We start from the raw sequence: 69,869 nt of genomic DNA, 5'->3' as shown, positions 1-69,869 counted from the left end.
ACTTTAAGGAAGTGTGAAGAGTCTGGAAGGGTCACTGCCTGGTCAGGAGCACTGCCTAGCATGACGGCCAGCGGGCTCCCATCAGGCCCCGTGCTGTCCCCACTGCTGCTAGCATCTGAAGTACTCTCCTGTCCACCTGTCATGACTTCACCAACAGAGGTGTAGCGGACAGAAATCAAAGAGCGTCATTTAATTTCTTAAATTGACTATTCGGAGAGAGTTAGACTTAGCCCCAGTTTTATGACGTGCCTGTGAATTTGGTGTCAAACGCAAACCTTATGTCCTTAAGTTCTCCACTGCTGTCTACGTTTTCAGTTTGAGCTCCCATGTTTAAGTCTCGGAGCCATTTTGCTTTGATGTACGGCATTAGTGAAAGGCCTCCACTTATTTGTCAGCTGCATGGTCTCTCTCGTCCACTAATCTTGTTGAAAGAATCGTCCTTCATGAGATGTTCAGGCTCCAGTGAAGAGTCATTTCACTGCAGAGATTTCTCTTGCAGGCTCTGTCTCATCATTCTGAGATTTTGTCTAAATATTAGGATATACTTTTCAGACTGAAAAACAAACCACCCACCCATCGCTGCGATTTTGACTGGGGTTGTGCTGAATCACTAGATCACTCCGAGTAACACTGAGCTTTCCAGCACATGAATGTAGACGGATTTCCACTTATGGCGTTAGTTGCTTTCAGCTATGGTGTGTAGTCCTCACTGTACAAATCTTTCATCTCTTGATTCCTTTGTATGCTAGTGTAAGTTGAACTCACACCGTTCCCCTTTCGGCTTGTCCTTTGTCAGTGAAGAAATGCTCATTTTTGGTGTGGAATGTGACTCTTGTGGCATTGCTAAGTCCACTTCGGTTCTGAGTCTGTTGTGGAATCTTAGGTTTGCCTCACGTGTGCTCCTGTCTCGCATCCTCCTTGCTTGTCTGGATGCCTGCTTTCTTTTCTCTAATGGCTCTGCCAAGAAACTTTGGTACTTGTTGGATGGAAATGGTGGAAGCGAGCACTCTTGTTCAGATGTGGGAAATGTTTCAGGCTTCTGCTTCCAGTTCATTAAGTGGCTTTGATCACAAAGGGGGGTTGAATTGCCTGCATCAGTGAAGATGGCCAAATCTAATGTGGTATAGTGATGGATTTTCATCTTGAACCATCCTTGCATTCTAGAAACCAACCCTATCTTAATATATTTCCTAGTGGTACTGAGGCTTTTTCTGAACCCATGTCCCAAGGGCTGATGATCCACACAGTAATCCCCCTGCATCCACAGGCACACAATCCAAGCCCCCAGGGATGTCTGTAGTTGTCTGGGACCATGTGACACTCTGGCCTGGGACCGGCCACATGCACAGTGGTGATGCCATCCATAATGCTGCCTGGTAACATTGAGCTCTAGTTTGGGGTGCGTGGATTCTGTTTATACAGTGTTGAAATTCACTAGAGATGTTTCACAAACTACATCCCTGCTGCTAAGCAACATGACCATATATACAATATACCTATCATAAAGTTGAATTTACAAATTTGGCACAATTACAGGTTAACATCAGGGGTAGAGAGCTTGCCTTGCATGTGTTCAGACAGGGCCTCCATCCCTGAGTGGTGGCAGTGCTGGTAGGGAGATCGACAATAAAATACAACAGTTATAACATGCTGTAATAAGACAGCTGGCATCACTACTCTTGTGCTTGGGTGCCATTAAGGAGATGCACCCTTGAAAACCACTCCTGTGCTTCATATCACAAATTGACATGTATCTGTTAGATAGTTGCCATCCTATGAGTCACGGCTACACTGAGCTTTGTTCTTCCTGCTCAGATCTGTTTTCTCCTCTACTATTTTTGCCTTGTGTATAGAATTCCTCTGTTGATTCAGTTTTGCTTTTTTGTTTTTTTTGTTTTTGTCAGTTGTGGGGCTTGAACTCTGGGCCTAGACACTGTCCCCTGAGCTCTTTCACTCAAGCCTAGTGCTCTACCACATCGAGCCACAGCTCCACTTCTGGTTTTCTGGTGGTTCATTGGAGATGAGTCTCACAGACTTTCCTGCCCGAGCTGGCTCTGAACTGCAGTCCTTAGAGCTCAGCCTCCTGAGTAGCTAGGATCAGGTATGAGCCACCACAGTCAGCTTGATTCTGGTTTTGTGTAGGATTTTGCTTTTGTGTGTCTCTGTCTACTAGGTCTGTCAGCTGGGCATTACTAGGGACGACAGCTTGTTGGCTAACCTGCTCTGTGGCCTTGCATCTTGAGTGTCTTTCTTGTTGATGGGGGGGGGGGGGCCTTTCCCACAGATCCTCTTTCCTCAAAGCTCGCTGCCTGGTTGGGGTTTGGGTTGGGAAAAGCGGTTACCCATCCATTTGTTACCATCCCTTGCCCCAGGCATCTCCGGATCCTTTACGTTCACAAGCTGTGTCCGTGTTCCATGCCGCACATCAGGTGACAAATGTACAGAGTAATTGCGAGTTAATCCTGTCCTGTTCCTTCCAGTTAGCATGAGAGCTGGGCTTCTGCCTCTGGAATAAGACTATAGGGTGTTCAATGTCTTAACTAGGATGAAGCAAACCTCTGCATTATCTGATCCTTAGAGATGACAGCAAAGAATGTGGACAGTACGGGTCCCCCTCACTTTTCAGGCACACCTCAATTTTGTTTCATGGGACCATTTCTGCAGTTTCACAATGGTTGCTGTCTCTAGGCATTTAGTTTATTATTAGCTAGAACAGTAATAATTCCTCTTTTTTTGCCAGAATTGGGACTCGAACTCAGGGCATGGGCACTATTCCTTAGCCTTTTCACTCAAGATTCCTGCTCTACCACTTGCACACCTCCACTCTAGCTCTTTGCTGGTTAATTGGAGATAAGTCTCAGATTTGTCTTCCCAGGGTTGGCTTCAAACTGCAAACCTCAGATCTCAGCTTCCTGTGTAGCTAGGATTATAGGCGTGAGCTACTAGCACCAGGCCTACTTATATCCCTTTTACGTGTTCTTTTAAGCCAAGCCTTTTAAAATTGTAGCAAATTATACAGCTTTACTGTTGGTGAAATTTCTTGCAGTCCACCTCAAGGCCTCTGAGAGGCAGAGACGACTCGTTCTCATCAGCTCCACTGCTGCCTGTGGTGTGTCAGCATCCATGTTTTCTGCTTACACGAAGGTTGAACACATGACTGACCACACTGTATGTAACAAGAAGTTGTTAAAGGAATCCCGAGGATTAGAGGAGGTTATCCTCTGAGAACGTGTTATATGAGTATTCATCCCTACTGAGGAGTCTGAGATTGGAGGATCTCGATTTGAAGCGAAGCCAGGCAAGAGAGTCGTTGGGACTCTTATCTCCAGTTAACCACCAGAAAACCAGAAATGGCACTGTGGCTCAAGTGGTAGAGCACTCACCCTGAGCTGAAGAGCGGAAGGACACCACCCAGGCTCTGAGTTCAAGACCCACAACCAACCAAACAGTTAAAAAAAAAAAAGGTACAGCTAATCTTAGGCTCATTTTGTCAATATTTTCCATTAAAAAGAATCCCTTTTCCTCTACTGTTCAGCCAACTGCGTTTAATTCTGAGGATTAAAATCTCGCCTTTGCCTTCTATTCCATGTGCCAGCCCTAAAGGACCAGTCTGGGTTGTGTTTAGTTGACCATGTGAACAAAGGGCAGATGACAGAAATAATGGAACAGAAACAGCCACATACAGCTGAAAACACTCACCAACTTTTCTCCGGACTTCCCTTAGAAATTACTACAGCTAAGAAAGTGAATCTTCATTTATCGTTTATAGAAACAGCGAGAACAATCAGTTTAAAAAAAAAAATCGAGAGCAAAGGGACAAAAACAGGCATGTTCACCATCTGCGCTGCACTGTCCTGTCAGAAGGGGCCTGTCACACACATCGCCACTGCATGGACACCGCGTGGACACATGCCTCAGCAAAGGCTCAGAGAGGGGGCTTATTTCAGCCTGTCCCATAAAGATCTGAAGACAGCTGGGCCAGGTCCGCCCTGAACCCCCAGGGTTCCTTTCCTCCCATGGAGCAGTGATGCTTCCTGGGGAGCAGGGAGAGGCTCACAGCCCACAAGGGCAGGAGAAGCTGGCAGCGTTGCACATAGGTGAGGGAGGTTTTGTGCAAAGCAGAAATCTCACCGCACCCCACGGGGCCTGAGGCTCTGTGAAGAGCCACGGCGGGTGCTGAGGCACAGAGCTGCTGTGGTGCTCATTTCAATGATTTGTGTAATGAGAAATTCAAGCTGAAAGATCATTTTATTAGGAGGATTGTGGAATTCACTCGCTAACCCCTGCGGTGCTGAGTTTTCGCTTAGGAAAGCATGAGTTCACTTGCCCAAAGCAGTAAGATTTACGATCTGCATTTCCAGGGGAATTTTTTCTTCTTTTTTATTATTGGCATTAAGACCACAAAATACGGTGGTCTGTTTTTCTGGTCTTGTGATTCCCAGGCACGGACAGGGCAGGAGGAGAGTTGGCTTAGAAAACACTCATCAGTGGTGGCGACGAAGCTGACGAGAGCAACTTTAGAGTACCAAAAGAACAAAAAATATTTCTTTTAATTTCTAGCAAGTAAAAATTCAGTAGTAATATTTGTTACAGCTTGTGGCATAAAACTGGTGGAGATGGAGAGCGATTTCTCAAGCCACCTGTACATTTTTGTCTCCTTTGTTGAGAGGAAAAACAAAAAACGAAACTTCACAATTGTGCTGAGATCGTCCAGCAGGCCAGGGCGGCCCCTGTCACCCTGGAGGGAAACCACGTGCGTGGCCACGCCCGGCCTGCGTGACAAAGCTGTCCTGCCCCTGGTATATTAAAAACACCCCAAGTTCACAGCATGGATCCACGCTATAGACGGATTCACGCGCCCATGTCTCGTCCTCTGGGGACAGGAGCGGGGATGGGGACGGGGTGGGGACGGGGACGGGACTGGGACGGGGCAGGCGCATGCACACACGTGTGCCCTCACTTGGGCGAGCCCAGGTGGACGAGCGCCATGACGGTGGTGTAGCTGTGGAACAGGTCCGTGTCTGCCACGCCACTGCACTTGCTCAACGTGAAGTTGCCGGTGACGATGCGGTCGCAGCCGATCTCGCCGTTCCCGAAGAAGCCGAAGAGCGGCACGCCAGGGAAGAACCTGCGGAAAGTATCGGCCTCCACGTTCTCCCGGGCGCCGTAGAACTGGAAGCCGCGGCCCACGCAGGCGAACATGAGGCCCACAGTGTTGTGCTCGGGGATGTGCGCCGCCTTCAGCCGCTGCACGGCGGCCGCTGCCGCGGCCTCATCGTTCACGTCCTCGCCCAGGAGGACCGTGGCGCTCTGCACTCGCGCCCCGCTGAACGACAGTCCCACCACCCCGGAGGCGTCGATGCTCAGAGGGCTCCTGGAAGAGAAGAGTCCAGAAATGACAACCCAGCCACGGAGCAAGCATCCACAGGCACGTTCCAGACGCCATGGCCCCGCTTCACCCTCGGGGTGGGGAGGATGCTGCCTGTGCTTAGCCTCAGACTCCCAGGTAAGAAGAGCCAGGGAAAGCACCAAAGGTAAACTGTGAGCCAGCGCCAGTGCTCACGCCTATCATCCCAGCGACTTAGGAGGCTGACATCTGAGGATCGCCGTTCAAAGCCAGCCTGGGCAGGAAAGTCCATGAGACTCATCTTGAATTAACCACCAGAAGACTGGGAGTAGAGCTAAGTCTCAAAGTGGTAGCGTACTAGCCTTGAGCAAAAGAGCTCAGGGACAGCGCCCAGGCCCTGAGTCGATTCGAGCCCCAGGACTGGCACACACACAAAAGTTAACTTGTTACCACCCTGAGAGAATGGCAGATGACAGAAGCAAGCCATGGCCCCTTCCAGCCACAACAGGGAGAGCTCAGACCCACACGTTCACAAAGACTTCTGACATTCACCCGGTGCAAGACAGCAGGATTGCCTGTGGCTCTCCACCACAGGGCTCGGCTCCAGCCCACGCCCGGGACGCTGTGATCACACACTGACGACGCAGCCTGGACCACAGGAGCCCCCTCGCGTGCCCATCAGCAGGGCCTGTCCTCTGACGGCTGTCCAGAGGTGCCCCCTCCTCCCCTCGTGCCCACCCCAACACAGCGCTTGCTTCCATTTCTGCCTGACTCTGTTTCCCAGTTAGCAGATGAGTTCTTGCTCGGCCCTGCCTGTGCTGTGGTTTTCACCTCCTCTGTGATCGCTTGTCTTGCAGACGGGACATGGAGGCTCAGCGCACCGGAGCTGTGGAAGGAAGGCGCGGCGGGCAATGCAGGCAATCAGCCTGGAGGAGACTGAGTTCAACAAGACAGCAAGACAGCACAGCTCAGCTGGAAGCAGAATTCTTTCCAGTACATCCCTTGATGATAGAAAATGGAGCTGGGCCTGGTGGCTCGGCTCTATAATTCCTAGTTATTCAGGAGGCTGAGGTCTGAGGATCACAGTTTGAAGTCAGCCTGGGCAAGAAAGTCCATGAGACTCTTATCTCCACTGAACCACCAAAAGTGATGCTGTGATACTAGCCTTGAGCACAAAAGCTCGAGACAGTGCTAGGCCTCGAGTTCAAGCCCCACAACCAACCAAGGAAAAAAAAAAAAAGAAGAACAATGGAATGATCTGGTTGGGACATGAGCACTTAATTCCTTAAAGTGCCCTTTAAAAACCCAAAGCAAGGCGCGCCCTGCGTGGACGTACTTGTGGGACGTGAGGGACAGGAGCCGGTCCACGTGGCCCCCCGCCAGGATGATGTTGGTGTCGCTGAAGGCGCCGACCACGCGCTGCAGGTAGCTGGCGGCGCCCACCTTGTGGCAGTTGTAGCCGAAGACCAGGACCACCCGGAGCTCAGGGTTGTCTAGGAGCCCTGCCGAGACACGAAGCACAGCCTTGAAGCAGGCACGGATGCGAAATGAAACGTATGGCCCGTTGCCAGCATCCCTCAACTGCCACGCAGGGCTTGAAGGGCTCAGGGCGCCACTTTGTATGAGCATTTTGTTGCTGGAAGTTCTAGGGATTTTTGGTCGTGGGGCTTGAACTCTGGGCCTGGGCGCTGTCCCTCAGCTCTTCAGCTCAAGGCTAGTGCTCTACCACCTGAGCCACAGCGCCACTTCTGGTTTTCTGGTGGTTTATTGGAGTGAAGAGTCTCACAGACTTTCCTGCCCGGGCTGGCTTTGAACCGCAGTCCTCAGATCCCAGCCTCCTGAGTAGCTGACAGGCGTGAGCCACGGGTGCCTGGCCAGTACTAGGGTTTTGCACACAGGGCTTTGTGTGTGCTAGGCAAGTTGTCCCCAACCCTTTTTTGCTTTGGTTGTTTTCAATAGCTTGGCTGCTATTCATGGTTTTCCCACTTTAACACCTGCGTGGTTTTGGGAAGGAGTCCGGTCAGCCCCTCACGCAGTGCACACGCAGGGTGAGCCACGCAGCAGCCCTCGGGCGGCCAGGATGCAGCCGGAGGCATGCAGGGCAGCCCTCGGCCGCGCTTCACCCAGAACCGCAGGGAGGAGGAGCTAGTGTTCCTGGTGACTCCGACCCATGTCCCAGGTGCAGCCCCCCTCCAGAGCGCAGCTGCTGCGTGCGCAGCTCGGAGCCGGGTGAGCACCACGGGCCGCCCGCCCGCCTCGCCTCCAGCCTCCGTCCTGTTTGTCCCTCTGCACCAGACAGACCATGCTCCCTCTCAGACGCTCCAGCCACGCCACCTGACCTGCCACCTCACACCTGGATCATCTGGGACCCGCCAGCCTCCCGGCGCCTCCTACCGGCGCCCTAACCTCCAGCCCGGCTGGGTGTCCGTAATAAACCATCACTGCTGAAACCTCACCCCAGTACTTCATCTGCTTGCCTCCTCCATTCCACACCCCACACACCCCAGCACCCGCCCCTGCTTACAAAATGCGCCTTCTGGGGAGTGGTCTCCAAAAAGGACGATTTGGAGCGTGTGCGTGTGCAGTGGCACGGGCGTGGCACCGGGTGAGGTCCCCTCGCTTCTAGAGGGGAGCGAGCGCGAGGACGGGCCAGCAGCACACGCCAGGCCCTACAGGACTCAGGCCTTCTCTGCGGGCCTGCCAGTGCTCACGCCGAACCAGGGAGGAGGAGGGGGGAGGACTAGAGAGGAGGAGGAGGAGGGGGGAGGGAAGGGAAGCGGGAGAAGAAGGAGGAGGGAGGGAGGAGGAGAAGGGAGGGAGAGGGAGGAAGGGAAAAGGAAGCAGACCAGAGCCTATAGCCGAGCCCCACCCACCATGCCTGTAGACACTCCAATAGCCCCATCTGGGCCACGCCTGTAATCCCAGCCTGGGAGACAGAGGCAGGACGGACCCTTGGGAGCTTGAGGACAGTCTGGACTAAGTAGCAAGCTATTTTCTTAAAACAATAAATGAATGAGGGTGCAAAAGAGGCAAGTGAGAGAACAGAGATTATCAAATCGACCCAGGCCAGGCTGCAAGTGAGACCCAGCGGGTGGGCCTCATGCTGGGCGTGGATGCCACGCGCTGCTGGTTATGGAGGCCGCGCCGCTGGGCGCCGCTGGGCACGCAGAACAGGGAAGGACGCTGAAGTTCCAGACACGGGCACGCCCTGCCCCCTTTCACCTGTCCTTGTAAAAGCCACATGGTCTCCTAGAGGGAACGATCTGGGGCTGGGTGGGACTCGGTGGTAAAGGGCTTTCCTAATGTGAGACCCTGGATTCAATCCCCGGCACAGGCAGGAACAAGACAAACTAGATGCTTTCTTCCGCTGCACGCTAGGCGTTCTTGGGAACTGCCCACACTAGAATTCTAGCCTCGGCCTGTGCTACCTAACGGGACGTCACGGAGAATGGGAGGACTCACGGGGAACAGGGAGGACATACGGGACACGGGGAGGAGGACGGACGGACGGACGGACAGACGGACACACACACACACACCATGTGGGGTGTGGGGGGAGGACCCATGGGGGACTGGGGAGGACTCACAGGGGATGGGAAGGAATCATGGGGGACCGGGGAGGACACACGGGTGACTAGGGAGGAATCATGGGGAGTGGGGAGGTCTCAGGGGGGAATGGGGAGGACACATGGGGGACAAGGAGGATTCCCAAGGGTGCTCTGCCCACGAGACACCACCCAGACAGACAAACAGGTTAGGCCACATGGCCTTGAATCAAGATCCAAAGCAACACTGTCTTCTCCACTCTCGCTCTAGGTCTGCAGGCTCCTCGCCTTGAATCGAATCATCTGCCACTTCCTCAACCAACCCCCACTCCTTACCCTCTGCGGGGCCAGTGTAGGGGAGTGGCATGGGACAGGGCAGCTCCGCCTGTCTGCCTCCTCCTCTCATCAGGCCAGCCCGAGCTCAGGGCCTCAGCACCGCTCCGCCCCTTCTGCCAACCAGAAGCCAACCAGAAGCGTGCGTGCTTTTCTGCACTGTCAGGATTGGCCGCACAGACGAGACAATGCAGCTGGGCCCTCCAGGCTCACACCTGTCATCTTAGCCACTCAGGCTGAGGATCCTGGTCCAAGGCCAGCCCGGGCAGACAAATCCAAGAGACTATCTTCAAGCTGGAAGTGAAGGTGTGGCTCAAGTAGTAGAGTGCCAGCTTTGAGTGAAAAAGCTAAGGAAGAATGCCATGGCCCTGAGTTCAAGCCCCAGTACACAAATACTAGCAAAACCTAGGCAACATGTATATTCCTCCTTTATCTGGTCAGCAAGCCAAATTTCCCTTTGCTGACTAATGCATACAGTTAGCGTGTATGATGGCCCACACCAGGGCTTGCACTCAGGGGCTTTGTAGCTCATGGCTCGTGTTCTACCACTTGAGCCTTTCCTCTAGTCCAGATGTACATTCCCACTCCTGCTGCACTGCGGTGCACTTCAAATAACAGCGGCTTCTCATCTCTTTAGGGAGCTGACCCCATACACGGGTGAGGGGGTTCACTGCCAGTGAATGAATAGCTCTTAAGCCAATGCTCTTAGCATTCAGTGGAGTTCCACAAGTCCATCCCAGCAGATGAAGGTAACCAGCCTCGCCACTGCTAGACCTGGGTGGTCAGCCAGTGGCTTCCTACCCAAACCTGCATGTGACGCCAACACTCTTCACACCCACCTCCGGCACCCACACTTCCCATCTCCCACACTTCCTGCCTCACTACTTCCTGCCTCCCACACTTCCTGCCTCCCACACTTCCTGCCTCCTGAGCCCTGACCCCCCCATCTCTAGACTCTGCCCAGCTCGCCCCTCTCCCCATACCTGCTTCACCAGGCCCGCTCCCATCTAAGCAGCACACCTGCTGCTTCTCAAGCATTTTCATAAATGCTTATTACTGATGTTAAAAAAAAAAAAAGAGGCAAACTTCTCAGTTTCATAAAACAGAAATGAACCCAGACAATTTGAAGAGCAGAAATTGTTTCAAAATCAGAATTAAGTACAAATAGCATTTATGGAACTACTGGTATTTATGGGAATATTTACACAGTATTTATGGAAGGTTCTTCTGCTCCTCTAGGGCTTTAAGGCAAATAAAAGAATTGAAGCAGCAACTGATTCGCTGGCTCCGATCACTCGCTCGCTCGCTCGGAGCAGCGACGGCGTCGGCCGCACAGGCGCACACAGAGGAGCCTGAGGAATGCCGCCGGCTGGCCGAAAGGGAGGCAACTGCACGGCCATTAGTAATAGAGAAGAGGAACTTACCTACTTCAGTGAGTTGATGTCTTTCAAGAGGTGAGTTCTTTGGATCCTTAATAAAATGAAAGGGCTGTATTTTTATTCCTTCAACTTGAGGAAATAACAGAGCAAAGCCAGATTCTCCGATCTCGATCTCCCGCGGCCGACTGCTGCCGGATCCCATTGGAGTCACTAGAAAAGATGCGATGCTTTGCCCACAGGCTCAAAAGGGACCACTTTGGGTTTAGAATCTGGAAATCTACATGATGAATGCTCTGCTATTATTCTTTCTGCTTCTCTATAGACCACAAGATTTTCTAATCGAAACCCAGCAACTCAACTTCTTTATGACTGCCTAGGAGATGGTAGGAACACGCTCTCTCTCTCACTGTTTTTTTGGTGGTACTGGGGTTTAAACTCCAGCCCTGAGTCATATCTCCAGCCTAAGACTAGGACTCAAACTCAGGATCTTATGTGATGCCTGCTTTCACTCATTAGCTGGCACTCTACAACCAACTTCATTCATAATACAATGGAAATGATGCAATGGCCGTCAAAAGACTGGCAAAATAAAGAATGGTCTATTTAAATAGCACTCTACTAGACAATTTCTTGAATTACTGAAGTTCCCATAACATAAGTAACATTAAAACGATACGTAGCTAGATGCTGGTGGCTCAATCCTGTCATCCTAACTACTCAGGAGGCTGAGATCTGATGATCATGGTTCAAAGCCAGCCGGGGCAGGAAAGTCCATGAGACTCTTGTCTCCAATGAACCACCAGAAAACTGGAAATGGCGCGGTGGCTCAAGTGGTAGAGTGCTAGTCTTGAGTGAAAGAGCTCAGGGACAGCGCCCAGGTTCTGAGTTCAAGCCCCATGACCGACAACAACAACAAACAAGCTAAATACTAAAAACATCTTTAAAATATTTCCACTGAGTGAAAAACTAAAGGGGATGGCATTCAACAACAGGCAGAACTAACTCGGTGTGTCACAGACCTGAACAGAGCAGGAGTAGAGCACAAGGACACCAACCCTGGCCTCTTACTGTTAACACCTTCTCATGTGGACAGGCAGAGTGAAGACTCGTCCCTCTTGCACACGGCTGAGACACAGATCTCACATTTGCCCTGAGATCTGAGACACTGACCACGATGATGCATACAGCCCACGATGATGCATACAGCCCAGGATGATGCATACGGCCAAATACAACGCCATGGCAAATGGGACCATTGCATTTTGGACAACTACAAATACAAATGTGCCTCTTGGCTAAAATGAACTGACCGTTGCCAGGACTGGCCACTGAGCAAGGACTGGCCACTGAGCAAGGACTGGCCACTGAGCAAGGAGCAGGCGCACCGCTGCTCTTCTCACCTACGATTCCTGGGGTCACGATGCCCAGGACTTGGCACTGCTTTGGAAACAGCTTCTCAAGTGCGAAGGCGGTCTCCATACTCGTCCTTTTCCTTGCTGATAGAGAAGCACAATTATTAAATATCATCCGTGGAGGGCCAAGTATGACAATGTAAAGAAGACAAAAATAGCATTATGCATTAGCAGAACACTACAAGAAAGTCTTAGGTTCGATTCCTCAGCACCACATAAGCAAAAAGAAAAAAAACTGGAAGTGGCGCTGTGGCTCAAGTGGTAGAGCACTAGCCTTGAGCTGAAGAGCTGAGGGACAGCGCCCAGGCCCAGAGTTCAGGCCCCACGACTGACCATATTTTCAACATCACTGTCAGAAAGAGGCCTGGGGTGTGACTGGACTGCAGCCCAAAAAAAGGAGGTACAAAAGGGTTATTCTGGGGTCCCAACCCCAGTGTGGCTTGGATGGTAAGGTGCCAGCCAGTGAGCAAAAGTGCCAGAAACCAAGTTTAGGGCCCACTGTCAGACTCATTCTGAGGGGAACATAACATGTGCACGCCCGAGTACCACAGCGAAGCCCCATGGAGTGACTAATACACATTATAAAAAAGGACAGCGGCATAATGGGGGACGGCGGGGCTGGGGAGGGAGTGGGGACCCACATGGTTGGCACATATGAAAACAGAACAACGAAACCTGCCGAAATCCCGGGGGACGGGGATGTGCGAACGTGCGGCTGTGGGCTAGAATCGGGGAACGCAATGAAACCCCTGGAACTTCTCACCTTTCTCTTTTCTTTCTGTACTGGGGCTTGAACTCAGGGCCTGAGTGCTGGACTTCTTTTGTTCAAGGCTGGTGCTCTACCACTTGAGTCACAGCTCCACTTTTGGTGGGTTTTTTTGGTAGTTCATTAGAGATCACAGACTTTGTTGCCTGGGCTGGCTTTGCGCCGTGATCCTCAGATGGCAGCCTCCTGACTCGCTGGGATGACAGACTGACACCCAACCGCACCTTGCTCTTTTGATACGCACCTCTCTTGTGGCCATGACACTCCTCCAGACCAATGAAAGTCTCCGAGTCCGCCATGTAGAGAACCGTGTGCGGTAAGATATGGACATGCTGAAAGGAAAGCCAGGGGATTGGATCTGGGAGCTGCAAACACCCATGGTGCCCGACCTCCCTGTGGATCCGTGTAGTCACTGAGTCTGCCCACATCCCATTCCCAGCCCACCAGGCTCTGGTATTTCCAGGTGATTTACTGAGCACCTATTACTTCCTCAAATTTACCTCACGTTCATTTTCATAATGGAAATTAAAGATCTTACAACATTTGTTTCACTGGAACAGACATGGCGGTAAACAGGCTCTAGATGTGTTCTGATGGCCTCTCAAGCCTTCCAGCCTTGCCAGCTTCCTGGGGTCCCCAGGACCCCCCCTCCCAGACACACCCACTTCTGCACGTGTTTCCACCACTCTCTTCCCATTTCCTGGCCAAGTCCTGGTGGCTTGCACCTATCATCCTAGCGACTCAGGAGGCTGAGATGTGGAGGACGGAAGCTCAAGGCCAGCCCCAATAGGAAAGTCTGTGAAACTTCATCTCCAAAGAAAGCAGCCAAAAAGCAGGGCTGAAGGCTTGGATGAAGTGGTACAGCCCCAGCCAAACAAGTGGAGCAAGCAAGCCTAAGGTCCTACGTTCGGTCCTGGAAATCTGCACAGCCGCCCCTCAGCGCCCAGGGCCCAGGACCTCATGGCCCAGGTTCTTATCCGGGCCCTGCCTCTTCTCCCGGCAGGGCAAGTTAGAATGACCACTTTGCTACTCAGTCAGGCACACTTTGCAGACAAGTGGCAAAAGGACAGAATTACAAGAAAAGGATGAAGACTTTCCTTCAAACGCTTTCCCTATCAGAATGGAATGAAGTTCGTCCTATGCCGCAAAGCTTCATTGTTGGTGAGATTAAAAACATAGTACGTGACTGCTGTAATGCGGGGAAGTTCAGATGTTCCAGGCTGGATTCTAGAGACAGCATGATGGTCCGTGATGGGTCTGGGGCTCTTCCTGGGCCCATATTTTTAAAAGTATACACTGGTGGCTGGGCGCCAGGGGCAGTGCCTAGGCCTTGAGTTCAAGCCTCAGGACTAGCCCCCCATACACACACACACACACACAGAAGAATACATAAACTGGTTGCCAAAACTGAGAATCTGAGAAACCTTTAACAGAAAATGTGGGCTTCCTGGTTCTTTAAAAAAAAAAAAAAACTTTCACATAGCTGGACGCCAGGGGCTCACACCTGTCATCCTAAGTACTCAGAGGGTTGAGATCTGAGAGTTGTGGTTCAAAGCCAGCCTGGGCAGGAAAGTCTGTGAGACTCATCTCTAATTAACCACCAGAAAACCAGAAGTGGTGCTGTGGCCCAAATGGTAGAGTGCTCTCCTTGAGCCCAGGCCCCAGAGTTTAAGCCCCACGACTGACAGAAAAAAAAAAAAAGTTAACTTTTTTGGCTATAAAAGTATTCACAAACTGATCTTAGAAACACAGAAAACAGACTATATGATTTAGATAGCATCATCAATAGTTTGCAGCTACATATATGCTTTTTAAGGCTACTACTGTATGAACTGCAATACTGTTCAACATCCACTGAGATCCACAGTCCCGGGACTGTGGGCAACGTGTTGCGTCCACACCTTTCATTACGAAATCCCCACAACTCTATAAGGATAGGGGAAAGTTATTGGGGCTTTTGATTTGATGGGAATTAATTAAAGCAGCTGTCTGGGATCAGAGCAGTGATGATGGTCATCCATACCAAAGCGGGGCTTCCCAGACAGCTGAGCTACAACAGCTACTGCAACTTTAAGCTGAAAGCCACGAAGTTTATAAAAGCACATTTCTATCTCCAAAAGAAAGGCTAACTAACATTTTGACTTATTGCACCTCATCTTTATTACTCCAACTAACACTGAACATGTAATCTGTGCTGTACATTTCTTCACCCTAACATACACCCAGCAGATTACATCTAATGTCTTTATTAAGTACTGGGTTGTTTTCAATTTCCCTTATTGCAAATGACCTCCAAGCAACACCTGGAAGGGGGGGGAGGCAGAAGAGGAAGGGAAGGGAAAAGGGGGAAGAAGTTCAGAAAGAAAAGCTTGAGCAACTTCCAGGCCAGAGAAACTTTTTTTTTGTTTTTTGGGGGGGTGCTAGTATTAGGACTTGAACTCAGAGCCTGGGTGCTGCCCTTTAGTTTTTTTCCACTCAAGGGTGGTGCTCTACCACTTGAGCCACAGCTCCACTTCCAACCTTTTGGTGGTTATGGAGGTTAGAGCCGCACGGGCTTTTCCTTCAAAGGCCAGTCTAAAACCGCGCTTGTCAGAGCAGCCAGGATGACAGGTGTGAGCCACTGCCCTGCCTCTGGCTTTTCTTTGAAGCCATTCTGAAGAGAATCCTTGGCTGCAACGAAACTGACCCATCTCAGCGGAGTCTGAGGACGGGGCAGGATGGCGTGCCGGGTCGGAGGCGGACTGTGCTGAGAGGCCCCGGAGGCAGGGGAGGGCCCAGGCATCCGGGCAGACCTAGGCTGGGGGAGGCCATGTGCTGCCTGGAATGACCAAAGCTCAGTACAAATCCTACAGGGGATGGGAGAGGCCGCAATGGACCCCACCGACCCCACCAGGAGCCGGCCCACCTCGCCCCCCACCCCACTGCCCTCCAGCTCCCGGCCCCCGCCCTCCCCTCCAGCTCCCCGGCCCCGCCCCTCCCCCTCCAGCTCCCCGGCCCCGCCCCTCCCCTCCAGCTCCCCGGCCCCGGCCCCGCCCCTCCAGCTCCCCGGCCCCGGCCCCGCCCCTCCAGCTCCCCGGCCCCTCCCCTCCAGCTCCCCGGCCCCGCCCCTCCCCTCCAGCTCCCCGGCCCTCCCCTCCCCTCCAGCTCCCCGGCCCGGCCCCTCCCCTCCAGCTCCCCGGCCCCACCCCACTGCCCTCCAGCTCCCGGCCCCGCCCCGCCCCTCCCCTCCAGCTCCCCGGCCCCGCCCCTCCCCTCCAGCTCCCCGGCCCCTCCCCTCCCCTCCAGCTCCCCGGCCCGGCCCCTCCCCTCCAGCTCCCCGGCCCCACCCCACTGCCCTCCAGCTCCCGGCCCCGCCCCGCCCCTCCCCTCCAGCTCCCCGGCCCCGCCCCTCCCCTCCAGCTCCCCGGCCCCGCCCCTCCCCTCCAGCTCCCCGGCCCCTCCCCTCCCCTCCAGCTCCCCGGCCCCTCCCCTCCCCTCCAGCTCCCGGCCCCACCCCTCCCCTCCAGCGCCCCGGCCCGGCCCCTCCCCTCCAGCTCCCCGGCCCCGCCCCTCCCCTCCAGCTCCCCGGCCCCTCCCCTCCCCTCCAGCTCCCCGGCCCGGCCCCTCCCCTCCAGCTCCCCGGCCCCACCCCACTGCCCTCCAGCTCCCGGCCCCGCCCCGCCCCTCCCCTCCAGCTCCCCGGCCCCGCCCCTCCCCTCCAGCTCCCCGGCCCCCGCCCCTCCCCTCCAGCTCCCCGGCCCCTCCCCTCCCCTCCAGCTCCCCGGCCCCTCCCCTCCCCTCCAGCTCCCGGCCCCACCCCTCCCCTCCAGCGCCCCGGCCCGGCCCCTCCCCTCCAGCTCCCCGGCCCCGCCCCTCCCCTCCAGCTCCCCGGCCCCTCCCCTCCCCTCCAGCTCCCCGGCCCGGCCCCTCCCCTCCAGCTCCCCGGCCCCACCCCACTGCCCTCCAGCTCCCGGCCCCGCCCCTCCCCTCCAGCGCCCCGGCCCGGCCCCTCCCCTCCAGCTCCCGGCCCCACCCCTCCCCTCCAGCGCCCCGGCCCGGCCCCTCCCCTCCAGCTCCCCGGCCCCGCCCCTCCCCTCCCCTCCAGCTCCCCGGCCCTCCCCTCCAGCTCCCCGGCCCCGCCCCTCCCCTCCCCTCCCCTCCAGCTCCCCGGCCCTCCCCTCCAGCTCCCCGGCCCTCCCCTCCCCTCCAGCTCCCCGGCCCCGCCCCTCCCCTCCAGCTCCCCGGCCCCTCCCCTCCCCTCCAGCTCCCCGGCCCGGCCCCTCCCCTCCAGCTCCCCGGCCCCACCCCACTGCCCTCCAGCTCCCGGCCCCGCCCCTCCCCTCCAGCGCCCCGGCCCGGCCCCTCCCCTCCAGCTCCCGGCCCCACCCCTCCCCTCCAGCGCCCCGGCCCGGCCCCTCCCCTCCAGCTCCCCGGCCCCGCCCCTCCCCTCCCCTCCAGCTCCCCGGCCCTCCCCTCCAGCTCCCCGGCCCCGCCCCTCCCCTCCCCTCCCCTCCAGCTCCCCGGCCCTCCCCTCCAGCTCCCCGGCCCTCCCCTCCCCTCCAGCTCCCCGGCCCCGCCCCTCCCCTCCAGCTCCCCGGCCCCTCCCCTCCCCTCCAGCTCCCCGGCCCTCCCCTCCCCTCCAGCTCCCCGGCCCCGCCCCTCCCCTCCAGCTCCCCGGCCCCTCCCCTCCCCTCCAGCTCCCCGGCCCCGGCCCTCCCCTCCAGCTCCCCGGCCCCTCCCCTCCCCTCCAGCTCCCCGGCCCCTCCCCTCCCCTCCAGCTCCCGGCCCCACCCCTCCCCTCCAGCTCCCCGCCCCTCCCCTCCCCTCCAGCTCCCGGCCCCACCCCTCCCCTCCAGCGCCCCGGCCCGGCCCCTCCCCTCCAGCTCCCCGGCCCCGCCCCTCCCCTCCCCTCCAGCTCCCGGCCCCACCCCTCCCCTCCAGCTCCCCGGCCCCGCCCCTCCCCTCCAGCTCCCCGGCCCCTCCCCTCCCCTCCAGCGCCCCGGCCCGGCCCCTCCCCTCCAGCTCCCCGGCCCTCCCCTCCCCTCCAGCTCCCCGGCCCTCCCCTCCCCTCCAGCTCCCCGGCCCTCCCCTCCCCTCCAGCTCCCCGGCCCTCCCCTCCCCTCCAGCTCCCCGGCCCTCCCCTCCCCTCCAGCTCCCCGGCCCCTCCCCTCCCCTCCAGCTCCCCGGCCCCGCCCCTCCCCTCCAGCTCCCGGCCCCACCCCTCCCCTCCAGCGCCCCGGCCCCACCCCTCCCCTCCAGCTCCCCGGCCCTCCCCTCCCCTCCAGCTCCCCGGCCCTCCCCTCCCCTCCAGCTCCCCGGCCCTCCCCTCCCCTCCAGCTCCCCGGCCCTCCCCTCCCCTCCAGCTCCCCGGCCCTCCCCTCCCCTCCAGCTCCCCGGCCCTCCCCTCCCCTCCAGCTCCCCGGCCCCGCCCCTCCCCTCCAGCTCCCGGCCCCACCCCTCCCCTCCAGCTCCCCGGCCCTCCCCTCCCCTCCAGCTCCCCGGCCCCTCCCCTCCCCACCAGCTCCCCGGCCCTCCCCTCCCCTCCAGCTCCCCGGCCCCTCCCCTCCCCTCCAGCTCCCCGGCCCCTCCCCTCCCCTCCAGCTCCCCGGCCCTCCCCTCCCCTCCAGCTCCCCGGCCCTCCCCTCCAGCTCCCCGGCCCCTCCCCTCCAGCTCCCCGGCCCCTCCCCTCCCCACCAGCTCCCCGGCCCTCCCCTCCCCTCCAGCTCCCCGGCCCTCCCCTCCAGCTCCCCGGCCCTCCCCTCCCCTCCAGCTCCCCGGCCCCTCCCCTCCAGCTCCCCGGCCCTCCCCTCCAGCTCCCCGGCCCTCCCCTCCAGCTCCCCGGCCCTCCCCTCCAGCTCCCCGGCCCTCCCCTCCCCTCCAGCTCCCCGGCCCCTCCCCTCCAGCTCCCCGCCCCTCCCCTCCAGCTCCCCGGCCCTCCCCTCCCCTCCAGCTCCCCGGCCCCTCCCCTCCAGCTCCCCGGCCCCTCCCCTCCCCTCCAGCTCCCCGGCCCTCCCCTCCAGCTCCCCGGCCCTCCCCTCCCCTCCAGCTCCCCGGCCCTCCCCTCCAGCTCCCCGGCCCCTCCCCTCCCCTCCAGCTCCCCGCCCCTCCCCTCCAGCTCCCCGGCCCTCCCCTCCAGCTCCCCGGCCCTCCCCTCCCCTCCAGCTCCCCGGCCCCTCCCCTCCAGCTCCCCGCCCCTCCCCTCCAGCTCCCCGGCCCTCCCCTCCCCTCCAGCTCCCCGGCCCCTCCCCTCCAGCTCCCCGGCCCCTCCCCTCCCCTCCAGCTCCCCGGCCCTCCCCTCCAGCTCCCCGGCCCTCCCCTCCCCTCCAGCTCCCCGGCCCTCCCCTCCAGCTCCCCGGCCCCTCCCCTCCCCTCCAGCTCCCCGCCCCTCCCCTCCAGCTCCCCGGCCCCTCCCCTCCAGCTCCCCGGCCCCGCCCCTCCCCTCCAGCTCCCCGGCCCGGCCCCTCCCCTCCAGCTCCCCGGCCCTCCCCTCCCCTCCAGCTCCCGGCCCCTCCCCTCCAGCTCCCCGGCCCTCCCCTCCCCTCCAGCTCCCCGGCCCTCCCCTCCCCTCCAGCTCCCCGGCCCTCCCCTCCCCTCCAGCTCCCCGGCCCTCCCCTCCCCTCCAGCTACCCGGCCCTCCCCTCCCCTCCAGCTCCCGGCCCCTCCCCTCCAGCTCCCCGGCCCTCCCCTCCCCTCCAGCTCCCCGGCCCTCCCCTCCCCTCCAGCTCCCCGGCCCTCCCCTCCCCTCCAGCTCCCCGGCCCTCCCCTCCCCTCCAGCTCCCCGGCCCTCCCCTCCCCTCCAGCTCCCCGGCCCTCCCCTCCCCTCCAGCTCCCGGCCCCTCCCCTCCAGCTCCCCGGCCCTCCCCTCCCCTCCAGCTCCCGGCCCCTCCCCTCCCCTCCAGCTCCCCGGCCCTCCCCTCCCCTCCAGCTCCCGGCCCCACCCCTCCCCTCCAGCGCCCCGGCCCTCCCCTCCCCTCCAGCTCCCCGGCCCTCCCCTCCCCTCCAGCTCCCCGGCCCTCCCCTCCCCTCCAGCTCCCCGGCCCTCCCCTCCCCTCCAGCTCCCCGGCCCCACCCCTCCCCTCCAGCTCCCCGGCCCTCCCCTCCAGCTCCCCGGCCCCGGCCCGCCCTCCCGCCCTCCCGCCTCACCTCCCCGGCCCCGGCCCGCGGACCCCGCCCTCCCGCCTCACCTCCAGCTCGTCGGCCGCGGCGTGCAGCAGGCAGTGGCCGCCCAGGGCCGGGGCGCCGGGCCGGCTGGCGGAGATCCAGGTGAGGCGGCGCTGGGCCCGCAGCGCTCGGCGCACGCACTCCCTCCACAGGCGGCACACGCTGGGGACGCAAACGCACGGGGTCGCGGAGGACCGGCGCCGCCCGCGCCGCCCGCCCCGCACCCGGTGCCGCCCGCCCCGCTCCGCACCTGGCCACCCGCAGCAGCGCCTTGGCGGGCAGGAAACTGAACACGCGCTCCACCACCTCCGCGAGGTTGCTCAGCACGAAGGTGCTCCGCGGGTTCGCGGAGGGGCCGCAGTCGTCCCCGCCGCCGGCGCCCACCGGCTCCATTGCTCCTCCCGCCGGAGCCCGAGTGACCGCTACGGCGGCCCGGAGGAGTCCGACGACGCCGTCGCCGGGCGGGGCGCACTGCGCAGGCGCGCGCTACTTCCGCTGGGCCGCCCTCCGGGGAGGGCGGGGCCTCCGGGGAGGGCGGGGCCTCCGGGGAGGGCGGGGCCTCCGGGGAGGGCGGGGCCTCCGGGGAGGGCGGGGCCGCTGAGTTTCTCCGGAGGCCTGGGAAGCCGTGGCTGACCCAGAGCTGCTTCCCCACCGTGGAAGCTCGAGCTCTGTATCTGAGCCTCTGCATTTCGCCAGTTCACTTTCTAATTCTCTAATTAGTTTTTTAATGTTTCTTTTTTATCGTAAGGATCCTGCACAGAGGGGTTACAGTTCCATGTAATTCTCGAGTTTCTTAAGGGGAGGCAGGGAGACAAGGCTTTTACCAATTCCCAATGCCTGTTAAATAGTATGAGCCTTTAAAAATAAAAAACAGAACCTCCCGGCTGTACTCAGGAGGCAGAAACCTGAGGATCAAAGCCAGCCAGGGCAGGAAAGCCCATGAGATTCTCATCTCCAGTTAACCACCAAAAAGCCAGAAGTGGAGCTGTGGCACAGAGCATTAGCCTTGAACACGAAAGGTCAGAGACAGGGCCTAGGCCCTGAGTTCAAGCCCCAGGGCCAGCCAAAATCATTCTAAATTCGAAAGAACTCTATTTACAATTTTATATATGTATTATATATGTTATATATAGTCAGTCATGGGACTTGAACTCTGGGCCTGGGCGCTCTCCCTGAGCTCTTCAGCTCAAGGCGAGCGCTCTACTACTTGAGCCACAGCACCACTTCCAGTTTTCTGGTGGTTTAGTGGTGATAAGAGTCTCACAGACTTTCCTTCCTTGGTCTGGCTTTGAACCATGATCTTCAGATCTCAGCCTCCTGAGTAGCTAAGATTATAGATGTGAGCCACCGGCACACAGCTTCAATAATATTTTATAGAAAAGAACGACCCAGGCCTCACTCCCTCCCATACTGAATGTGATGTCACTTTACACACTGAAAGTCTTGTGTCTTAATAGAAAACAGCTGGGGTCTTCCAGCTGCTCCGAAATGCAGCCCCTGCAGTTATGAACTCTCATGAAGCTGCACAAAGCTCCAGGTAACACTTAGAGAATGTGTGAAAGTGGCCAATATTTCTGTATTGCAAGTAGTACTGCCATTAAAACATTTCTGATTCTCAAAATCCTATTTTGAAAAGCCACTGGCCCAAACGAATCCTGAAGTTTCCTCCATTCCACCAGTGCTGGTTCAGGGCAGGCAGCAGGGAGCAGAGGGTAGCTACGGTTCTCACCTCCTGAGGGGTGCCATCTTCCTCTGGCGGTGCGAGGTAGCTGTCCAGCTAGACACAACATTCAATGGCAAGATGACATTGGCATGGGAAAAAAATCTCCAAGCCTTCCCACACTTCAACCTTTTTTTTTTTTTTTTTAATTCCAGAAACATAATGAGAGCCTGCAGACATGTGCAGCACATCTCTTGAGGGAAAAGTTGACAACGTTATTTTAAATGGTTCTTTATTCATAAACTTGATGCAAGTTTACAAAATTTACTGTACATTGCCAAAATAAGTCTGCAAGGAAAAATTTAAAAAAAAGCATGCCAAATTGCAGCTGTCAATCTGCTAGCCATCAGGAAATTAAGTATTTAAGAATAGAGTCAAGATTTAGCCTTAGGTTTAAGGAACTTTGATGCTTTAAAATTTCAATTCTGCCTCACCACAGCTGTTATCTGAGCAACCAGCAATCAGAACCTTATATAAACATAACCAAGTGAGCAAGAATGCCAGAAAATATTTACCTTCTGCCCCCATCACCAAGATAGGAAGAGAAGAAATGAAACGCATGTAATAACCTGGAAGTGCCAAGGGTCTTGGATGTGAATCTGAAAGTAAAATGTGTAAGAAAACACTTTGGAACTCTGTACAGGATTCCTGCAGAAAATTGTGCTTCTGGTTTCTTTGTAAAAGTGCTTAATAACCACAATTCGTTTTTAAATCAAATGAGTTCATGAAAAAAAAAAAAAAAAAAAAATTACCAGAGGAGCTGACCCACCTTACCTAGGTGACAGAACAAGAGGGCGCGCTGATTTGAGCGGTTTTTAGAGCACGAACAGGTCACATTCCTGTGCCATCTTTGCTGCAAAAGCCACTGCTACGACAGGGGCAAAGACAATTTTGAGAATCCACACAGCCAACCTTTTGTGCCTAACTCTTTCACCTTTGCTTCAAGGAGCCTGTCTGCATGCCTGTCAGTTTACAGGATTACGACTTTCAAACAGCTGCAATCCCATGTAAAGGTGATCACATGTAAAGCCTTTTCCACAGTGACTTCAAGCTCTACCCTGTGGCTCTGCTTCATAAACACTGAACTGGGCCGGGGGAAGCGGGCGCGGCCTGGGGGCGAGGGCAGCGCCTCTGAGCCAGAGCTGCACCGCTGCGCCTGGGCCATCGCCGCCTCCTCCTCTTCAGTTTGTTCACCTGGGCTTCGCCCGAGCAGTACGACACAACTAAAAGGTTTGTCCTCCCATCTTCACGTGGTCATTAAAATAAAACAAAACAAAAAACCCCAAGTACAGCATTTTAATAATAGGGTTTCCTGTCACTATTTTGGCAATCAAGTAGTGTTAGACCTGAAAAAGGCTATGGCTTAGAAGATCTACAATTCTCTAAACCAATACTGAACATCTTTCACACTTTTATTGGCTCTAATGGGAGAGAGTCTGCAAACTCTTCCGTCCAGGACGCGGTGGAGACGCTGCTGGCGGAGGCTGCAGACTTGCCTGCTCAAAAGACTTCACTTTTCGAGAAAAAGAGATGATCGGGAGTGGCAGTATGTGTTATTTATCAGGAAAAATACAGTGAAGGCCCGCTGCTCGGTCCCGCTGCCGGCGTGAGCGCGGGCAAGGCTGTCCCTCATCCTGATGGCAGCCAACGGAGCAGCGGCCAAAGTCTTCGGTAGGTGCTGCGGTCACAGTGGCTGGCACTCAACGCTGAGTGTGAATGCTGAGAAGATCTTGAAAGCAACATCAGTGCAGACAAGATGGGCAACACAGTTTAGCCATCTTCCTTTGGAGGAGTGTACCAGCCTGGAAGAGAACGGGGAAAAGCGACACTGCTTTAAGGATCAGGAGAGCTGGCGTGGATTCAGACCACATTGTCCCCGGTCAGTGTTGGGAGTGTGCTTTTCTGTGAGGCTCCCTGGCCTGATGATGTCCCACTGCAGATGATGAGCTCAATGGGAGGCGCTGATTTCAATGTTGCATTTAGTGTGGAAGAAAACCTTCCTAAAAACTCTCTCCCTGGGCTAGCAATGTGGCTCAGTGGTAGAGTGCTCGCCTCGCATCCATGAAGCCCTGGGTTCGATTCCTCAGTACCACATACACAGAAAAAGCCAGAAGTGGCACTGTGGTTCACCTGGTGGAGTGCAAGCCTTAAGCAAAAGAAACTCAGGGATAGTGCCTAGGTCCTGAGTTCGAGCCCCAGGACTGGTACAATAAAACAAAAACATAAAAAAAACTCCCTCCCCCCCACAGCACCCCTGCCTTTTTGAGCAGGAGGAGCTGGAACCAGCAGCGGAGGTAGTGTTCTATCTGCGCAAATGACAGCGCTGCAAAGTTAGACACATCGGCTACGTATGGTTATTCTATTATCTATGTATGAGTGTACTTACGTATGTCAAAACCACCACCTACATGACAAATACATACAATGTCATCTGTCAATTAAAAATAAAATGACTATGAAGAAGTATCAAAATGATAAAAATGAAGCACCTCTTCTAATTCTCAAACTGCCCCTCTTTTGGCCCTGCTAAGCTTACATACACACCACACTTGCAAATACAACTTTTTTAAATAGCAGTTACAATATTGACTTAAGAAAGAAAGAAGACCTGGGTGCTGGTGGCTCACGCCTGTAACTGTATCTACACAGGAGGCTGAGATCTGAGGATCACGGTTCAAAGCCAGCCCAGGCAGGGAAGTCTGTGAGACTCAAACTACTCTGGAAAATATGGAAGTGGCGCTTTGGCTCAAGTGGTAGAATGCTAGCAGATGCAACAACTTGAGCACGGGGAGGCTCAGGGACAATGCTAGGCCGAGTTCAAGCCCAGGACCAACAGAGGGAGGGAGGGAGGGAGGGAGGGAGGGAGGGAGGGAGGGAGGGAGGGAGGGCCAGGCACCAGTAGATCATGTGTAATCCTAGCTACTGAGGAGGATCAGATGTGAGGATCTCTGGGTGAAGCCAGCATGGACAGAAAAGTCCATGAGGCTCATCTCCCATGAACCACCGTACAGCCAGAAGTGGCCACCGTGGCTCAAGTGGTAGGATGCTAGCCTTACGCAGAAGAGCTCAGGGAAGTGCCCAGGCCCTGAGTTCAAGCCCCAGGGCCAGCATAAAAAAGAAAACCATGCTAGAGTTGAACTTTGCTGTGAAAACGCCGAGGGGGCGGGCAGGAGTGCGCGGCAAGTGTGCGGCTCCCTGCGTGAGCATGTGGACGGTGCCGGCCCGGAAATCACCGGTGGCCACGTCATCTTGTCGGGGTCGGGAACATAATGTGGGCGCGTGCCCTCTGAGGAAAGCGAGTGTGGCCCGCAGGGTGGGGCTCAGCTTCACTGCTGCGCCCCGGCTACAACGGCGGGGCACGCTCAGCTGCGCTTCTTCCCAAATTCAGGCCAGTTGTTGAGCAGAGGCATCCAAGGCTAAAAGAGATGCCAGGATTTGCCCAAGGCCTTAAAGCAAGAGAGTGACACGATGACACCGACACCAGAGCCTCCTCTTCCAAGTCTAGCTCTGTTTTTTTACCCTCACTACTAAAACAAAACAAAAAAAAAACAAGCAACACTCAAAAACGTGCATTGTGATACTAACAAAATGTCAAGTCAGTAATTTAGTGAAAGACATTTTAAGAAAGTAACAGCCACAGGTGTATTCTGAAATGAGAATAAAAGGGTCAGAAGCAGTCCGTAAGCTGAAGATGTTTCAGAAACAGTTGGCTCAGATCCTACTGTACTGACTCGACTATGGTAAGTTCTCGTAAGAGTTGCCTGTAGCTGGGCATGGGGTGCACACCTGTCATTCCAGTCCCCAGAAAGCGGAGGGAGGAGGACTGCTTGAGGCCAGCTAGGCCAGCAAGACCCAAGCTTAAAGGGAAACACATGGAAAACAAAAAACAAAAAACCACAACACTATACAGAGGTGCATTTAACTCAATTCTTATCCTACTACATCTCACATGAGCAAAGATTCATTCATCTACCCAACACCACTGGCCCCGAAACAGAGGCCTGGGGGGAGTGGGGGGAGAGGTGGGGATTCATGTCAACTTACTTTTTGCAAGGAGGCAATACTTAGTGTCATGCTTGCTTGCTTGGTACTCTACTGCTGAGCCACACCTCCAGCCCTTTTCCACACTGGTTATTTTTGACAGGGTCTCACTTCCTGCCTGGGGACACACCTGGGCCACCATCCACCTATTTAGGCTGCCTGTCCTGGCAGGGCTGACAGGTGCAGGCTACCATGCCCAGCTTCTTCCGCTGAGGCAGAGTATCTTGGATCTTTCTGCCCTCGGCTGGCCTGCAAACTCCGTTTTGTGGATGACAGCTCTCATGGAGCTGGGGTGACAGCACCCACCACACTGTCTCAATCACTTTCCTGCCCAGGCTGCTCGCGAGCCGCAGTCCTCCTGGTCTCTGCCTCCAGAGGAGCCAAGGTCATGGGCGCAAGCCACTGCCACCCGGCCCGCGCCAAGATTTGAAATGCAGCCCAAGTTAAATGTTTTTCACTGTTGTGACAGTACTAGAAATTACAGCAAAAACAGCGAAGTGAAGGAAGATGAATAGCAATGCTAATGGAAGCTTCGCAGGCGGCAGGATGGCGTGCTGGCCACAGGGTGGAGTAAACGTACCGTTCTTCTCGTGGATCTGCACGATGGAGTTATAGGATTGTTGGGCTCTTGCTAGATTATACTGATTCTGAAAGAGAATTACACATTCCCAATCAAGACTGGATAAAAGCAGATACAAACGGCAAAATACATTTATGGATGCTTAAAAGCAGACAGGGAATTGAAGAGCCCCATTTTTTAAACCGTCATTGACCCAAGTTCTTTCTTCTCTACAGTTTTATAAGAGCAAAAACAAAACTAGTCGATAAAAATCAACATGCTTCCAGGCTTCCTTCTGTAAGTCTTCTGTCCCAGCGTGGACCCGCGTGTCCCTGAGTGGGCACAGACAGAGCAAAAGAGCGGGATGCAAACCCCCTTGCTCAGGAACTGTAGTGTTTACTTCCAGCTAAGCTGAAGCGCTACACGAGGGAGACGCGTGGGGTGAGACATCTCACGCAAGGCTGCAGCCGCACCAGCCATCACCACAGGACTCCTGGAAGGGTGCGGGCCTCTTCTTCCAGGAGCCCAGCTGGGGCTACATTTGAGGCCCCGAAGTACAACTGACCTGCATCTTAACATCCAGCAGCACAGTGGTACAGATCACCCCAGAGTCCTTTTTTTTTTTTTTTTTTTTATCATGGGGCTTGAACTCGGCCTGGGCGCTGTCCCTGAGCTCTTCAGCTCACCGCTAGTGCTCTACCACTTGAGCCACAGCACCACTTCTGGTTTTCTGTGGTTAATTGGAGGTAAGAGTCTCATGGAGGCCAGGCACCAGTGGCTCACGCCTGTAATCCTAGCTATTCAGGAGGCTGAGATATGAGGATCATAGTTCAAAGCCAACCCAGGCAGGAAAGTCCATGAGAATCTTATCTCCAATAAACCACTAGAAAAACTGAAGTGGCGCTGTGGCTCAAGTGGTAGAGCGCTCGCCTTGAGCTGAAGAGCTCAGGGACAGCGCCCAGGCCCAGAGTTCAAGCCCCACAATTGACCAAAAAAAAAAGTCTCTGGGACTTTCCTGCCTGAGCTGGCTTTGAACCACAACCCTTAGATCTCAGCCTCCCGAGTAGTTAGGACGGCAGGTGAGAGCCGCCTGTGCCTGGCAATCCGGAGTCTTTGGAGCCAAAGCTTAGATGGCAGGAGACCCGCCCAGCCTCCCTGTGCCACATCTCCACCTCCTCCCACCACACTGAGCACTCTACTTGTCTCTGGCGTGGCCGTCTCTAGGATTCCACGTGTTTGTGTGCAGCCTCCTGTGTGCACGTCTATAGCTTGTGAAAGGCAGTGATTCTCAGGAACTGCAGAGTCCCCGGAGCCTCCATGACCTCTGACCCTGAGAGCCGAGGGCTGCACCCTCCCCGGGGCTTGAGGCTGCGTGTCTGGTACCAAGTGAGGGCAACATGTTTCAGCTGTTCATGAGGCGACTGATTCCAATTCTGCACGTACACTTGTTGCATCTTTCCCCTATTTTCCTACAAGCAAGTCTTTTCAAATTTGAAATGCTAAAGCCCTATCACAGGCATCTAAAAATGAACACACAAAAAATATCCAGGGCTGGGGCTGGGAAGGTGGCTCAGTGGTAGAGCGCTTGCCTTGCATGCATGAGGCCCTGGGTTCGATTCCTCAGCACCACATAAGCAAAAAGAAAAAAGCCGGAAGTGGTGCTGTGGTTCAAGTGGTAGAGCGCTAGCCTTGAGCTGAAGAGCTGAGGGACAGCGCCCAGGCCCAGAGTTCAGGCCCCTGACCAGCAAAAAAAAAAAGCAGTAGGCAGGGCGCCAGTGGCTCTGGCCCGTCATCCTAGCTACTCAGGAGGCTGAGATCTGAGGGCCGCAGTTCAAAGCCAGCCTGGGCAGGAAAGTCTGTGAAACTCTTATCTCCAATAGACCACCAGAAAACCAGAAGTGGCGCTGTGGCTCAAGTGGTAGAGTGCTAGCCTTGAGCTAAAGAGCTGAGGGACAGCGCCCAGGCCCAGAGTTCAAGCTCCACAGCCTCACAACTAAAACAAAACAAAAAAATGCAGTAGTATCACCTCAAGGATAATTTAAAAATAGTCTGCACAGAAAGAGCTAAAAATGAGAGAGCTACAAAAAAGAGGCTGAACTAAACCACACAAATGTAGCCCCAAAGACCACAGCGCACCACTTCCTCCACTGCCCCTGGACATGGGGAGGGGATGATATTGTCAGCTCCCACCATGGTCAACAGTCAACAGAGCTGAGCACGGTGGCACGCTCCTATAATCCCAGCTATCTAGGAAGCAGAGATCAGAAGGATGTTTAGGGCCAAAAATTCTCAAGATCACATCTCAACCAACCGCTGGCTGTCGTCCCAGCTCTGTGGGAAGTGCCAATGGGAGAAGCCAAGCCTGTAGCTCCACAATGGGCTGGTGGGGTGGCTCAGGGGGCCCCCCCCATTCCTCAGAAGTTCAACTCTCACCACTACACTACCAAAACCAAAAACAAGACAGCCAACTCACAAGGCACACAGACTCCATTTTAATGGTGCTTGGCTTTGCTAATTCCCGACTTCTCCATCCTTTCTCCCTCATTCTGTCCTCTTTAACACTGAGCTGGAGACATGACTCATTTTACTTTTTTTCTTCTTGCCAGCAATCAGTAGACAAGGCTCTGAGAGCAAAGGTCCGGTGTAGGGTGAAGGCGCTACTGCTCTGGGCCAGGTGCTCCGTGGTCTGAATTCCAAATACCCATTGTACCTTTGCCCTAAGGGTTGTGAGTGTAGGAAAACACCACACAGCTGCTCTGTGCCAGTCCTGCGGCTTGAACTCACAGACTGGGCACTGTCCCTTAGGTTTTATTCTCTCAAGGCTGGTGCTCTACCACGAGTCATAGCTCCTCTTCTAGTAAATATTGAATTCAATGTCATACTATTTGATTTTTGTTTTGTTTGGGTTTTTTTTGGCCAGTCCTGGGGCTTCAACTCAGAGCCTGGGCGCTGTCCCTGAGCTTCTTTTCGCTCAAGGCTAGCGCTCTACCACTTGAGCCACAGCGCCACTTCCAGCTTTTCTGTGTATGTGGTACTGAGGGATCAAACCCAGGGCTTCATGCATGCAAGGCAAGCGCTCTACCACCGAGCCACCTTCCCAGCCCCAACATCATACTATTTGAGCAGACATTAAATGCAAAACTCACATACAACTTCAGGAAAAAAAGGTTCAACTTTAAAAAAAAAAGGCAGATAAGGATGATTCAAATCACGTGAGTATTTCTCAACAGGTCCTGACTTCAGGACCTTCCCGGTCTGTGTCACTAGTTGGCGGTGACACGGAGGATTGTGGTCCGGCAAGGGAACGGGCACAGAGCAGGCGATGAAGCAGAGCCTGAGAGAGCGCCAAAACCAGCAGGCTGCCAGCGCTCACACGGCTCATCTGCCCACAGGAAGGACATGGGGACAATACAGAGGATCAAGAGTGAAGGCAAACTTGGAGAGGGAGAAGTACGTGGAGTTCTCTGCAGATTAACTATTACCCTGTGACCTCTGTTCCCAGAAACCTCGAATGACTGACTCATCGTGTCCCGGTTTCATGATTCTACTGGAATATACCAGACTAGAAGGAAGATAGCAACTACGTGATGGTGGTATTCTCTTTTTTTTTTCTTTTTATTTCTTGGTTGTGGGGCTTGAACTCTGGGCCTGGGCGCTGTCCCTCAGCTCTTCAGCTCAAGGCAGGTGCTCTACCACTTGAGCCACAGCGCCACTTCCTGTTTTCTGGTGGTTTATTGGAGATAAGAGTCTTATGGACTTTCCTGCCCGGGCTGGCTTTGAACCGTGATCCTCAGATCTCAGCCTCCTGAGTAGCTAGGATGACAGGTGTGAGCCACCAGCACCTGGCTAGTTTTCTTATACTCTGGCATTCTCTGATGGGTCATTTTACTGACAAGAAAACAAACCAAACAAAAATGAAATGCACTGCCTCACAGAGTCAGGTCAAGACAAGAAACCTGCCAAGCACAGCATAGGGGAAACGCATTTTAAGACTTTACATGATAAGATTCTTACGGCACAAAGTACCTTATTTGCTCCAAACTGCACTCTAGCTTTGCCCTTGACTAAGGTGGCGTTGATCTGCATGATGACGGACTCAACAGAGTAGGCGCTGCTCCAGCCCTGCAGAAGGAAACACGGCTCTGAGACGCGGCTCTGCTCCGTCTCCACGCAGAAAGCCCACCCCGGGCACGGGTCATCAACAGCGCAGGCTCCGAAGTGTGTCACACAGGAAGACTCTGGCTGCTTCCAGAACCTCACCACAGCCCCCACAGCATGCCATGCTCTAGGCGCCTGACAGGGGAGCGCTAAACGTACATACAACAGTCCTCCCTGAGTTTCATCTGGGGTGCACTTGGTCCAGCACTAGGTTACTTTAAATAGTAACCTAGTTTTTTTTGTGACTAAAAGTGGGAGGCATTAAAACAAAATAAATACAGTTAAGGCAGATGCTATTGCAAGAGAACTTTTTTGTTTTGGTCCGTCGTGGGGCCTGAACTTGGGCTGGGCACTGTCCCAGAGCTCTTCAGCTCAAGGCTAGCGCTCTACTACTTGAGCCACAGCGCCATTTCTGGCTTTTTCTGCTATGTGATGCCAAGGAATTGAACCCAGGGCCTCATGCATGTAAGGCAAGCGCTCTACCACTGACCAGCCTTCCCAGCCCCACAAGAGAACTTTTCTTAGAACCTTATTTGTACAACCAAGTAGTTCACTGAGGCTGAGAGTCGGGGAGTGCGGGGAAGAGTTACCTGCTTCGTGAGAAGTTCCATACACAGCGCTCCACCACCTAACACGTACCTGAAAGACAGGGACACACGCCATTCTCTATACCCTGTAGTCCTTGCAGAAGATAATATGCTCAAGATGTCAAAAACTAAGAGCTCAGTCAGGTGCTGGTAGCTCATGCCATCCTAGCTACTTAGGAAGATTCTCAGGCAGGAAAGTCTGTGAGACTCATCTCCAATTCAACAACAAAAAGCTGGAAATGGAGCTATGGTTCAAGTGGTAGAGCACTAGCCTTGCGCAAAAAGCTCAGGGACAGTGCCCAGGCCCTGAGTTCAAACCCCAGGACCAGCACATTTAAGTAAACAAACAAACAAACCCTAAGAACTTATTCCCAAACATTCCAGAATGGAGAAGCCGGGTGTCCTGTACCTGCGCTCAGGGCCGTGCGGCAGATTCCCCCCCGGAAGCCCTCCAGGACTCCTCCAGTTCTCCAGGCCTGAAACACTTGTTTATGGAACCAAAGCTCATCTCTAAAGCCATCATCTAAAATCAAGATTCTTTTTTTTTTTTTGCTAGTCCTGGTGTTTGAACTCCGGACCTGAGCACTGCCCCTGAGCTCTTTAGCACAAGGCAAAGGCTCTACCACTGGAGCCACAGTGCCTCTTATGGTTTCCTGGTGGTTAGTTGGAGATAAGCCTCATGGACTTTCCTGCCCAGGCTGGCTTTGAACCTTGATCCTCAGAACTCAGCCTCCTGAGTAGCTAGGATGACAGGCATGAGCTACTGGTGCCTGGCTTCCTGCCATTTTTTGTGTATGTGGTAGAGGAATCAAGCCCAGGGCTTCATGCATGCGAGGCAAGCTCTCTACCACTAAGCCACACTCCCAGCCCCAAGATTCAACCTGTTGTACTGTCTCAAAACAAATCACTTCACCCTGCTTTGTGTGAGATTGCAGTATGCTTTGAACATTGTGTCTATAGCTGACGCTCAAGATATCAAGAATTGGAGAAGACGGTGGACATGGAAGCTGAGAATTCTACCAGGTCTCGAACCCACCACCTGCTACAGGCACACTCGTACTTGCAGCTCAGAACGCGTCACCATCCTAAAGCAAACTCTTCCGCCACGGCCCAGAGCTGTCATCAAAGAAGCCACACTTCATAGGCTCCTATTTACAGGCAGCGCCACAGAGCCACAGCAGCTAAGAGAATGTAGGCACCATCAGTGAAGGATGGACACACAGAGCAGCTTCAAGAACCTTCCAGGGCCGGGAAGGTGGCTCAGTGGTAGAGCGCTTGCCTTGCATGCTCGAGGCCCTGGGTTCGATTCCTCAGCACCACATAAGCAAAAAGAAAAAAGCCGGAAGTGGCGCTGTGGCTCAAGTGGTAGAGCGCTAGCCTTGAGCTGAAGAGCTGAGGGACAGCGCCCAGGCCCAGAGTTCAGGCCCCACGACCGGACCCAAAAATAAAAAAAAAGAACCTTCCAGAAGGAGGTAGTGGTTCAGGCTGCACAGCACTTGACATGTACTCTATGAGGGTGTATTGTATCAGAAATAAAGTTTAAATTATTTATGAAGAGCTGTTGTTTTAGTTAAAAGGTTGACTATGACAAGATAAAGAAACAGGACAGAAGACAGAAGATGGAAGAAATGAAACACACAGAAGAAAAGGGGCTCAGCAGCTCATCCGAAACACAGCTCTGAGATGGCGAGAGGTGGGTTTGCTCTGCCCGAAAATGAACCTGCCATCGCTCCTGTGTCTGGAAGGCCTGCCCAGTGCAACCCTGCCCAAAGGAGCGCGTGCGCGCTGCGTGGCTCCACCGTCCCTTTAGCCTCAGCCTGGCTCTGATCATGAGGACAGAGGAGACTTCTGCGGGAGTCGCCCTGCCCGGTCTGCTCATTCACCTCTAAGACATGTCCTGTACTTGACTCCCTCTCCCCTGCTGGGCCCGTTAACTGAGATGAATCCAAGCTCCACGGGTGAGCCAGCCACCAGGCCTGCGTTCACCGCCATGCTGGGCCATCAGAACCACTTCCACCGAGAAAAACCTAACCACGAGGGCCTAGCTGGAAGATGGCTAGAGTTATAAGCAAGAGACAAAGAAAGGTCAAATTTATTTTGTGTATGTGAATATTTGACTGGATTACCTAATACTCATCTTTCAAAACTGATTATGAGGCTTTGGGATAGGAAAAGCTTTTTTATTGTCTAATCCAAAAGAGCTCAGGGACGCTTTAATAAAAATACTTTTTTTGGGGGGCTGGGAAGGTGGCTCAGTGGTAGAGCGCTTGCCTTGCACTCATGAGGCCCTGGGTTCGATTCCTCAGCACCATATAAGCAAAAAGAAAAAAGCCAGAAGTGGCGCTGTGGCTCAAGTGGTAGAGCGCTAGCCTTGAGCTGAAGAGCTGAGGGACAGCACCCAGGCCCAGAGTTCAGGCCCCACGACCGGACTCCCCCCCCAAAAAAAATACTTTTTTTTCCCCTTGCTGGCACTAGGACTTGAACTCAAGGCTTGGGCACTCTTGCTCCTATTTTTGTTTTTTTTTTAATCATCTCATCTGGCACTGTACCACTGGAGCCACACCTCCAGTTCTGGTTTTTTTCCTGGTTAATTAGATGTAAGAGTCTACCTATTTTTCTTTCTTTCTTTTTTTTTTTTTTTGTCAGTCATGGGGCTTGAACTCAGGGCCTGGGCGCTGTCCCTCAGATTTTCACCTCAAGACTAGCGCTCTATCACTTGAGCCACAGCGCCGCTTCCAATTTTCTGGTGGTTTATTGGAGATCAGAGTCCTCATGGACTTTCCTGCCTAGGCTGGCTTTGAACCATGGCCTCAGATCTCAGCCTCCTAAGTAGCTAGGATTACAGGCATGAGCCACTGTCGCCTGCTACCCATGCTTATAAGTTAAATGTCATTATTACTATCTTGAAAGCAGCAATGATCAACATAGGAACTAGAAACTTTTAGACTTACATTATAACACAATGAATTATCTCCACAAGAAGCTGAGCATTTGAAATTTCTCAGTGACTTAATTGTTTCTAGTTTGGGGTCTACAGAACATTTGATAACTAATCTGACCTTTCCACACCATCCAAAGGACTTCTGACCACAAAGCAGCCAGAGGAAACTGAGGAAAGCTAGACATGACAATTACCACTCATGTGTATATGTGTGCGTGCGTGTGCATGTGTGTATGTGTGTGTGTGTGTGTGTGTTTTATAATTAATTGGAGCTAAGAGTCTCATGGACTTTTCTGCCTAGGCTTGGCTTTGAACCAGGGTCTTCAAATTAGCCTCCTGAGCAGCTAGGTTGACAGGAGTGAGCCACTGGTACCAGGGCACACTCAGTTTTTGTTTTGTTTTTGTCAGTCATGGGACTTGAACTCTGGGCCTGAGCGCTGTCCCTCAGCTCTTCAGCTCAAGGCTAGCACTCTACCACTTGAGCCACAGCGCCACTTCTGGTTTTCTGAGTGGTTTATTGGAGATAAAGACTTTTATAGGCTCTCCTGCCTGGGCTGGCTTTGAACCACGATCCTCAGATCTCAGCCTCCTGAGTAGCTAGGATGACAGGTAAGCATGAGCCACGGGCGCCCGGCTGGAACACTCAATTTTTAAATGATAAACATATAAATAGGCACCACTGAAAATTACCTAGGAACAACTTAATGATTTGTAATAATGACTCTGAATAGGGTCCCCAAACCCAGCCACCCTAGCATTTAGCTGGCTGTCCTAATGATTCTTGATGCACACTTAATATCTAAGATAAAAATAATCACTTCAACTTACCCTCCTGAGAGAACAGGTAACACCACTCGAACAAAGGGAGGATCAAACGGAAAGTTATCCTGAAAAGCACAAGTTTAATTTTAGGAACATCCTCAATACTATACTATTGAGAAGATGTTAAAATAACTTAGAAAGCTGTATAGACACATGTATGATCTGATCAAAAGCAGATAGAAAGCCATCTACAGGAGCTGGGAGTGTAGCTTGGTGATAGAGTGCTCACCTAGCATGCATGCGGCCCCTGGGTTCAATTCTTTGGTTACCACATAAATAAGTAAAATTTTAAAAAGAGAACCATCTATAAAATGGCATATTGAAACTCAAATGTCAGCACCAACACTAAATGCAGTGGACCAAGTGCTTCAATTATAAGTCAAAGATCATAGCTACTCATGCATAGAAGTCTGAGGTCACCCTAGGCAAAGGCTGAGTGATTGAGACCACATCTCACAAGGTGGGCAGTACAGAGAATGTTCAGTTATGAAGAAAATAGGTAGAACACTAGATTATGCAGAATAAGCCAGACTCAGAAAGACAAATACTAGTAGAGCTGTGGCTCAAAGAGGTAGAGCACTGGCCTTGAGCATAAAAGCTCAGACCCTGACTTCAAGTCCCCCAAGACTGGTCCAAAAGGCAAGAAGGTAAGAAAGTAGGGAAGGAAGGAGGGAAGAAGGGAGGGAAAAAAGCGGGACACTGGTGACTCTCACCCGTAATCCTAGCTACGCAGGAGGCTGAGATCTGAGAACACAGTTTGAAGCCAGCCAGGGCAGGACAATCTGTGAACCTCTCATCTCCAATAAACTAACTCAGAAAAAGCCAGAAGTGGTGCTGTGGCTCAAGTAGTAGCAAAAGACAAAGAGACAGCTCAGGAACAGTGTCTAGGCCCTGAGTTCAAGCATTAGTACAGGTAAAAAGTAGGAAAGGAAGGAGGAGAGCAGGGAGGGCAGGCAGGCAGGCTAAATACTGCCAGTTATCTCTATTATTCAGAAGCTACATCTAAAGAAAAATGGCATTAAGGTAAAGGAAAGATTGCTGGGGGAGGAAGCAGCAGGAGATGGGAGGGGAATGAGTGAAAGTAGAGAGCCGGGCGCTGGTGGCTCACGCCTGTCATCCTAGCTACTCAGGAGGCTGAGATCTGAGGATCATGGTTCAAAGCCAGCCCCGGCAGGAAAGTCCGTGAGACTCCTATCTCCAATAAACCACCAGAAAACTGGAAGTGGCGCTGTAGCTCAAGTGGTAGATCTCTAGTCTTGAGCTGAAGAGCTGAGGGACAGCGTGCAGGCCCAGAGTTCAGCCCCATGCCAGACAAAAAAAAAAAAAAGGGAGAGAAGGTAGAGGAGAATTCAAGTATGCATATATATGTGAGAGACTGCAGTAAGATTTTTGTAAGGGGTGGGAGAAAGAGTGTACTTTTTCGAGTAGCAGAAGAGGTGATGATGGCCAAAGTACACTACATCCTGTGTAGAAACATCACAAGCACTCTCCACACTGCACAACTAATACGCACTAATTTAAATAAGTGGAGGTTGGGGCAGCAGGCAGGAAGGCATACACTTGTGGCCGAAAATGCCTGGGAGGCTGAGGTAGGCAGAGCCCAGCTCAAGGATCAGGGATCAGGGATCAAGCTCAGGCAAAGTGAATTGGGAGACCTCATCTGAAAAACGAAAGACTAGGGCATGGCTCAAGCAGAACCACGCCAGGCCCCAAGTCCAGTCCTCCGTTAAGCAGGTCGGGAGAAAGATCGTCAGACTTAACAACAACGAAGGAAGATGAGCTCGCGGGTGAGAATAAACCTCGACACTTCTCAGACTAATAAGCACAGTTCTTTCCACAGTCTTAGTTCTGGAAATAGATTCCAGAGAATGAAAGTATCATGTCACTACAAACTGAAGCCGAGATGCCAACGCAGCACTAGAGCACAACTGCTTGCTGGACAGATGGCCAAGATGGCGGCTGCCCTTCACCTTCCTGACGCAGCAAGGAAACAGACACGCCCTGCCTCTCATCCGGAGAGGCCAGGGAACCTGAAGAGAAACTGTCTCCAGGGCTGATGCCCCAACAATATGGACTCACGGAAACTAATGCATTCTTAAAGCCAGTTTGTTCCATCCAGCCATTTCCAAGCCCGCAAACACACAGGTTTAAACTGGAAGGAACAATAAGCAGCAAAAGAGCCAGGTGCCAGTGGCTCATGCCTGTAATGCTAGCGACTCAGGAGGCTGAGATCTGAGGATCAAGGTTCAAGGCCAGCCGGGACAAGAACATCTGTTAGACTCTTATCTCCAATAAATCACCAGAAAACCAGAAGTGGCATTGTGACTCAAGTGGTAGAGCGCTTGCTTTGAGCTGAAGAGCTGACCCCTGACCAACACACACACACACACACACACACACACACACACACACACACACACACACACACACCACATGCGTGTGCACATACACACGCACGCACAGCAAAACCTCAGCTATTTTCTCTGACCTCCTCCCTCAGATGAACTCCAAAGAAGGAAGGAAGGTTCACAGCAGGGTAAGCCAGAAGGCCAAACCAAGAAATGGGGCTGAAAGTCACCTGAGTTTAAGAATGCAGAAGATGGGGCTGGGAAGGTGGCTCAGTGGTAGAGTGCTTGCCTTGCATGCCTGAGGCCCTGGGTTCTATTCGTCAGCACCACATAAGCAAAAAGAAAAAAGCCAGAAGTGGCGCCGTGGCTCAAGTGGTAGAGCGCTAGCCTTGAGCTGAAGGGCTGAGGGACAGCGCCCAGGCCCAGAGTTCAGGCCCACAACCGGACCCCAAAAAAAAAACAATGCAGAAGATGGGCTGGGAAGGTGGCTCAGTGGTAGAGTGCTTGCCTAGCATGCATGAAGCCCTGGGTTTGATTCCTCAGCACCACATACACAGAAAAGGCCAGAAGTAGCACTGTAGCTCAAGAGCTAGTGCACTGGCCCTGAGTAAAAGCAGCTCAGGGACAGCGCCTAGGCCCTCAGTTCAAGCCCCAGGACTGGCAAAAAAAAAAGAATGCAGAAGACCTGAATTCTTTGCCATCATTCACCCAGTGCTTTCAGATATTAACTGAGATACAATGCTCCTGAATAATTTGATCTGGGAATACAAAGTGCCTGCTGTTCTACAAATCTGTAGCCAGGAAGAATGCCGTAAAAAGGACAAAAAGCAATAGCCATGTCACAAGACTGTCAGGCCCACTATGACCCTCTGCCTGAGGCTTTGGTGACAGTATCACAATGAGATAGTCTAAAGATGCTTGAAAACAATATATGTAAATATGTATACAATATATGCATTCCTGTATATGTTATATATACAAAATATATTTTATATAACCTATAGAGTATATATGTGATATGTGTATATATCCATATATATGTGTGTGTGATGTGTGTATATATCCATATGTATCAGATATATGGATCTAGATATATATACATATGGATATATACACACACATCACACACACATAAATATGTATATACACACACACATATGTTTCCTTTGATTTCTGGAAAGAGGGAAGCTGGGGGACTCCATCTCATCTTCCACAGTGACATGAGAAACACAAAAATTATGACCATTCAGCTGGGCTTGCCTATAATCCTAGGTACTCAGGAGGTAGAGATCTGAGGATTGAGGTTCAAAGGTAGCCTGGGCAGGGAAGTCTGTGAAACTCTTATCTCCAATTAACCACAAGAAAACCAGAAGTGGCCGTATGGCTCAAGTGGTAGAGTGCTACCTTTGAGCAAAAAAGCTCAGGGGCAGTGCACCTAGGCCCTGAGTTCAAGCCCTCCCAACAACCAAAAAAAAAAAGAAAAAGAAAAGAAAATTTAATCCTCTTGGCAAAGGAACAAAAAGCAAATATAATAGATCATCTCAGATTTCTATTGCAAATCAGAAAATCTACAGGCACAGTTACCAACTTAATGACTATTATAATCTCCTTTATGATCTTAATTTGACAGCATAATGAAAGGCAGGGATAGAGAGCTTGAAGAAGTGGAACTTCATTCACTCTCCTGTTATTTATATCTTCGAATATGTGTTGAGATCTACCTTTGTGTTAAGAAATCCTTTAAAACTGGGTGCTGGTGGCTCGGGCCTGTAATCCTAGCTACTCAGGAGGCTGAGATCTGAGGATCGTGGTCAAAGCCAACCTGGGCAGGAAAGTCTGTGAGACTCTTATCTCCAATAAACCACTAGAAAACTGGAAGTGGTGCTGTGGCTCAAGAGGTAGAGAGCCTTGAGCTGAAGAGCTGAGGGATAGCCCTCAAGCTGAGTTCAAGATTTTTAAAAAGGTAGAGATCACTGCTAAAATGAAGGTTTGAACTTGAGTTTAAGCTTCAGTTAGTATCCTAACTCAGAAACAGAATCAGGCTTTTTACAAGGATCTTAACGTTACCTGATTGCCAATCAGAGGCGCTGACCTTCTAGCTGTTTGTTGTTTGTTTTATACAGTATACTACTGAGGATTGAATTTAGGGTCAGGCTTTACCACTTGACCTATCATTCATTCTTTTTTTTTACTTTGGTTTTTTAGCTAGGATCTCTTGCCACCTAGAGATGGAGCTGGCCTCCAACTATGATTCTACTGTCTCCCTCCACCTCCTGAGTAGCTGGGATTACAGGCATACATTTTGCTACTTCTTCTGTTTGGGGTTTGGTTGGTTTTTTTGGCAGCCATAGGGTTTGAACTCAGGGCCTCACGCTTGCTAAGCAGGCACCCTAACCAAGTGAGTCTGTTATTCTCAAGATAAAGTCTTACTCTATGCCTCAACTACGATCCTATTTGTGTCTCCCTTTGTCACCAAGATGAAAGGCGCATCACCTCTTGCCCACCTCTCAGATGGAATCTGAGCCTCAGCCCAGGCTGGCCTCAATCATCACACCCCAATCTCTGCCTCCCAATCTCTGCGTAGCCATTTTTTATGCTAATTCAGACATGCATATGCTTTGCTCAGAATAATTCCCCATTGCTCTCTCTTCCCTGGCTCTCAATTGCTTATCGGCCCCAGCTTCCACTGGGGACCCTTCACTGCACACAGAGCAGCACTGATTGTGAAACTATTCATCCTCCATTCTTTTCTCTCTTCCCTTCCTCTCACCCTCTTTCATAGAGCGTTCTACTTTTGAAAGACCCTGAATAGTTACAAACCCCTTCCTTACTACCGAGTTGACTTGAGTTGAAAACTGATCTTTATCACTTGACTTTTGGTTCTGGGTATATGCCCTGTGTTCATCGAATAAACAAATAAACTCATGTTTCCCAATCTACAGTCCTTCAAATAGTTAAAGACAAGTTACCACAAACCAGCCATGTTCTTCCTAGCACATCCACAATCCGCCCAGCTCTGAAGTCACAGAGTCACCTCTTCCCAACCCTCACTACTCCCTAAGTAAGTATGAGTTTGTTCCTATAAACCCTTTTTTTTTTAAAGGAATAGATAGCCACATGAAGAGGCAGTGAGCCCACCTCTGAAGTACAGACATGAGCCTTAGGTTTAAATAGAGAATGGACTTTGGGTGGGGATGAAGGGCATGAGTGATCATTAAATAGCACTGGGCTGCCTGGTCACGATCTGGTCGTCACTTGGAAGGAGCTGTGGAGAGGCTGTCATCGCTGGACAGCTTGGGGTTTGGGGAACCCTCCTGTGAGAGCTATCTGTCCATCCATCCAACCAGAGCCTGGGGTGCAGGGAACCCTCCCATGAGAGTTATCTGTCCATCCATCCATCCGTCCATCCATCCGTCCGTCCGTCCTGTCCTGTCCTCCCAGGATCTCAAGGTGGCTGCCAGGTGAGCGGCTCAGAGCAAAATGGAGACAGAGGCCCAGCTTCCCTCCTTCTCTTAGTGAATGTACAGGCCAAGTAAGGAGTCAGTACTTTCCAGCAAAAGCAGTTGAGTTATACGAAGGCTTCTTGAAGTTCTACCTCAGAACTCAATTTAGATGTGGTCTGAAAAGTCAGAAGTCATTTCCCTTTCTTTCTGGGGTCTGAAGCAGTGTTTCATCCTTGAAAGGCAGGTGCCACCATCAGTTGAGCCAGGAGTGCAGGACTTGGTTCTAGCTATTTCGAGCTAGGGTCTCTTTTGGCGCACCCTGGTGCTCTCCTACTTATGACAGGCACTGCCACCATGTCCACTTGGGGTGAGGACTGGTTAACTTTGTTCCCGCAGGCTGGCCTGGCACCACAGTCCTCCTGACTCTGGCCTCCTGCGCGGGTAGGATGCCAGACACACGTCACTGCACCCAGCTCCTGGTTGGAAGAGGTCTTCCAAGCTTTTTTCCCTGGCTAGCTTCAACCGTGATCCCCTCTATCGCTACCTCCTGAACTGCTAGGATGAAAAGCAGAAGTGCAGGCTCACACAGATTGCTTGCTGCGGGCGAGGCCACGCTCCTATGCTTACTCTGGCTTTCAGCTATGGCAGCCACGCTTCCAGACATGCTCAGTTTCAGCACCTTCCGTGACGCGCTCTCTCTGAGTCTTAGCTGCTATCCTCCAAAGTCTGCCAAGCCCCACACTTGGCAACTTAGTGATTCAGCTTCGGGGCACCTCACAAGGTCAGTAAACCTGAGTCAAGCGCGCTCTCTTCCCAGTGCTCTGAAAGAATACTAGGCCCTTCTATCCAGAGCTATCATCCAGAAACACAAATCCAACAGACTATCAGTCACTTCCCGTCTCGCCACGCATACCCTAATGTTCTCACCAGCATAGGAAAAAATAATAAAAGCACTGCCTGTAGTCTCTGGCTTCTCGGAGGTTTGGCATTTATTGTCTTACCTTGGCTATTCACGGACTATCTCATAAAATCAGTACAAGTGAAAAGCTGTCAGCATCTTCAGTGAATATATGCCAGATTCACGTTCCAGGAAGACACATCAGCTGACAAGCACAGAGTTTGAGCAGGAACAACAATGAAAGAAAACACAGACTTTGGGGCTATTTCAAGAAAGTAGTGGTTGGACAAGATGGTCATGCCTGTAATCCCAGCTATTGCAGGAGGCTGAGATAGGAGGATTAGAATTCAAGACCAGCATGGGTGAAAAAAAAGTCAACAAGACTATCTCAAAAAACAAACTGATCTAAGAGGCTATCTTGTACAGAAATACAAGATCCTATCTGACCAATAAACTATAGCAAAAAGGGATGGGGTAGGATTCAAATGGCCTTTCCTGCTACACACAGCTATGTCCTGTTTTATGAATACCATAATTCTCCATTTTTTGGAACATGGGATAATTTTTCTCTAGGGTATAACAATGCTATCCTGAATAGATGTAGGTTTGTGTAGGTATATGCATGTGTGTGTAATCTATCTATCTATCTATATGTATATATATAAGGTATTCATATATATGTATGCATATCTATCTAGAAATACATTGCCATAAAGACATATAAAACTGTGTCTCCTGGTGTGTCTAGGTGCTCCCTGCACTTAGTTCGGAGAATTTCTGAACTACCTGATAGGAGTATCTTCTATTTTACCAGATAATGCCAAACTGTTTTCCAAGGCCACTGGCATAAATACACACTCTCATTAGAAGCATATGGAACTCCATTCCTATTTTCTTACCTTAAAAGAGAAGCAAAGCAAAATATATTCTATGCCTTCTTTTTCCTTTAGGATCTGAAGATCGCTGTGCAGAGGACTATCAGGGTCCACCCTAGGAACAGCAAAACAAAAGCCAATTCAAAGCAGGTTAGCGAACCTTCCCAAGGGAACTCAACCAAGAGAACTGCTCCAGGGCCCCAGGAGGCTCCAGGCCTGAGCTGTAAGTGGGCGCTGCAGGCAGGACCACCTCTCCACAACTGGGGACACACACACAGAGCAACTCCAGCACTGGAGATCTACAAGTCAGCAGTCCTTCTAAAAAGAAACAGGCGCATGGACAGAATTGTCTCAAGAACTCAAAAAATATAAATAAAGTAATAATATGCTTCCAAAAAAATTGTGTTACTAGCCAAGAGGCTCAAGGACAGGGATCTGCTGCTGGTAAGACCATCAAGTCAAATCATCATGAAACTGAATTGTCTACAGGTGTTCCATAAACACGGATGCCACAAAGACACTTCTGTTTCCAATTTGCCATTGTCTCAAGAACTCCATACAACACTATCTCATGGCAATATATACTCCTCCGCTCTTACTTAACTGTGAAGCCTCAGAAATAGCTCCTTTTGCTGGGTGCCAGTGGCTCATACCTGTAATCGTAGCTTCTCAGAAGGCTGAGATCAGGTTTGTGATTTAAAACCAGACTAGGCAGGAAAGTCTGTGAGACTCTTAATCTCCAATTAACCACCAGAAAACCAAAAGTGTGGCTCAAAGTGGTAGAGCACTGGCTTTGAGCAAAAGAGCTCAGGGACAGAGCCAGGCCTGAGTTCAAGCCCCAGTACAAATAGAAGGAAGGGAGGGAAATAGAGAGGGAGAGAGGGGGGAAAAAGGGAAGAAAGGAAAGGAGGTAAGAAGGGAAGAAAAGAGGGAAGGAGGAAGGGAGGGAGGGAGGGAACAGAAGGAGGAAGAGAGGGAGGGAGAAAGGAAGGAAGGGCTGAAAGTCTAAATATCTAAACACCAAAGTGCACAGGCAACACTCTGGGAAGAGGAGACCCTCGGCTGGGAGCGTCACGCCTGGATCGGGTGCTTACTTGTGAAGTTTCACATGCCAGTTGTACAGGCTGTCGTTTATGAGCTCCACTGAGTACATCCCTGTGAAGACACAGACATGGTGGTCACGCATCCTGAGGCCCTACAACTACCATGCTGAAGTAAGTACATAAAGGAAGGCAACAAGCTAGACTGTAACTACCACAGGAACTAAATGCCTTCACGGAGAGTTACAGCCCACAATTAAGGGGATTCTTTAATGAAATTCACAAACTCCTTATTATTAACAATTTCATTCTATCTCCTATATCTTCCAGAATATTCCATCCAGTTCCATAAGGACACCGTCAGGAGGGCAGAAGAGCAGAGCCCAGTGAGCACAGACCCCACAGGCCCTTACCTGACTTGTAGCTCTGCGATCTATATATGTCCCTGAGTTCTTTCATGAGTCTATCTGAAGCTTGCACTGAACCACACACGGCACCCTGAAACATAAAAGTGCTGTTAACATACTCCACTGAGTCAAATCGAAAGATTTAAAGTATTTGAACCTGTTATCAACAAAAGCTTACAATGACTTGTAAAACCAGATCGCCCCTCAACGTTAAGACAAAATAGGAGCCGGGCGCCGGTGGCTCACGCCTGTAATCCTAGCTACTCAGGAGGCTGAGATGTAAGGATCACAGTTCAAAGGCAGCCTGGGCAGGAAAGTCTGTGAGACTCTTATTGCCAATAAACCACTAGAAAACCGGAAGTGGCATTGTAGCTCAAGTGGTAGACCACTCACCTTGAGCTGAAGAGTGCAGGGACAGTACCTAGGCCAGAGTTCAAGCCCCACGACCAACAACAACAACAAAAAGACAAAATAGGCTGGACACTGATGCTCACGCTTGTAATCCTAGTTACTCAGGAGGCTGAGATCTGAGCATCAGGGTTCAAAGCCAGCTTGGGCAAGAAAGTCTGTGTGACCCTTATCTCCAATGAACCACCAAAAGACTAGAAATGATGCTATGGCTCAAAGTGGCAGAGCTCTAGCCTTGAGCCCAGGGACAGCACTCAGGCCCTGGGTTCAAGCTCCACTAGAAACCCCTCATCCTGACATATTGAATGAGAAGATTGATTTTGGTTTGGTCTGGGCAGGACAAAGCGAAGGCCAGTTTCATAGAGGAGAAAGACGCTGAATCTCAACACATGAAGGCCACGTCTGAGGGTAGGTGTGAGGATGAAGTATACACAGAGGTCCAGTGATCTGCACAGGGCACACAGCGGCTGTCGGCTGTCAGCAGACCAGAGAACTAAACCAGGCCAGAGTCCTAGCTGTTAACCACAGCACTGAACCCACCACCAAGAATGGAATGGGGAAGGAGAAACTGAGGAGCTATCATATTTTAGTTTAGCTTTTTGCTTGTTTTAGATTTCGAACAGGGTCTTGGTACATAGCCCGGGCTAACCTGTAACACAATCTATGACCTCACCCTCCCAAGTGCTGAGATTACAGGTGTGGACCATCATGCCCAGCTGAGACTGGTACCTCCCCCTTCCCACCCTACCTCACCCTCCATACTGGGGCTTACACTCTTGCTTGGCTTGCTTGTTCACAGCTGGTGCTTTACCACCTGAGCCATACCTTCAGCCTGGCTTTTTTTTTTTTTTTTTTTTTTTGGGTCCGGTTGTGGGGCCTGAACTCTGGGCCTGGGCGCTGTCCCTCAGCTCTTCAGCTCAAGGCTAGCACTCTACCACTTGAGCCACAACGCCACTTCCAGCTTTTTTCTTTTTGCTTATGTGGAGCTGAGGAATCGAACCCAGGGCCTCAGGCATGCAAGGCAAGTGCTCTACCACTGAGCCACCTTCCCAGCCCCAGCCTGGCTTTTTACAAGTTAAGAGATGGAATCTCGCTGGGCACCGATGGCTCACGCCTGTAATCCTAGCTACTCAAAAAGCTAAAATCTGAGGATCACGGTTCAAATCCAGCCCAGGCAGGAAAAGTCCATGAGACTCTTATCTCCACTCAGAAAACTGGAAGTGGCACTGTGGCTCAAGTGGTAGAGTGCTAGCTTTTTTTTTTTTTTTTTGGGGGGGGGGGAGGGGTCCAGTCGTGGGGCCTGAACTCTGGGCCTGGGCACTGTCCCTCAGCTCTTCAGCTCAAGGCTAGTGCTCTACCACTTGAGCCACAGTGCCACTTCCGGCTTTTTTCTTTTTGCTTATGTGGCGCTGAGGAATCGAACCCAGGGCCTCATGCATGCTAGGCAAGCGCTCTACCACTGAGCCACCTTCCCAGCCCCGAGTGCCAGCTTTGAGCTGAAGAGCTGAAGGACAGCGTTCAAGCCCAGAGTTCAAGCCCTATGACCCACAAGAGAGAGGGGGAGGGGAGAGTTTTGAGGAATTTCCGGCTGGCTTGGAACCTCAATCCTCCTGCTTTCTAACCTATTGAGTAGCTACAGATTTACAACCATGAGCCATCAGCTCCTGGAAAGACTGGAGTCTCAATGAAGTGCCAGTGTCACACATAAACATAAATCTGGGTTCCAGATTTTTACCCACTTACATTTAAGTGGTCTTGCCTTTGAGTTTTCCTAATTTTCTCTAATATTGCTAAATTTTCTTTTTCAATTCCTTCATCCTCTGCCATTTTCCCATTTACAAGCTCTTCTTCCTTCATCTCGTAGTGATCCAAGTCTTCTATATCCTGCAAAAAGAGTTAAATCATTAGCTCTTCCAGTTACTTTTCTCTGGGACTTTATACATTCTTGACTAGAAAAGAAAAGGCACAGGAAAAGAGACCTGTAAATTCTACAATGAACCTTCAGAGCGGAGGGACCTGTCCTTCAGTATCCAGTATTTGCTGAACAACTTTGCATAGTCAAGGCCATTACCAAATACACTACTTTTATGAAAGCACACATAAATAGCAGAGGGAGCGTCATCATGATCATTCTGAAGCTGCACACAGTGCACGTGAAGCCGCTCTCTCCACCCCTCGCCTCCCTCCCAGCTGCTAGTAGTATATGGCAGGTCTCGTCCTGTTCATCGTCTAATCATTCCCAAGGATTTACTCTTTCCTGTGTCTTCCTGTGAGCTCTGGAAGCAGAACTTCTGCATAGATCATTCAGAGGTCAGGAATTCCTTTAGCTTTTGTTTGTCACGAAAGGTTTGTTGCTTTTCGGGTTTTTTGGTTTTTGGTGCCAGTCCTGGGCTTGAACTCAGAAGCCAAATAAACTACTAAGAAGAAAACCACATGGGCTGGGGAGGTGGCTCAGTGGTAGAGCGCTTGTCTTGCATGCATGAGGTCCTGGGTTCAATTCCTCAGCACCACATAAGCAAAAAAAAAAAAAAAAAGCCAGAAGTGGCACTGTGGCTCAAGTGGTAGAGTGCTAGCCTTGAGCTGAAGAGCTGAGGGACAGCACCCAAGTCAGAGTTCAGGCCCCACAACCAGACCTAAAAAAAAAAGAAAAAAAAAACACAAATAGCACTGTGGCTCAAGTGGTAGAGTGCTAGCTTTAAGTAAAAAGAAGCTCAGGGACAGCATCCAGGTCTTGAGTTCAAGCCCTAGTTTTTTTTTTTTTTTTTTTTTGGGGGGGGGGAATGGGATGGGACCAGAGAATAACAAAAAAGAAGATGTCTGTGAAATGCGATTCATACATAAATACCTACTTCCACCATCTCTTCCTCCTCCTCCTCTTCTGAGGTCACCTCTTCCGTTGCTCCATTCTGAAACAGAAAAAATTTGCCAGGGCTACACATGCCACATACCACAGAATACACACACACACACAAAACTTCTCTCACTTGGGCTCTACTGACAGACAGCTTATTAAAAGATGAACACTTATTTTTAGAGATTTTTTTTTTTTTTTGGTCGGTCATGGGGCTTGAGCACTGTCCCTCAGCTCTTCAGCTCAAGGCTAGCACTCTACCACTTGGGCTACAGCACCACTTCCAACACTTATTTTTAAAGCCAGATAATAGTTACCAGCTTCTTAAAAAAAGAATCCATTCTGGTTTTATTGCTGTTATTGTATTGTTTGTGTGTGTGTGTGTGTGTATGTGTGTATGTATGCGCATGTGCACGCACACACGCGCACGCCAGTCCTGGCATTTGAACTCGGCATAGACACTGTCCCTGAGCTTTTTTCACTCAAGGCTGGCACTCTATCACTTGAACCACAGCTCCACTTCTGGCTTTTTGGTGTTTAGCTGGAAATAAGAGTCTCACAGCCTTTCCTCCCAGGCTGGCTTTGAACCCTGATCCTTAGATCTCAGCCTCCTGAGTAGTAGGATTACAGATGTGAGACCCTGGTGCCTGGCTAGAATCTATTCTGAATAATTCAATGTAATAGTTGTCTTAGGAACAAAGACAACTGGTCATATATTAATAAAGGCAACAAGTATTTTTAAAAATTTAAAAATATGAAAATTTTATTTATATAGCTATATGTATATGATTCTGTTTATAATGAATACTCCAAACTGATTCCTGAAGTGGCAACCTTTTTTACTTGAAATGCTTTAAGTTGTATATAAATTCAACTGACTTACATTTTAAAAGCTCAGGCATGATAGAGGAACAGAAACTTCGTAAAACTAAGTATAATGAGCATATGCTGGATGCTGGTGGCTCACATCTATCGTTCCAGATCCTCAGTAGGCTAAGATCTGAGGATCACAGTTCAAAGCCAACCTCTACAGAAAAGTCCCTGAGACTCTTATCTCCAATCAACCAGCAAAAAGTCACAAGTGAAGCTGTGGCTCAAATGCACCAGCCTTGAGAGGAAGAACTAAGGGACAGTGCCCAGGCCCAGAGTTTAACCCTCAGTACCCCTCCCTACCCCTAAAAAAGTTGAAAATAACAATCACATTCAAGAGTAAATTTTCTTTTTGAAAGTATGTTATTTACTACAGGATATGTCTCTATAGACCACAACTCACTGTTGATTCACAAATAACTTCAATGGACTTTTAGGAAAGGCTTTCATGTCCAGGCTTGGCAAAATTCCAAAATACAAGATTCCTAAGGACAAGGCACAGAAACATGTCTCTAACCATCAGCATGGCTTAAGTTGGGATCCTGAATATTTCAAAGATCTAGACACAAAATTAAGCCAACCAGGATCTCAGCAGTGCACACGCATCTGTAACACTGTGATTCTTAAGAAAACCATGACTTGGGGGTTGGTGAGCCGGATGCACACACCAATGCAACGAGCCAGAAGGTTTGCACCAGACTGTAGTGAGCACAGGAAGGAAGATGAGGGAACCTCTTGTTCCCCAGGGGGTTTTGTATCTGAACAACACACCTGCCCTAAAGGTACCTAGCACAGGTGAGGTGCACGCTTTTGAACATGAGCGTTTCAGAACTGACCCCCGAGAATTTCAAGAATCATTTCAAAGTAATTCAGGTGTGTAGACCACCAAGTCAGGGTCCAGTAAACCCATCTTTTTTGTTGTTGTTGGTTTTGGGGCTTGAACTCTGGGCCTGGGTGCTTTCCCTTGAGCTCTTCAGCTCAAGGCGAGTGCTCTACCACTTCTGGTGGTTCATTGGAAATAAGAGTCTCATGGACTTTACTGCCTGGTCTGGCTTTGAACCACGATCCTCAGATCTCAGCCTTCTGAGTAGCTAGGATGACAGGCATGAGCCACCAGTGCCTGTCCTGGCCCTTCATTTTTACAAAGGAATAATAAAGCCCCGCCACCTAAAGATGAGAGTGAAGGGAGTGAAATCCTAAGACGAATCCCACTCAGCTGTAATGCAGCCTTCCTTCCAAGACCCACAGAAAGGACGGGGACCAATTGTAAGCTCATTGTTGTCGGAACGAAGCAGCAAAGGGGACCGGAAAGGGCTGAGAGGCAGGAAGGCTCAGGCAGGTGGGTCCAGGCTGCAGCCAGAGCTCCACGCTAGAGCTTGGAGGTGTGGCTCACTGGGTAGAGTGCTAGCCAATGAGAACAAATGGCAGGCACCGAGTCCTGAGCACGGATCTAAGGGGAATAAAAAGATAAGAGCAGGCCAGGTCTGACACAGGTAGAGAGGAGGACCCCTGGAAACCGTCACAGGATTCGTCTCCGCTGCTGTACCTGGCCCCCACACCTGGTAAGGATTCCCCTCCACAGGACACCTCTTGGGGTGAGAGAGGCACAGAGAAAAGACACGCTGCTGTTGTAACTTATTGCTCCTTAACCATCTGGGGCGACTGGGCTATTTCCCGCCAGCCACAGCCAGAGCACGGATCTATCCGCCTCGCAGAAGGGAGACACGCGGCCCAGCACCCAGCACCGCGAACGCGCGCAGGCGAGAGACACAGACCAGCACCGCCCATGCGCGGCAGCGGCTGCAACCAGCTCTAGAAAACTGCCACGCTGACAAGGCCAACGAGGGCCTGGAAGCACGACCAGGGAAGAAAATCAAATGACTAGAAAATCTCCTTGGACCATTTAACAATAGTTTTGTGAAGCTACTACTACATCCCCCTCCCCACGAAAGAGAAAGAGAGAGAGAGACAGACAGAGAACGCACGGAAGGAAGGAAGGAAGGAAGGAAGGAAGGAAGGAAGGAAGGAAGGAAGGAAGGAAGGAAGGAAGGAAGGAAGGAAGGAAGGAAAGAAGGAAGGAAGGAAGGAAGGAATCCTTATGTGAAGGGCAAGAAATTTCTGAAAAAAAAATGCAAAGATTTTTTAAAGAGAGCCAGTTGTTAGTGGCTCGCTGTCATCCTAGCTACTCAGGAGGCTGAGATCTGAGGCTCACAGTTCAAAGCCAGCCTGGGGAAGAAAGTCCGTGAGACTCTTTATCTCCAATAAACCAGCAGAAAACCGAAGTGGCACTGTGGCTCAAGTGGTAGAGTGCTCGGCTTGATCTGAAGAGCTGAAGGACAGCGCCCAGGCCCAGAGTTCAAGACCCACAACCGACCAAAAAAAAAAAAAAAGGGAGAGAGAGAGAGATTTTAAAGAGAGGAAAGGGAGAAACAAATGTAGAGAGCTAACCAGAGGGCAGTGGACTTCATGGAACTAGGTGTGTTTAAGAAGACAAAATTGAAACAAGACCTTCAATATGGCTGAAAGATGACCAGAGAATTAAAAACAAAAGAATAGTTAAGGGACATGTAAAACAGGAATCTAGAGATTCAATATTCATTAACAGGACACAGGAAGAGTAAGAGGAGTAAGGCAGGCTCCAGTGGCACACGCCTCCTAGCTACTCAGGAGGCTGAGACCTGAGGATCACTGTTTAAAGCCAGCCCCAGCCCTAAGCAGGCATGTCTATGAGACATGAAAAAATAATAATAAATTATAATCTTCAGAGCAGTAAAAAGAAATCCAAAAATAAAGCATTATACCCATTCTAATGATGTTCATTATGGGAATACAAGGATGATTTATAAGGACATTTTGTTATGTAACTCAGAAACTATGTTCTATTATCCACATAAGACCAGAGCCACAGTCCTGCAACTCAAGGGAGGCAATGGAACACCCAGGTATCCAACAGACACACACTCTATGGAAAAGTACACAGCCAAGAAAGACAAATGAAATCATGTAATCTGCAGGAAAATGGACACAATTGGAGGACATCATGCTGAATGAGACCAGCCAAGCTCAAAAAAGAAAGTACTGTATGTTTTCACTCATATGAGACATACGTAGTCCCACAAATGTACATACAATGCACATACAAATATACCCATTTGCATAATATATATGTGTGTGTGTATATATAATATACATGGATAAACAAAGAATATGAATCTAAGGGACTACTTAAGAAGAAACAAGAGGGGAAAGAGAAAAAGTATGAATAATTTTGAAATACATTTAGAAAGAGGATGAATACCACTGCAATAGATTATTTCCAACTATGAAAACTGAAGAAATCTGCTTATACTGTTTTGGGATAAGGGAAGGAGAAAGGAGACTGACAAAGGGGTGAGATTAATATCAACATATTGCACAAAACTGAAACAGTGAAATCCCCTTTTGTTTAACTAACATTAGCAAAAGCAAGCAAACAAACAAACAAAGGCTGGGTGCCAGTAATCCTAACTACTCAGGAGACTGAGAGCTGAGGATAATGGTTTGAAGCCAGCTCAGGCAAGGTTGTGAGATTCTTGTCGCCAATTAACCACAAAAAGCCAGAAGTAGAGCTGTGGCTCAAGTGGTAGAGTATAAGCCTTGAGCAAAAGAACTCAGGGACAGTGCCCAGGACCTGAGTTCAAGCCCAGAACCAGCCACCACGACCACCACCAACAAACCAGCAAGGCAGGTAGATAGACACGCATTAGTTAGGTCATCACTGAGGAATTGGGTAATGAGGCACACAGTAGCTAGGTGTCACCCAACAGCGGAAGCAAACAATCAGCAGAACCAAGATGCACACCCACTGTTGTCCAGATTGTGATTTTTTTCAGAAGCTGGAACCCCAAGAGTACACTAGTTCTCCATACTTCCTCAAGCTTTTACTTCAGAATATGCTCAAGACAAATTGTGAAATGAGCTCTCAGCCAAGAATCCAGGAAATGATGGATTCCACTCTAGGAGATCAGACAAGAAAACCCTTGGGGTGATAGCTGCACATCCCCCCCAGAGGCCCACCTACCAAGATCCATCAAAAGAGCCAGGGGGTCCAGAAGAGAGGGACCACAGAAAGAGAAAAAACATAATTCTTTAATATCCCCCAACTAAGAATCACTCAGGAAGACGCTGCAAAATAAAAAGCCATACCAGAAGGGCAGGATGGCAAGGGAGGCCTGGTGAGGAACCAGTGCTTCAGGACAGGCGTAGGTGTACGTGGTGTAAGAGCTGAGTCCTCAGGGACTGGAGTGAAAGTCAGGAACGGATGCCTGGATAGGCAGAGCAACAGGTTGGGCCAGGGGGAGGGGCCAGAGGACAGTCCTGACACTTGAGGTACCAGACTTGGGGCAGATGGACTTCAGGTGAAGGTAACTGACTAGACACAGGCTGAGGGTGGGGAGCATTTATGGAAATCAGGAACACAGTCAAAACCAATACACTGGGTTGGGGAGCAGTGCTTGGAGCTCTCACAGAAACAGCAGCAGCTCCTAAGAATGGGAAGGTTATTTCTAGCAATCTACAATAAAACCAAGCAAGGCCCAGGAACACAAAAGCCCCACTTTTCTAAATGAAGTTGTGTGAGGATTAAAAGAAAAATCATAGCATCGGTTGAGACAGTTCATTTCAGCTTGTGAACACTGGAGAAGCATTACTTTACCTGACCCGTGGGGAGTGGCTGATCTAGCATCTCAACATCCAGGTGTTTAGGGAGGTTATATAATCTGCAGAGTTCACATATCAACCACTTCAATTGCTGACGAAGCTACAAAACACATTTCAGTAAATAAGCATTATGTTAAAAGGAGCCTTACAAGACATTGAATAATGCTACAACTACTGTATCAATCCACAAGAACCTGACAACCCCTTTCCTGCTCAATGAGGCCTACAGGGGACAGTTAGGCTTTAAGGTATTTTCAAGGGCTGCTAATATAAGAAAATACTATTAAAAAAATAAAAGAGCCATGTTCTGGTGCTCATGTCTGAGTGGGTAGTTCTACTCAGGAGGCTGAGATCTGCGGATCGTGGTTCAAAGCCAGCATGGGCAGGTAAGTCTGTAAGACTCATCTCCAATAAAGTTCCAAAAAGTTAGAAGTGGTAGATCATTACCCTTGAGCAAAAGAGCTCAGGGACAGTGCCCAGGCCTTGAGTCCAAGCCCAGGACTGGTACCAAAAAATAACAAAAAAGCAAAACCAAGTTGCACTGGCTAGACTCTAAACCCTACAACTGACACCTGGCAGAATGACAGCAAGAAAAGGGCTGAGCAAGGGTGTCCCAGACATCATCCAACTTCTGTGTGCCAACCTCTTTTCTTAGAAACTCACTTTGGACAAGAGAAGCTAACAGCAGTACTGCTGTATATAGATTATAAAATCACAGTGCCACGGTCATATTCATTCAAAAGCACAGGGGCAAGTGTGACCGGGCAGTGTGAGCCTGGATCCCCCTGTCTACAGAACCAAAAAGCTACAACCCACCCAGAGTGAATGGCACAGACTAAGAACCTGTCCAAAACGCCTACCAGGAAAACTATTATGAATAGTCCCCTTCTTTAATGTATTTCTGTTTTCATCCAGATTATTTGGTAAGTACATTTACTTTAAACAAGCAAGGTAAACTGTGTGCAAAATATGTTCTTCGCTGTTTAAAACTCTTTTCAATCTGTGAATTTAACGAGGACAGTTTAAGAAGAATGGTCAATATTTCAAGCCTCAAACTGGAGCTTACTTCCCTTAGTTAGGAGCCATTCTCCTGGGTGTCTCTGACCACAAAGAGATGAAGAGGAAGAAGCAGGTTGATGAGGGACTAAGAAGGCAGAGGCAGGATTAGAACAGGTTAAAACACGCAGAGAACAGACCTTTCCAAGGCAGACAAAGAAGCGAGCAGAAGCGAGGAAGGCAGAGCAGGAAGTTAGGATCACACAAAAATCCTCTGGCTTCAAAGAAGCAGAAGCCCCAGCTAGAATGGCTACCTACTCAGCCAGCTCTGTTTTGGGCTAAGTACATAATGCAGGTGAGCCTGGGTGATGGGAGACATAGCTCTGGACCCAGAGACCCCCGCAAAGGAGTGGCAGAAGGCCTACAGCAGGAAGCAATATGGTGACACCAAATGGAGTACATCTTCTAGAATCTTCAACTTTACCCCTCCCCCCAAAAAAAAATAAATGAAGTGTTTGAGGGAGGGAAAGAGAACCAAGACCATAGGAAAGGACTTAAGAATTATTCACAAGGCAGACAGACAGGTCTTCAAAACTTATTAGTTCTGGGATTCAGGGACAGAGCTATAAAAAAGAAGTTGGGGGTCAGGCACAGGTGAGCAGCCTCATTATTTCATCTGCCACAATCACAAAAATAAATAAGGGAAACCTGCTGGGTGTCAGCTGAGATGTCACTAGTTAAACACCCATGGCGCACTTCAGCGGGATCTCTGGCCACTCAGGGTAAATGTGTCAATGAACGGGTCTGAGCAGCGCTGGGGTGTAGCGGTGGCTCCTGACTTAGGCTTAAGTCATGGAAGTAGAGACCATCGGAGAAGCACGGGACGAGAAGGGAAGAGAGACGCTGACAAGGAGGGAAGTCAAAGGTGACCAGGGCAGGCAGTGAGAGACAGAAGCGGGAGCCGGCCAGCGGAGGCCGCGGACAGCCAGGCCCACGAGGCCGCTTCCTGCCCTCGTCTACACCCACACTAACAGCCTCACGCGGAAGCCAACCGCTATTTTAAAATATTTTTTGTGCTGTATTCATGGCTTCCTATATTCAATGAGGAAAGAAAGAAAAGTACAGATAAGCCAGCAGACACAGATTTTCTTTTTAACTACACTGTGCACAAAAGGGACCGGATTGCCCACAATTGTCTATGCCTCATTTTTCGCTTAGCGCGCCTCGGACCTTTGCATGCGCTCCTACGCAAATTGGCTGTATTATTTTTAACCATAATGGATGTAACTATAAAACCCTTACTTTGATTTAACCACCTCTTTATTAGTGGACTATATAATAAATGTTCTACCAAGGGACAGTCAACTATCAAAATGCTTCAGAAGGGCCCATTTGAGGTCTAGAAAGGAACCGCTGGATAGAACAAGTAGAAGATCAACTTTAGTGTAAATGAGGAAGGCAGTATTCAGCTTATTTTCTAGAAGCTGGATTGTGAGAAACCGTGAAAGTGAAAGGTGAGCTCATTTATCCTTCATGTAAATGCATTCATTAGATCTAATTATATATCTTACTTAAACTTTATGAGAAGTGGGGGGGGGGGGGGAGAGAGACAGACAGACAGAGACAGAGAGAGACAGAGACAGAGAGAGTGTGTTGTGGGGCTTGAACTCAGGGCCTGGGTGCTGTCCCTACCTCTTTGTACTCAAGGCTAGTGCTCTACCACTTGAGACACATCACTACTTCTGGTTTTCTGATAATTGGAGATAAAGAATCTCATGGGGGCTTTTCTCCCTGAGCCGGCTTTGAACCCCAATCCTAAGATCTCAGCCTCCTGAGTAGCAAAGATTACAGGCATGAGTCACTAGTGCCCAGCCTTTATGAGAATTTTATTTATTCATTGCCAGTTGTGGGGTTTGAACTCTCGGCCTGGGTACTGTCCCTCAGGTCTTTAGCTCAAAGCCAGCGTTCTACCACTTGAACCACAGTGCCACTTCCAGTTTCCTAGTGGTTCATTGGAATAAGAGTCTCATGGATTTCCTACCAGAGCTCACTTCGAACCACAATCCTCAGATCTCAGCTTCATGAGTAGCTAGGATCACAGACATGAGTCACCAGCACCCAGCTTTATGAGAATTTTTTTTTTTTTTTTTGTCGGTCATGGGGCCTGAACTCTGGGCCTGGGCGCTGTCCCTCAACTCTTCAGCTCAAGGCTGGCACTCTACTACTTGAGCCACTGCACCACTTCCAGTTTTCTGAGTGGTTTATTGGGTATAAGAGTCTCAACTGACTTTCCTGCCCGGGCTGGCTTTGAACCGTGATCCTCAGCTCTCAGCCTCCTGAGTACTAGGATTACAGGCATGAGCCACCAGTGCCTGGCATTTTATGAGAATTTTTGATGGAGCATTCTAGGCACTGGAAGGTGACCCATCCTTTTGCTATTACAAACAGCATCACTGTGTCATCAGAGACACCTTCCTAAGAGGGGGCAGTACCACCAGGAGGAGGGCACCCACGCTCCCAGTAACCCTGCTGAGATGCAACCATCGTCTCTGAGTGTTGGACTTTTATCTCTTCCTTTCATGCACCCCCTCTCCATACCAGCCTTAAAAAGAATCTCACAACTGATCTGCTTCTGATCTTGATTATAAGAACAGATGTGTTTATATAGTGTTCATACACTGACATGTTGAATTGAAACTTCTTTATACAACTATTTGATTTTCTTTTTACTTAAAAAAAAAAAAGAATCTGTGGGCTGAGAATGTGGCTCAGTGGTAGAGTGCTTGCCTAGCATGCATGAAGCCCTGGGTTCAATTCCATGGTATCACATAAACAGGAAAAGCTGCAAGTGGCACGAGTCCTCATGTGTTTATAGTCCTGGGGTTCCAACTCAGGGCCTCCGTGTTGTCCCTGAGCTTTTTTGCTTAAGGATGGTGTTCTACCATATGAGCCACACCTCTACTTCATCTTTTTGATGGCTAATTGGAAATGAGAGTCTTTCTTGCCCAGGCTGAATTCAAACATGAGCCTCAGAGCTCAGCTTCCTGAGTAGTTAGCTGGTGTAAGCCACTGGTGCCAGGTGCCTGTTTACATTTCTGTTTGCTCTCCTTTAAAGAGCTGGGTCAGCTCAGTGAAAAGTGTTTGCCCGAAGTGTTCATGACACGGCATTCAATTCCCAGCACAAGGAAAAGAACCACCAAAAACAGAAAAACAAAAAGCCTAAACAAACTTTAGAATCATTCTGTCAAGTTCCACAACTAAATCTGGTGGGATTTTTGGTGACATTGCATTGCATTTGAATGACTATGAGAATAGGAAGGTAAGTGAGCATACTTAGGACAGGAGTTTCCCATGCAGGAATCTAGAATCCTAGTCTTTCATTCCACTTCAGCAAAAGTGTACAACTTTTCTCATTAAAAACTGTATACATCTAAGCTTATTCCTAGATGTTGGTTTGCTGTTTTGGGTTGTTGTTTTTTTTTACTATAATTGTCAATAAAATACTCTTTTCTACCTGAAATTGGGAACACTACTGGTATTGTATAAGATAGATTTTAACAAGTCATTTTAAAAACGGTTTGGGTGGAGACTTGGGCGTGGCTAAGTGGCAGAGCACTTGCCTAGCAAGTATGAGCTATGGGGTCACTTCCAGAACCACTAAAAAAAATTCTTTTTTCCAACTGGTTCCTTTACTTCCACAATCACACTACCTTCAAATCAAATGATTATTTTCTTCTTGGTAAAGACTTTATGACTTCATGGGAAATAACAATGATAACACTTAAAAAGATACTATATTAAATATAACCACAACTATTCAAACGTACATAAGGATAGATACTCTATTTGCAAAGACCAAAAAAAAGACAGAATAGCCAAAAGTGGTCAGATGAGGTAAAAAAATCATGAGAGATTTCAACTTTCTTTTTTGTCTCATTTTACTAGGGTTCTAAGTTCCCACTTAGAAGTTTATTTACAAAGAAAAAATATTTTTCCATTTTGATAAGGTGGGAAAATCATACCTTTTTGCTGTCGCTTCCTCCTATACTAGTTTTACATTCTACAGTTTTATTTACCCAAATCCCAGATATGTTAAATGGAAAACTTCAAAAGTAACTCACTCCTAGTTTCAAATAACTTTCTCTTTGTGTGCATGTATGTGTGTTGGTTCTGGTGCTTGAACTCTGAGCACTGTCCCTGAGCATCTTTTTGCTTGCTCTGCCACATGAGCCTCAACTCCACTTCCGGCTCTTTTGGCAGTTTGTTGGAGTTAAGAGCCTCACAGAAGCCAGGCTGGACTGGCTTGAAACCGCAGTCCTCAAATCTCAGCCCCCTGAGTTGCTGGGATTACAGGCATAAGCCACGGGCACTTGGCTTAAATAACTTTTGTTACAATATACTGCTATAATTACTTTTTTTTTTTTTTAAATGATGGTTCTGGGGATTGAGCTCAGGGACTTACACTTGCTAGATAAATGCTCTTTACCACTTGGGCCATACTTTCAGTTTCTATTTTATAAGTAGTTGTTGCTGATTTCTTACTAAACCTAATTTATAAACTGAACAGTACTATAGGTGCATGCATACAGGAAACACAGACTTAGACATCAACAGAGGGTCTTAGAATGTAATCCTCCCTCCCCCATGGATAAGCAAACCTTCTACCTCCACATCTTTAGCCTCGCCTGCAGACTGACAGACCCTCACCACCTAACTAACACTGTACCATGCCACACCCACACTCCCTCCCACCCTAGCTAACAGGCTCTGCAGAGACACTTGCTTGGTTTCATGGTCAGAATGCAGGGAAAGAGAGATCCCTAATTCCTAGTCTACATCAAGGTTATATGTGTGTCTGTGTGTACGTGCATGTGTACATGCCTATGTGTACATGAGAAAGAGAGAGACACACCAGGTTGTAGGCAGAACTTGAAAAACTTTAAAACAAACAAAAAAAGCCACCTACTTTTTTAGCCCCTCTAAGATTATACTACCTCTTAACAATGAATTTTTATATATAACAAGAAGGGAAAAAACAATAGTTTGGCTTATTTTCTCACCGAATTGTTGTTCTTGTTATCTTCTAGATGTTCCAAAACTGATGTTAGGTTTGGGTCATCCGAGTCCACAAACCATATTGGGGAGGACGATGGGTAAGACTCCTGTGACAGAGACAGAAATGTTACATTCACCCACAGACACACCAATCTGCACACGCAACTAAACCAGAAATAACTAAACCACTAAATAACGAGGTGAAGTGTGGAACCCAGCAAAATGTATCAATAAAACTCAGGTAGGGAGAAACCAAATTCTTTCTTTGGACTTTCAAAACTAAAATTGCTGCCAGGCACTGGCAAAGATTATAGGCTCTTGCCTATAATCCTCGCTAGTCAGGAGGCTGAGATCGGAGGATCTCGGTTTGAGGTCAGCCTGGACAGGAAAGTCTGTGAGACTTATCTCCAATGAAGCAACAAAAAACAAAATGCCGGGGCTGGGAAGGTGGCTCAGTGGTAGAGTGCTTGCCTTGCATGCATGAGGCCCTGGGTTCAATTCCTCAGCATCACATAAGCAGAAAAAGCTGGAAGTGGTGCTGTGGCTCAAGTGGTAGAGCACTAGCCTTAAGCTGAAGAGCTGAGGGACAGTGCCCAGGCCCAGAGTTCAGGGCCCATGACTGGCAAAAAAAAAAAAAAAGCTAGAAGTGGAGCGGGACTCAAGTGGTACAGCACTAGACTTGAGCAAAGAAGCTCAGGGGCAGTGCTCAGGCCCTAAGTTCAAGCCTCAGGACCAGCATCAAATTTATTTATTTATTTTTAGAAGTTGCATTTCTAAACTTTTAGAACATCTCACTCTGAACTTTAAAAATAAAGCCACAAGTGGTAGAGCACGAGCCTTGAGCTGAATTGCTCACAGTTCCCAGGCCTAGAGCTCAAGCCTCAGGACTGACAAAAAAAAAAGAGAGAGATCTTTCCTGTGATTGTTTCTAACATATTCATAAGATTATGTCTTTGTTGCTTTGTATGTCCCTTCCCCATGGTACAACCCCTGCTTTCACTATATATGATGTTGGTATATGTGGAGGGGAAGAGAAAAAACAAATCATTAAAACAGGGATACAGGAGGACCCATTGCAACAATGAGATGTACAAGTCGTTATGGTGGGGGTACAGGGGAAGGATGCGAAGGGATGGGAAGAGGAAACAAAGGAGGAAGCTACAATGTTTGATAAGAAATGTACTCATTATCTTGCCCATGTAATTGTAACCCCTCTGTACAGTATTTTCACAATAAAAAAATGTTTATAAAAAATAATAATAAAGCCACGGAATACATCTTTAAAGCCTTGTAAGTTCCTCTGTTCCTGCCTTCTGAATATTGTAACTGCAGAAGCTACTCTGAGATAGTTTTTTCCTCCACTAGGAATGAGTCTAAAGTTTATTCCATGTAACCAGGCAGGATGGCACTCGCCTATAATACCTCCCAAATGCTGAGGCAGGAGCATCATAAGTTCAAGCTAGTCTGGGGCAACACAGGGAGACCTTGTCTATAAAAGAAAAAATAATGCTATTTAATTACTATTCCTAATGGTTTTCTCTACCTTCTTTGACTGAAGCACAGAATGTAACTTATTTTCTTTGCTTTTGCTTTGTGTTTAGAGTCAGAATCTAGCTCTCTGTAGGCTAGGGTGGCCTTGAACTCTGAGTCCTCCCAAGAGCTGGGATTACAGCTATGCACTATTACACTTGGCCTTACAGTGTAATAGCTTAAAAAAAAAAAAAAGACATCAAGTGTCTTCCACTTCAAACATCAAGTGTTAGAAGAATAACAGACAGAGGCCAGGCCTGCCACCATCCATGTGCAGCTTTTCACCTTCTGCTTTCAGTGGCTCCCCTGATGGAAGGCAGGGGCCTGGGCCTTGTAAGGGCTTACCGACACTACGGAGAAGAAACGACAAAGGCCAATCAGAGCTAACACAGGTCCTCAGATCAGACCAACACCACGTGAGATGAACCCTGACAACACTGTGAGACTGACCTCAGGCGGAGCCTCCTCCTGTCCAGCCTTGAAATGGCTACAGCCCTCCCACACCACCACCACCTGTGAAAGCACAATGCCTGCCGGTTGAAACTGGTGTGTTAAAGCTCTGAGGCAAGGTTCACTTGTTGCAGATAGAAAGAAAGGTAGGAGGTGGTGTGTGTGGTGTGGTGTGGTGTGGTGTGTGTGTGTGTGTGTGTGTGTGTGTGTGTGTGTGTTGGTCCTGGAACTTGAACTCAGGGCCTGGGCACTGTCCCTGAGCTTTGCCATGAGCAAAAATGGTTTCAGCACCATTTCTGCCTTTTTAGTAGTTAATTGGAGATAAGAGTCTCACAGACTTTTCCTGCCTGAGTTGGTCTTGAACCATGATCCTCAGATCTCAGCCCCCTGAGTAGGTACAAGTGTAAGCTACCAGCACCCAGCAAGGGTGAACAACTTGAAATACACTGCACGTATATGTAAGAACAGCAACAAGAACCTCAAAGAACATTGTGGATCAACAGGGGATGGGTAAGAAGTAGACTCTGTGGAGGTAGATGCTAGCAGGAAGGGGCTGGGCTAGCTAGCAAGGAGGATGAAAGGATCAATACAGTTCACATAGATGATTTGCAGCTATGAATACGGAACAATGCAAGCTATTGATGTGGAAAAGGGAGACCCACTGAGTGGTGAGGGAGGCTGTTTGAAATATCTGGCAAATGAGCGGAAGTGCAATCATGAAATCCCTGTATAACCCACGTAAGCTAGAAAAGAGAAAGTCTGTGTTCAAGCACTAAAAGTTATTTCTTGTTAATGTTGATACTTAAATGTATCTTTTTAACACTGCAATGATGAAACATTCTCCACCTGCAGAAAACTGGACAAAAAACAAAGTAACAAAAAACAACCACTTGTGTGACCCAGGGTAGGGGGGGTTCATCTGACCTAGCTCCTGGAGTATCATTTTTATCTGGGAAGAGGGTAACAATTGTTCCAAGTTGGGTTGGGGCAGATATTTTCTCAAAAAGATATTCAGAAAAGCAAAGAATGGTGTATTTTGCCAATCAAATTCACATTTCAGCCAGGCACTGGTGGATGACTCATGCCTGAAATCCTAGCTACCCAGGAGGCTGAGATCTGAGGTTTGAGATTCAGAGCCAGCCTGGGCCAAAAAATCCCTAAGATCCTTTTTCCAAATAAGCAGCTAGCAATGGTGCTGTGGCTCAAATGGTAGAGCATTAGCTTTGAGCAAAAACTCAGGGACAGTTCCCAGGCCTCATGTTCAAGTCTCAGGACTGGGACCAAAAAAAAAAAAAAATCAACTTTTCAAGCAAAGAAAGGAATTTTAGAACACTTGTGTCTGTGTGAGCCCAAAGCTTCCCAAAGGCATTCTGATGAGACTGTCCATGTTGGTGGACATGTTTTGATGTGTACAGTGAAACTTATCAACATTTAGAAGAACATAATGAACCAATATTTTCCAAATAGCCAATACATGATATTTAATATCATGCAAGAATGAAAGAGCTGTACTTCCAGGTAGATAATTTTGTAGAAAAGCAACATATTTACAATTATATAAAATAGCTCTTAAATTATTTCTTTTTCCAATCAGGTATATGCACAGTCAGATTTGGGTCACATTTTTTGACAAAAACAGCGTATCATACAACATACTGAATGCAGAAAGTGAGTGACACCAAATAAATTCGGGAAATAATGTACATCTGTGCATACAAAAGGGGCTTCATGCTTGCTTAGCATGAGTGAAGCCCTGGGTTCGATTCCTCAGTACCACAAACACAGAAAAGGGCAAGCTGTCGTTCAAGTGTTATAACTCTAGCCTGGAGCAAAAGAAACTCAGGGATGCCAGGTGCCGGTGGCTCATGCCTGTAATCCTTGCTACTCAGGAGGCTGAGATCTGAGGATCGTGGTTCAAAGCCAGCCTGGACAGGAAAGTCTGTGAGACTCTTCTCTCCAGCAAACCACTAGAAAACCACAAGTGACACTGTGGCTCAAGTGGTAGAGCGCTCGCCTTGAGCTGAAGAGTGCAAGGACAGCGCCCAGGCCCAGAGCTCAAGCCCCACAATGGACCAAAAAAAAAAAAAAACAGAAGCAGCAGCTCAGACACAAGGCCCAGGCCCTGAGTTCAAGCCCTAGGACTGGCAAAAAATAGAAAATAAAAAAATAAACATTTATAGTTTCGTTACATTCACATAATGAATTCTTAATGTCTTTAAGTATTCATTTAAATAGCCATGGTTATTTACCTGACAGAACAAAAGCGTACACTCTCAACATTTTTTTGGTGGTCATAGGGCTTGGACCATGCCCTTAGTCCTTTTGGCTGGATAGGGTTTTGCCCAAGGTGAGCCTCAGGGCCTTCTGCTTCTGCCTCCCTTGTAAGAGGAGTAAATGCTCTCACCCTGTTTGTTGAAATACTGCCTCTCTAACTTTCGTTGATTTGTTTTGGTCTGAGACCTCAATCCTCCCATTTCTACCCCAGAGCTAGGATTACAGATGGGAAGTACCACGCCCAGCCCTCTTAAAGGAGTCCTGAACCCAGAAACATCAGAAACCACTGACCTTCCCACTTCTTGCCTGGTGCCCAAAAATTCTTCCTTGGGGAACTATTCAATCACTGTTTATATCAATCTACACAGCTCCCCTAGGGGTCACTGGGCTACTTTCCTTTCTTAACACAATACCTGAACAAAAGCCAGGTACAAGTGGCTCACACCTGTAATCCTAACTACTCAGGAGGCTGAGAGCAAAGGATCACAATGTAAAGCCAGCCTGGATAGGAAATAGCTCCCATGAATCACCAAAAAGCTAGAAGTGGAGCTGTGGCTCAAGCAGTATAGTATTAGCCTTGATCAAAGAAGCTCAGGGACAGTGCCCAGGGCCTGAGTTCAAGCCCCAGGACCTGCACAAAACCTAAAAAAGCACTAACACTCCCACCCATCCGTTCCCAGGGATAAGATGCCAGGTGGGTGAAGCCAGGGGAACTAGATGTTTCCTGCTACCAGGGCTCACTTGTAGGCATCTCAAGTCAATCGAAGCTACTCAAGAGGCCAGGACTCAAGCACCCAGGCTGTTCCAGAGATCCAGTAGGAACTGTCTTCCCGAATGATCTATTAGAAGATACAGCAGACCACTGTCATAAAGGCCTTAGGAAAAGACAGCCCACTAACTACCTTTCAGCAATGCTTTTCTCTAGCAGAGACTATTTCGCTCCAAAGCCTCACCCCTCCACTAGCTGCCCTAGCTATTTATCTGCTTTTATACCCTTTTCCAGATCTAAATTGAACAAAAGACACCATCCAACTGTGCACTGGCGGCTCATTCTTACAATCCTAGCTACTTAGGAGGCTGAGATCTGAGGACTGTGGCCCAGGCAGAAAAGTCCATGAGACTCTTATCTCCAATGAACCACCAAAAAGCCACAAGTAGACCTGCTGTTTAAAGTGGTAGAGGGCCAGCCTTGAGCAAAAAACAACAACAACAACAAAAGCACAATGCTACACAAGAAATGTACTCCTTGCTTTACTCATATAACTCTAACCCCTCTGTACAGCATCTGCACAATAAAATTTTTTTAAAAAAATAACTCAGGGACGGCACCCAGGCCCTGAGTTCAGACCCCAGGACTAGCACCAAAAAAAAAAACCTAACCACCACCATGCACACAAGGGAAAGCTAAGTCTCTTCTTCAAAGGGCATACAAGTACAGTTAGGGCAGGGCAAACTCAAGAGGAGTTTCACTCTCGCTCTACACTTGTCAAATAACTGAAGACACTGGTTCCTTCTGGCCAGAAAGTAAGTCAGGAGCCCAAGGGCAGCACTGTCTCCCCCATGGCTTCCCCAAGTCCACTTGAGGGATGAGCAAACAAGGCTCTTTAGTGGCCATCAGCTCACCATCAGTGCATAAGACCAGAAAAACAAAACTGAAGACGTCAACAGCATGGCCTGATTGCCCATGAGAATATGTTATGAAGTATTTCCAAAATAAAATGTTGTGTCACCACGATGAAACCACGTGTGGCACATTTTATTTTGGAAACACTTGGTATCTTATTTCTACTATTTGCAGAATACAGCATTACTGCCAAAGAGCCTTCCTTACATACACCCTCATGCAGGGCACGTGGTATTGTCTATGTTATTTCTATTCCATTCCTGCTATTTTATGGAGAGAAGAGCCTCAGTAAGTGATTCCCTTTAAGATCCTAATTACTAAGTGAAGACTAAATCTCTTCCTCCGAGATTTTATGGACTTTCCTGCCAGGGCTGGCTTCAAACTAAAACCTTCAGATCTTAGCCTTTTCAGCAGCTGTGATTACAGGCATGAGCCACCAGCGCCCAGCTCAGATTTTGACTTAGGATCTTCCTATTACAGAAGAGACTTTCTTGGATATAATGAAGCGAAATCAGCGAAACAAAACTGTTCCACCAAAAGTCACTCCTACACAAAGTGATTTATATTACATAAAGAATAATCAAGTTTTTATTTGCCAACTAATTTACTTTCTGAGAGAGATTTCTTTATCCCAATTCCTCACCAAGTGTTCTCAGCTACCAATAAGTCCATAAAAGGAGTAAGGGGGGTTGCCAGGTTGTGGTAAGCATTTCCAAAGGACTAAAGAAAAAAGCTGTAAAAAATAAGCTGCACATTTATTGAATCAGGCTCTGTGTGTGTGTGTGTGTGTGTGTGTGTGTGTGTGTGTTCGCATGCGCACGCGCGTGCGTGTGATCATACAACTGTTAGCACTGACTGGCAATTAGGTATGTTTACCAAAAATGGAAAAACAATATCACGAAACACCAAAGAAAGGCTCCTTGAGGTCAAAAAAGAACACTTCATACTCTAGTTCAAGACAAAGTTAGAAAGCATGACGAAAGCAGCTTAATTCCATGGGCTGGGAAACATCTATGTTCTGTTCTTCACTTCTGAGCCTTCCCTATGCAGTCAAATCCCAGACTTGCTATCAAACCCTAGTGACCCTGCGCGGTTGGTTCTGTGCCAGCACTTTCTGCACTTCTGGCCCATTTTCTGGCAGCTTATCTTCAAGGCAGTTCAGCCTGCCATTCAGATCTACAGCTAGAATGGTGACTGCTTCGGCAGAGGTGGGGAGCCCTGTTTCTGTCGAGGGCCCCTTCTGTTTTATAACATCATTTGAGAGCCATAGGCAATGATCAGGATGGACAGACAGGCCATGGGCAGCTGACGAACAAGTACAAGAAACCTATTATCAAATATGCTGGAGATCTTAACCGTCCCCCACCCCTATCCCGGACATACAGCCAAAACAATATTTATGAAGTCACAGATAAAAAGCATAGAACATAATTAGGAAAATATTTTTCCTGCCACCAATCCAAAAAAAAAACACCACCACACTTAGAGATATTCTGTCCAGGCAACAGTTGCTCATGCCTGTAATGCCAGCTACTATCAGGAGGCTGAGATCTGAGGACCTTGGTTTGAAGCTGGTCCTTGCAGGAAAGTCCAAGAGATTCATCTCCAATTAACCAACAAAAGCCAGAAGTGGAGCTGTGGTTCAAGTGGTAGAGTGCTAGCCTTGAGCACAAAGAGGTTCAGGTACAGCTCCCAGGGCCTGATTTCAAGCCCCAGGCATGGTGAGCAAACTCACTAGTGGGAGAGGGAGGAGGAGAAGGAGGGAGGGCGGTTGGGAGGGAGAGGGGGAGGGAGGGGGGAGGGAGAGGGGGAGGGAGGGGGGAGGGAGAGAGGGAGAGATTAATTCTGTTTTAACGCAGCATAAGAAAACATAATCAAAGCAGAAATAAATGGTTAAGAACTGAGGAAGGAAGGGGAAGCTTGCAGGGCAGCCAACCACACAAAGACAGATTGGGGTGACAGGGAGGGAGGGGTGAGGGCACTCCACATAGGATAATCAGCTGGTTTGGAAAAGCTGAGCCATGTGGGCACAGCGACTTTTGAGGATGACCCAGATGCCATCCTTCCAAATGTTACAAGAATGAGGATGCTGCTTAGCAAGTACGGAGAGGCAAGGTTTAGCAAGTATAAAGAGAAGTTACAGAAGATATGAAACCCATTCTTTTAATAAGCTACAAGTATTTTTTCCCCAGAAAAACCCAGCGGAAAACAGAAAAGGGGAAGAAAACACACATACCATAGGAGATCCTGGTATTTGAAATCCAACCCCATTTTTTTCCCTTGCTCTTTTCCTTTTAAGCAACGTAAATAAGCTGTGTAAGAGTTCATCAAAACAGTCGTCTGCTCAGCAAGAATGATATGTGTGGGATCTGATTCAGAATAATGCAAGATGGGGCAGGGGTCAAACAAGATTGGGAACACAGTGTTTCTCTCCCTTGTTCAACTATTACATGCTTGATGATGTTTTTCCATAACAAAGTTAGCACACCCTCATACTGAGCACGATTATCTTCTTACAATGTCTGTCACAATTCACTAGCAGCTCAATTTTAATAGCTTCTTCAGGCAGCATCCATACATTACTCCCTACCAAATCTAAGTCAGCATCATCATTGCCCTTCCTAATCCAGGAATCCTTCTTTGAGGCAGGTCCTATCAACAACATGGTTCTCAAGTGAGCACTGCAGGCCATGCAGGTGAAAAGATTCGCTGACAGGACTGCACTCCTGGCATTAGAAATGCCAGCAGCACAAGCTGGATGCTGGTGGCTCACACCTGTAATCGTAGCTACTCAGAGGAGGCCGAGATCTGAGGATCACAATTCAAAGCCACTCCACCTAGGAAAGTACAAGAGACTCTTCTCTCTAATTAGGCAGAAGAAGAAAAAGAGGAGGAGGAACAGGAGGAGGAAGAAGAGGAGGAAGAGGAGGAGGAGGAAGAGGAGGAGGAGGAAGAGTAGTAGTAGTGGTGGAGCTGTGGCTCAAGTGGTAGAACACCTAATCTTGAGCAAAAACACCTAGTCTATCCACTACAGGACAGTGTCCAGGCCTGAGTTCAAATCCCCACCAAAAAAAGTCAACACAGCAACAACCCCACCCCATCCAGCCCCCACTGGAAAGCACACAGACAACCCTAACGTTACACGCCACACTTGAGCGCTTCCAGTCCCGGATGGTAGACACATTTTCCCAATGCACCTGAGCGGCTTTCTGCCTATCAGTTCAGACCCCTCTCATTTAAACCAGAGCCACCTTTCCCAGCTAACATCCCAATTTTCTAACAGAAAAAAAATCGTCCTGCAAGCCGCTGAGGCTAGCCGTGCTGATAACGTCGATCTCACCACTTCCGGTTTCCCATATTTGGAAAAATCTTCCGTCTAAACCTGAGCTTCTCCAGTCTGAGCAGTGCCGGCCACCCACAAATAACCGTGCACTTCGTGGAGCTTCCGTGTCCCCAAGGGTCCTGTCCTTCCTCCAGCTCTCCAAAACTGTACACGGCCACTAAGGCAAAATCAGTCGCTCTCTTCAGCTTTCTTATAGTCCTGGTGGTGGTCTGGCTTTGTTGCATGAAACTGGCCCCCACCTGCACCCCGCGCCCAGGTCTCCCGCAAGAAGTCTGGAAGTCTGCAGGAGCTGGGGTGCCCCGTGCTCATCTCACTCCCGGAGCCTCCTGCTGAGGACTTCCAGGTCAGTCGTGGTGACCTGGCAGCCTCCGCCCACTCCCCCACCCCCCCACGGGTGCACACCGCCGGGGCCTTTCCGGGAGGGGGTCGGGGTCAGGGGTCAGGGCCCCCCCCTCGTCTCGCGCCCCCTCTCCCGCCCCCCCCGTCCCGTGCCCCCCTCTCCCGCCCCCCCGCGCCCCCTTTCCCCCGCGCCCCCTCTCCCGCCCCCCCCCCGCGCCCCCTCTCCCGCCCCCCCGTCCCGTGCCCCCCTCTCCCGCCCCCCCCCCGCGCCCCCTTTCCCCGCGCCTCCTCTCCCGCCCCCCCCGCGCCCCCTCTCCCCCGCGCCCCCTCTCCCCCTCTCCCGCCCCCCCCAGGCCGCATTCCGGCGTTAGTACCTTCTCGAACTCCAACTTTAAAAATACATGAACAGACAAGTACGGACGAGAATAACGCTGGACTGCGCGACCCGAGGCCGAGGCGGGGACGGGGAAACGGGGTCACCGCGAAATCACCGAGAGAAAGGGGAACGGCGCGGGCCGCGCGGCCCGACGGCCGGCAGGGCGGCCCTCCCCGCGCCCGCCCGGAGAGCAGCCGCGAGCTCAGACACAGCCGGGTGAGCGGGGGAAACTTCTGTGGAAAAGAGCCTTCGGGGGCCTCGGGACGCGGCGCTTCCGCGGTCCCCGAGGCGCGGCTGCGGGCTGCCATGGCAACGGGCGCGGACGGGGGCCGCCGGGGGCCAAAACGCCCGGGCCGCGCCCGCCCCCCCGCCCCGCCCCCGCCCCGCCCCCGGGCCCCGCGCCGGCCAATCGCGGGGAGGGGGCGTGACCGGCCGCCCGCCCCGCCCCGCCCGGGGGATGGGGGTGGGGCGGCGCCCCGGGCGGGGTACTCGGGGCGCCCCCGGCCCCCCTCACCGTGATGTTGCAGTGGAGGGTGAGCGGCGGCGGCGGCGGCGGCGGGTGCGGGCTGCCGAGCGGCGCCGGCGCCGGCGGCACCAGGAACTGGCAGTGCAGCTCGTCCAGCTTCCAGCTGACGATGCGGAATCGCTCGTGGCTCTTGTCGAAGATGGACGCCAGGAACTTCAGCTCGGCCTTGAGCCCTGACACCGACATCTTCCCCTCATCTCCGGAAGGAGGGGTGTGGGGAGAAGCGTCTGACCTGAAGTCGCCGTCACGGCGGCCGCAGCCGCGACCGCCCCCGCGGGGCCCGGCCCGGGGCCGCGTTCTCACGGCTCCGCCTTTCCCGCTACGACGACGGCCCGCGTCCGAGCGCGGCTGGGGAAAATGGCGAGGGGCGCGCGGCCTCCGCGAGCCGCGGCTGCCTTTGTAACCGACTCCACCGGCGGGAGGTGGCGGCCCCGCGGCTTAAAAGGGCGACCGCGACGCCGCCCCCGTCCTCGCCCTCGCCTGGGAAAGGGCTGCCCTCGTCCCCGCCCCTCCGCGCGCGCGCCCGCCCGCCAGAACGCCCGCCGCGGCGCGTGCCCGCCGCCCCTGGGTGCGCGCGCATCCCCGGCCCGGCCGCTCCCCTCTGCCCCCCCCCCTTCGCCCATGACCTCCCCGCGGCGGACGGGAGCCAGGCCTGGGGAGGGGGCGGGGGGAGAGGAGGGCCGAGCACGTGTGGAGGAGCGCGAGGCCCCGCCCCGCGCGGAGCCCCGCCTCCTCGCCCGAAGCTCCTCCCCAGCGCGCGCACGCGCA

At 50.6% G+C, this 69,869-nt stretch overlaps 2 protein-coding genes and 1 long non-coding RNA gene across 5 annotated transcripts; 1 reads left to right on the top strand and 2 right to left on the bottom strand.

The window, feature by feature from the left end:
• Positions 1–4,530: 4,530 nt before the first annotated feature.
• On the bottom strand, positions 4,531–20,354 carry Fbxo22 (F-box protein 22). Of its 2 annotated transcripts, XM_042697717.1 has the most exons (7): positions 20,173–20,354; positions 19,946–20,084; positions 13,027–13,114; positions 12,005–12,100; positions 10,650–10,814; positions 6,684–6,849; positions 4,531–5,374 (listed from the first exon to the last, which is right to left on the bottom strand). In XM_042697717.1, exons 1-7 carry the CDS (start codon positions 20,313–20,315, stop codon positions 4,957–4,959), a joined length of 1,215 nt encoding a protein of 404 aa, XP_042553651.1. In that variant the 5' UTR covers positions 20,316–20,354; the 3' UTR covers positions 4,531–4,956. The 2 variants fall into 2 exon arrangements, with proteins under 2 accessions (XP_042553651.1, XP_042553652.1); XM_042697718.1 differs by lacking the exons at positions 19,946–20,084; positions 20,173–20,354 and adding an exon at positions 15,469–15,579.
• A 1,505-nt stretch (positions 20,355–21,859) lies between these two features.
• LOC122123388 lies at positions 21,860–39,070 on the top strand. Its single transcript, XR_006150388.1, has 3 exons — positions 21,860–22,362; positions 22,873–22,876; positions 39,050–39,070. It is a non-coding gene; the product is annotated as an uncharacterized LOC122123388 (long non-coding RNA).
• Ube2q2 (ubiquitin conjugating enzyme E2 Q2) lies at positions 22,925–69,585 on the bottom strand. Of its 2 annotated transcripts, none has more exons than XM_042697721.1 (13): positions 69,090–69,585; positions 58,645–58,746; positions 52,584–52,688; positions 47,019–47,075; positions 45,913–46,053; positions 43,768–43,852; positions 43,409–43,469; positions 42,339–42,429; positions 34,757–34,815; positions 30,991–31,039; positions 30,269–30,364; positions 26,264–26,330; positions 22,925–23,444 (listed from the first exon to the last, which is right to left on the bottom strand). In XM_042697721.1, exons 1-13 carry the CDS (start codon positions 69,285–69,287, stop codon positions 23,413–23,415), a joined length of 1,143 nt encoding a protein of 380 aa, XP_042553655.1. In that variant the 5' UTR covers positions 69,288–69,585; the 3' UTR covers positions 22,925–23,412. The 2 variants fall into 2 exon arrangements, with proteins under 2 accessions (XP_042553655.1, XP_042553656.1); XM_042697722.1 differs by lacking the exon at positions 69,090–69,585 and adding an exon at positions 68,574–68,596.
• Between the last annotated feature and the right edge of the window lie 284 nt (positions 69,586–69,869).

This window comes from Dipodomys spectabilis, unplaced genomic scaffold (genome assembly GCF_019054845.1).
Source record: "Dipodomys spectabilis isolate Male_0828 unplaced genomic scaffold, ASM1905484v1 ptg000228l, whole genome shotgun sequence".
NCBI classification, from domain to species: Eukaryota; Metazoa; Chordata; class Mammalia; order Rodentia; family Heteromyidae; genus Dipodomys; species Dipodomys spectabilis.
This window is presented reverse-complemented; position numbering and strand designations above follow the sequence as displayed.

Coding starts and splice junctions, on each gene's coding strand:
- Fbxo22 (XM_042697717.1), bottom strand. CDS start 20,315: ATGGAGCCGGTGGGCGCCGGCGGCGGGGACGACTGCGGCCCCTCCGCG. Junction 20,085..20,172: donor GCGCTGCTGCGGGTGGCCAG/GTGCGGAGCGGG, acceptor TTGCGTCCCCAG/CGTGTGCCGCCTGTGGAGGG. Junction 12,101..13,026: donor GTGTCATGGCCACAAGAGAG/GTGCGTATCAAA, acceptor CTTCTCTATCAG/CAAGGAAAAGGACGAGTATG.
- Ube2q2 (XM_042697721.1), bottom strand. CDS start 69,287: ATGTCGGTGTCAGGGCTCAAGGCCGAGCTGAAGTTCCTGGCGTCCATC. Junction 42,430..43,408: donor TGGCATGTGAAACTTCACAA/GTAAGCACCCGA, acceptor TGCTGTTCCTAG/GGTGGACCCTGATAGTCCTC. Junction 26,331..30,268: donor TGCAGTTTGGAGCAAATAAG/GTACTTTGTGCC, acceptor ATTCTCTTTCAG/AATCAGTATAATCTAGCAAG.